Source organism: Anabrus simplex, chromosome 3, assembly GCF_040414725.1.
Source record: "Anabrus simplex isolate iqAnaSimp1 chromosome 3, ASM4041472v1, whole genome shotgun sequence".
NCBI lineage: Eukaryota > Metazoa > Arthropoda > Insecta > Orthoptera > Tettigoniidae > Anabrus > Anabrus simplex.
In genome coordinates this window covers 164,735,669-164,807,757 of record NC_090267.1, presented here as the reverse complement: position 1 = coordinate 164,807,757, position 72,089 = coordinate 164,735,669, and positions in this window count along the sequence as shown.

Below are 72,089 nucleotides of genomic sequence, written 5' to 3'. Positions count from 1 at the left end.
TATTATTATTATTATTATTGTCCACCTCTGTGGTGTAGTGGTTAGCGTGATTAGCTGCCACCTCCGGAGGTCCGGGTTCGATTCCCGGCCCTGAAACGAAATTTGAAAAGTGGTACGAGGGCTGGAACGGGGTCCACTCAGCCTCTGGAGGTCAACTGAGTAGAGGTGGGTTCGATTTCCACCTCAGCCATCCTGGAAGTGGTTTTCCGTGGTTTCCCACTTCCCCTCCAGGCAAATGCCGGGATGGTACCTCACTTAAGGCCACGGCCGCTTCCTTCCCTCTTCCTTGTCTATCCCTTCCAATCTTCCCATCCCTCCACAAGGCCCCTATTCAGCATAGCAGGTGAGGCCGCCTGGGCGAGGTACTGGTCATTCTCCCCAGTTGTATCCCCGACCCAAAGTCTGAAACTCCAGGACACTGCCCTTGAGGCGGTAGAGGTGGGATCCCTCGCCGAGTCCGAGGGAAAAGCCGACCCTGGAGGGTAAACAGATTAAGATAGAAGATTATTATTATTATTATTATTATTATTATTATTATTATTATTATTATTATTATTATTATTATTATTATTATTATTATTATTATTATTACATACAAAAAGACATATATATTCATTACAGACTCTTATGTCTTTCAGCATTCACTCTGGAAGCCTCTGTGAATTTAATAAACTATTCGTTTAGTTCCATATCTCTTATATTTAAATCATTATAAACTGAGTCTGTACATCGTAGTCTTAATCTCCTTCTACTCCTCCTCCTCTATGACCGAATACATTACTTCCTATATAACCTATCTTCCTCTATTCGCCTTACACACCACATCACCACCGAAGACATTTTAAAGCGTACAGCTTCATACATCTAGTTCAATCCTATCTTATCCGAGTACCTTCCTCCCATTGTTACGACCTATTTGTACAAGCGATCATTCTCGCTACTGTTATGTCCGCTACTTATAAATAAGATACTCTGAGTCCATCCATCTTTCACTCACGCAAAGCGAAATTGGTCAGAAGACAGACCGGTGTAAAGATAGTTTTGTCCGGGAGCTAACTTCCTTCTTACAGAATACCGTTGATCGCAACTGCGAGCTTACTGCGTTACTTTGCCGCACCTTGATTCAATCTCACTTAATACGAGTATACTACCATCCTGGATGAATACACATCCTAAATACTAGAAATGATCTACCTGTTTCAATTTTTTATTCCCAACCTGATATTCAATTCTGTTAGGTTTGTTCCCTACTGACATCACTTTAGTGAAGGTAGTGATAATTTTCACTGTTCCTATGTTCACGTTCCAAGATGTTTCATTACAGGCGTCTATTTGTTGCAGATGGTTTTTATATGTTATGTTATGCTCTCTTCTCGTAGTATAAAGCACTATCTCCTTCCTTCCTTTCCTTCTTTCTTTCTTTACCCTTAATTAGTCGCTCACGGAGATTTCCTCCCTATACCCTTCTCCTTGTTCATTTGGACTCCTCCTGTCAGCATTTCGGCGCGATCGTGCATCCTGTGTGCGAGTGTGGGATCATTGTTTAACGAGTGACATCGCCTGGACGTTTCCTTCGTGTGCGATTCAGTAAGTGCACATTTTTTATTTCGGAGGTCGATGACCTTATTGTTTTGTTCTTCTAAACTTATTTTGGAAAAATATTATTTCATATTTCATATTGTCCTAGGTAATGGCGAGTCTCACGAATTTAATATCATAAGATCATTCGACATAGTTAAGGTCTACAGTATTCTGCTTTTAGATCAAACTAACTGTGTAAAAATAACCTAGAAGTACTTAAAAGAGTTTCTTTTGGTTTTACCGGAGAGTACTGCAACAGAACATGCCAAAACAACATCAAAAGGACCAAAACGACACGCATTTTTAACCCCGAAGGTAACTTCCATGCGCGACTAGTAACGTAATAATTTTTGTGCGACTAGACAAGGGTTAACTCCAGGGTTAGTTTTTCGCTGGGATTCAACGAGGGATCACACTTTTACTGCCTCATGGGCGGTGTCCTAGAGCGTGAAACAATGGGTTAGGGATACGACTGGGAAAGATGAACAGTACCTCGCCCGCGTGCCTCACTTGCTATGATAAACAGGGGTCCTGCGGGTGGATGAAGAGATTGGAAGGGATAGACTGGAAAGACGGAAAGAATCGGCTTTGGCCTTAAGTACTACCATGCCGGCATTTGCCTCGACGAGAAGCGGGAAGCCGCCGTAAACTATTTCTAGGATGGCTGAGGTGGGAATCGAACCCTCCCCCCCCCCCCCCCCCCCGGCTATTCACTTGACCTCCCGAGACTGAGTGGACGCTGTTGTAGCCCTCGTACCGCTTTTCAAATTTCGTGATAGAGCCTGTAATCGAACCCTGGCCTCCGTTGGCAACTAATCACACTAACCACTACACTACAGAGGCGGGCAGCACTATCTCCTACGTGCAATATCAAGCGTGTTAGCCAGTTCGAGGTAAAAGGCACCATTTCCAATATACTGTACTTTCAAAACAAATGAAAAATGTAGTAAAAATAGGGGAATGTTTATTTATAAAAATGAAAAATATTTTTAGTATTATGTAAGAAAAGTTTTTGAAGGTTTTAATTAAAGAACGCGTAAGTGAAACAAACACAACATTGCTTTAGTTCTTTCGTAAAATTGCCTATTTGTTACATGGTACCCTGTACCCTCCGCAGCAGAGAGTTATTCTTAGGAGAAGGAATAAAATGTCGTTATTTTGTGATCAATAATGTTCCAGCATCTTTGCGAATTTGAAATCGAAAATCATGGAAAGTAATTCCACGGAGAGTCAGTTACAGAATTAACAGCCACGGCAAAGCAAACTTGTAGTTACACGTGACTTAAAATCATTACACGTGACTCAACGTCGTTAGTGTCTTAATTGGTGATACCTAGTGTTTATTGTGCAGTATGTCTTCCAGTATGAGGAAGAAAAAATGTATTACTCTCATGGATTTGTCTCAGTCTAATCCTTGGCTTTGACAACACGAACGTGACTAACGTAAGAACAATAAAACAATACTGTTCCTTGTGCAGTCAGTCCCTGAAATAAATAGTGCTAAAATGTCGCTCACAGGGTTGACTGGTGCATACATTTCAGTGGGATTATCAGACTGTTATTTAATACCAACTTCTGACTTTGCGAGGAAAGCAATGGGAGACTTCCATATTCCACACATACCTAGACATATCATCAGTGTCCCCTAGGTCGTCTGTAACACCTGATGACGGATCGCTGAAGGGTCTAACCTGCATTTAGGTTGAATACTCAACGTAACATCGTTATCATTGTATTACGACCTTCAGTTTTATGTCAATTACGACTTTTTGTTTTTGGAAATCCCGCATGAAATTGGTTGGAATTTGAAATGCGGTCACCTGTTTCGGTCTTTCCTTTGTCAGCTCACATGATGTAGAAAACAAACGGTTGCTAAGTCTAGTATTACTAAATGAATTTTAAACTCCTATGCGGAAATAAGATTGCCTTTTGAACGGCTGGGGGGCAGGGGGTAGTATTTAGCACTACAAATTACTTAAAATGATAGGCAATTGAATTTCTGGACTTTATGTTCGCTCCATTTAATTCTGCTGCTTTGAACGCTTGTATGCGTATGGTTAGTAATTATTACAGTGAGTTGCTTCAAGAAATAAGTGCTTTGCTCTCTCTGTGTGTTCACAAAGCGTACATACATGCAATACTGCATCCCTATTTCCATAACCTACAAACTAATCACCCTGACTCCATTTAGATCAAGCAATTAACTAACCCCATTATTATCCATGTCTGTCTTATTTTGTTATGGTCACTGCCTAACGAAGACTAATATGTAATTATTCATAGTGGTGGTGGTGTGGCCGTTCAGTACAGCTCACATCAAAACCTACTCTGTGCACTGATCCATGATATAGGATAGTTAGCAAAGTGGGTATTTCATCAGTGCTCTTCACTTATTTACCTCATTAAAAAACTATTCAGTAATGATATCACGAGTGCGTATCAAACGACGGTTGTGATGCAAGACACTAGTAGGCTGCTTCTTCGTAGTTTTTCACCAGAGGTTACCAACTGGCTCCTACAACTGCTGTTTATAATCCGAGTTATTCACTCTGGAACAGCCTGTCAGATAGTGATGCTCTGATCTCGGTAAATCAGCGAAGCTATATATATAGTTGGACCCATGAGAGTTGGAGTCTGACATTTGAGCGGTAAAATGAAATGGTGTATGGCTTTTAGTGCTGGGAGTGTCCGAGGACATGTTCGGCTCGCCAGGTGCAGGTCTTTCGACTTGACTCCCGTAGGCGACCTGCGCTTCGTGATGAGGATGAAGACGACACATACACCCAGCCCCCGTGCCAGAGAAATGAACCAATGATGGTTAAAATTTCCGACCCTGCCGCGAATCGAACCCAGGACTCCTATGGCCAAAGGCCAGCACGCTAACCATTTAGCCATGTAGCCGGACATTTGAGCGGTGAAAGCAGTAACTACGAAGTACGCTGCGTTGTCATAGTTACCTCCACCTGCGGCATACCACCATTTCATACAGGCTGAGTGTTTAATAAAAAATGTAGATCTAATGAAATTCAATAAACTTTGACCCGTTCCTAAGCTCGTGCTAATAATTCCAGCATTTAAGACAAAACACGTCAATGCCAATAAATATGAGTTTTCATAATCAATAAAATCATCAGTTTCTGACAATTACCTCAACAAATGCTCATGTTAAATACAGAATAGAACTGTTCATCAAGCCACTGATTAAACTTACAATACAAGGAAACTAAAAACGAAAAAAGTATTCAGAAAACTTAAACACATAAAACAGGAACAACTAACACAGTAGCATTCCGAATAATATCATAAAAGCGATTGAGAGCAAGCCAACCCGCGTGGCGATAGCTTCTTTAAATTTGGCATCGCTGTTATCGTTGCCATAGCAACAGACCATATTCGAGCGGCGTTAGTCATTTGTTTCTCGCCGGTGGCGCTGAACGTCAGACCCTAACTGTCGCGGGCCTTAGTGTAGTGATTCTCAGGTCTTTTTCAGAGCAGTTAGTGACAAATACAATACCAACCCAATGGCTGTAAACATCAGAAGGTTAGCCTTGAACAGCTCCTCACATGTATGTATCACTGGGATCCAAAGGTCATTCAGGGATAGATAGTATTGTTATAAATAAAACGGCGTTAGTTTTATTACTCTTATTTATTTCAGGATGACCCAATAAATGCACATACACACATGAACACACATACATTTTTATTAACCACAAATGGCCACACTTACTAATGCTGTTTATTTATAAGTCTCTCTTCATTATGGCACAGCAGGCGCTCCGGTCCGTTGCTATACCTGCGGATGGCTATAATCCTAACTTTCTCTTACCCAAGTCCAGTCACCTCGTACAGAAGCTCTGTGTAGACCGCTGGAGCAGATTTCTTATCCATATAAATAAAATCGTACCTCACAAAAGTAGAAGAACATCATAGTTTAGAAAAGACATTTCTAAATGGTGGTGAGGAACGAACAGTAGTTCCAGAGCTTCTAAGCTGCATCTCTTTCCTTCATGTAATGGACAGTGGAACAAAAGGACAGCAACTGTTTTGTAGATATTTCCGCATAGACTATCGGTATCATCAATTTCTGAAAATAACATTTGATCTTGCCATGTCAGCTGAACAGTTTCGATAGTACGTATTCTGCGTCAAAACTTGCAGCCCAGACCCTGTTTGTTTTACAAATTTTACTGTCATATAAACAGTTACAAATATATAAACTGTAAAAAACGTTTTCGTGTTATAAAATTAAAGTCCTCCTCTGCGAACCATGTGACCTTGCCGCGGTGGGGAGGCTTGCGTGTCCCAATGATGCAGATAGCCGAGACGCAGGTGCAACCATATCGGATGGGTATCTGTTGAGAGACCAGACTAACGAATGGTTCATCGAAAGGGGGGTAGCAGCCTTTCGGTAGTTGCAAGGGCGGCAGTCTAGATGATTGACTGATACGGCCTTGTAATAATATTCAACATGGCTTAACTGTGTTGATACTGCTACACGGCTGAAAGCAACGGGAAACTACAGCCGTAACTACCTCCCGAGGACATGCAGCTCTCTCTGTATGAATGATGTACTGATGATGGCTTCCTCCCGGGTAAAATATTCCGGAGGTAAACTAGTCCCCCATTCGGATCTCCCGGTGGGGACTTCACGAGAGGGGGCGATCATCAGGAAGATGAATACTGACATTCTGCGAGTCGGAGCGTGGAATGTTAGAAGTTTGAATCGTTGTGGTAGGTTAGAGAATCTGAAAAGGAAGATGGATAGGCTGAAGTTAGATGTAGTTGGTATAAGTGAAGTACGTTGGCAGGAAGAACAGGATTTCTGGTCAGGCGACTACCGAATTATCAACACGAAATCAAACAGGGGAAATGCAGGGGTTGGTTTAATAATGAATAAGAAAATAGGGCAGCGGGTAAGCTACTACGACCAGCATAGTGAAAGAATTATTGTCGTCAAGATAGACACCAAACCAATGCCCACCACAATAGTGCAGGTCTATATGCCTACTAATTCAGCGGATGATGAAGAAATTGAAAGAATATATGAGGAGATAGAAGATTTAATACAATATGTAAAAGGTGATGAGAATCTAATTGTGATGGGAGACTGGAATGCAGTGGTAGGCCAAGGAAGAGAAGGTAGTACACTAGGAGAATTTGGATTGGGACAAAGGAACGAAAGAGGAAGTCGGCTGGTTGAATTTTGCATTGATCATAATTTAGTCCTTGCCAATACTTGGTTCAAACACCACAAACGACGGCTGTATACGTGGACGAGACCTGGAGACACTGGAAGGTATCAAATAGACTTCATTATGATTAGGCAGAGATTCAGAAACCAGGTGTTGGATTGCAAAACTTTCCCAGGAGCAGACGTGGACTCTGACCACAACTTGTTGGTCATGAAATGCCATCTGAAGTTGAAGAAATTGAAGAAAGGAAAGAATGCAAAGAGATGGGATCTAGACAAGTTGAAATAAAAGAATGTGAGGGATTATTTCAAGGAACATGTTGCACAAGGACTAAATGAAAAGGCTGAAGGAAACACTATAGAGGAAGAGTGGAGAGTCATGAAAAATGAAGTCAGTAAGGCTGCTGAAGAAATGTTAGGAAGGAAGAAAAGATCAACTAAGAATCAGTGGATAACTCAGGAGATACTAGACCTGATTGATGAGCGACGAAAATACAAGAATGCTCGAAATGAAGAGGGCAGAAAGGAATACAGGCGATTAAAGAATGAAGTGGATAGAAAGTGCAAGGTAGCTAAGGAAGAATGGCTGAAGGAGAAGTGCAAGGATGTCGAAGGCTGTATGGTCCTGGGAAAGGTAGATGCTGCATACAGGAAAATCAAAGAAACCTTTGGAGAAAGGAAATCTAGGTGCATGAATATTAAGAGCTCAGATGGAAAGCAACTTCTAGGGAAAGAAGACAAAGCAGAAAGATGGCAGGAGCATATCCAACAGTTGTATCAAGGTAAAGGTGTAGAAAATTTGGTTCTGGAACATAAAGAGGCTGTTGATGCTGATGAAATGGGAGACCCAATTTTGAGGTCAGAGTTTGACAGAGCTGTGAGTGACCTAAATAGGAACAAGGCACCTGGAATTGATGATATTCCCTCTGAATTACTGACTGCCTTAGGAGAAACCAGCATGGCAAGGTTATTTCATTTAGTGTGCAAGATGTATGAGACAGGAGAAGTCCCATCCGATTTTCGGCAGAATGTTGTTATACCTATTCCCAAGAAAGCCGGTGCTGACAGGTGTGAAAACTACCGCACCATTAGTTTAGTATCTCATGCCTGCAAAATTTTAACACGTATTATTTACAGAAGAATGGAAAAACAAGTTGAAGCTGAGTTGGGAGAAGATCAATTTGGCTTCAGAAGAAATGTAGGAACACGTGAAGCAATCCTGACTTTACGTCTGATCTTAGAGGATCGAATCAAGAAGGACAAGCTCACGTACAGGGCATGCGTAAATCTAGAAAAGGCATTCGATAATGTTGATTGGACCAAGCTATTTGTGATTCTGAAGATGATAGGGATCAGATACCGAGAACGAAGAATTATCTACTATCTGTATAAAAAATCAGTCTGCAGTGATAAGAATCGAGGGCTTTGAAAAAGAAGCAGCAATCTAGAAAGGAGTGAGGCAAGGCTGCAGTTTGTCCCCTCTCCTTTTCAATGTTTACATAGAACAGGCAGTAAAGGAAATCAAAGAGAAATTTGGAAAGGGAATCACAGTCCAAGGAGAGGAAATCAAAACCTTGAGATTTGCCGATGATATTGTTATTTTATCTGAGACTGCAGAAGATCTCGAGAAGTTGCTGAATGGTATGGATGAAGTCTTGGGTAAGGAGTACAAGATGAAAATATATAAGTCCAAAACAAAAGTAATGGAGTGCAGTCGAACGAAGGCAGGTGATGTAGGAAATATTAGATTAGGAAATGAAGTCTTAAAGGAAGTAGATGAATATTGTTACTTGGGTAGTAAAATAACTAACGATGGCAGAAGTAAGGAGGACATAAAATGCAGACTAGCACAAGCAAGGAAGAGGTTTCTTAAGAAAAGAAATTTGCTCACTTCAAACATTGATATCGGAATTAGAAAGATATTTTTGAAGACTTTCGTGTGGAGCGTGGCATTGTATGGAAGTGAAACATGGACGATATCTAGCTCAGAAAGAAAGAGAATAGAAGCTTTTGAAATATGGTGTTACAGAAGAATGCTGAAGGTGAGATGGATAGATCGAATCACAAATGAAGAGATACTGAATCGAATTGGTGAGAGGAGATCGATTTTGCTAAATTTGACGAGAAGAAGAGATAGAATGATAGGACATATCTTAAGACACCCAGGACTTGTTCAGTTGGTTTTTGAAGGAAGTGTAGGGGGTAAGAACGGTAGGGGTAGACCAAGGTATGAATATGACAAGCAGATTAGAGCAGATGTAGGATGCAATAGTTACGTAGAAATGAAAAGGTTAGCACAGGATAGGATGGCATGGATAGCTGCATCAAACCAGTCTATGGACTGATGACTCAAATAACAACAAAATTAAAGTTAATATCTTTCTTTGAGGACTATTCAAATGTTTTTCCCAAATTTTATTTTAAATTTATATGAATTGCAATTTAGCTCCACTGCTCACATCCTGCTCTTTTCCCAGTTATCTTGGATAGGCACGACGTTCGGCCGGATTGACTTTGAGCCTTTTAAAACTCGACATCGTCCATTTTGGACGTTTTGTAATATCCAAAAGTAACTCTACCCATTCGAACGCATTTTCTATAATAATAATTTTAAAGTAATTTTTACTGTCCATAAGAAGCGACTTCTTGCAAAAGAAGGACTCCTTTCGAATTTCTTTAGACAACAGTTTTCCACAGTACCCTTGTACAACTCACGGAGGAAAATCAAACTATACACTCACAATGCGTGCTCTCATGCCGGATTTCGAGTTACATTAATTATTAGCAGCGTGACACGGCAAGTTTTGTACCTCAAAATTGCGACGCTATTACATCACCCGATGGCATCATACCTTGATCATACTCTTGTTATCAAGATAAGTGTCCTTCCTCTTCAAAAATAAATATTGTCGTCACAGGTGTTGGCTGTAAATGATTTCTATTTTGAAATCTTCATATTTTTGTAACACACACCGTCCCTAGTACGGTTCTGAAACCATAGGCGTATTCCAAGACAAAAGGAATACGTTTTGCATAATTATGTGGACACCTATATTTCGACTTGATAATAAACTTATCTCTTGTAGAGCAATACTTATTTCTGAGCGCAAGTTTGATAGGCATATATGATGTTCTTCAACAACAAAAATATAAATTCTTCGTTTGCTTTTAAATTTCGCCCGACACGAACATTTTTCTTCATACAAACAAGATGTGGAGAATGGGATTCAATATATTAAAATAAAATAGTATACTTCAACAGCTTTGTCAAATCCGTTCATCCGTCCGGTTTCCTTAGACCGGTTTCCTTAGACCGGTTTCCTTCATATTTTTAATCTCTCCGGAATTACCTGCTGTTCACCGAGCTCGATAGCTGCAGTGCGGCCAGTATCCAGTATTCGGGAGATAGTAGGTTCGAACCCCACTATCGGCAGCCCTGAAGATGGTTTTCCGTGGTTTCCCATTTTCACACCAGGCAAATGCTGGGGCTGTACCTTACTTAAGGCCAGGGCCGCTTCCTTCCCACTCCTAGCCCTTTCCTGTCCCATCGTCGCCATAAGACCTATCTGTGTCGGTGCTACGTAAAACAACTAGCAAAAAAAAATAATTTACCTGCCAGTGAATCATGAGACATTGATAGTTCAACAAACTTTGATTAATCTTAAAATCAAATCATTAAATGATCTCTCCAATCTTTGCAGTCGAAGGCTTACCATAACCCGCAATACATTCTGTACATAGCAGGTTGCAAAGCGACTAACACTCCCATTAATATTCAGATATCTGTGATTTTCATCTTTAGTAACGCCATTGCATGCAGCCATATTTGATTACTACCTGTCCTTCCTCTGATCGCGGAAGAATAAAATTCCCTCCTAGATACTCTTTGACTCTCTAAACTTTCCCAGTTTCCAAATTTATTCAGCAGGAGGCAGAGCGTTCTTCATAATGCTGCTAAGAGAAAAAAGTCTACGTACAAGCAGACCCCATCATGATATACGCCTTAGACATTATCTGGGAACACCTATTGAAGGATAACCTAGATACACTAAAAGAATGAAGGCTATGCATTTTTTTAAAGTTCTCTGCCTAGAAAAATACTCCCAAGACATTGGTTCTGTATATAATAACTGTGATTAAAAATGTCATTGCCTTCTACGACACAATACCAAGTATTTCATCAAGATTATTTTGCCAAACAGACATGATGAACGAATTCCAACTGTGAACTGCGGGATACCATAATTCGCTTCTTATTAAATGTTCATAAAACCATCGAAAAGGGCAGACAAAACAATACAACTGCAAAAGGCATATCAAGACGAGTTATCTCACCTATTTGTAACAAATGCTGCGGGTCTTCTAGTAACAAATTTAGGGCTTTCCGAGGGACTGAAAGTCTGCTCGTCAAATCATCACCAAAAGAATGCGTGCAGCAGCCACTTCAGTGAGACAGTTGTTGAGCTTTAAGATTGTTCTGAAAATATTTTATGGAATTTCACAGAATCCTTAACATGGCGTCACGGTACCCAGGAGCCCCGCGTAACTCCAGTTAGGAATCACCGGTTTAATCTGATGGAACTCACTGCCTTAAGTGTGAGAGTAGTTAATCGGGTTTTAATCAGTTCTTCAGCTGATTTCTCAATTGGTAGTGGTCATCGTTATTTTAAGGGGCAAAACAACTTGGTTATCAGCTCCCACATATAAATTAAAATAACAACGTACATTAAAATAAACATCAAATGTACAGGGTGATTCATCTAAGATGTTACACCTGGGCCGATGACCTAGATGTTAGGCCCTTTAAAGAACAATAACAATCATCATCCTCATTATCAACATCATCATCACCGTCATCAAGATGTTACACCAAAATAACTTCTAATCACTGCACTGTTTGGGTCACTTAGCTGTCAGCTTGCATTCGGGAGATAGTGAGTTTGAACCCGACTCTCGTTATCCCTGAAGATGGTTTTCCGTGGATTCCCAATTTAACACCCGGAAAATGCAGGGATTATACCTTAACTAAGGTCTCGAGTCACTTCCTCTCCACTTCTAGCCCTTTCCTATTTCATCGTCAACATAAGATGATATGTCGGTGTTACGTAAAGCAAATTTAAAATTTAAAAATACAAAAATTTTAATCCATTAATCGTCTCATTATTCTGTTTTCATATTGGTATCAAGGGGGTCGCGAAACGTTGCGCTACGTTTATTCTCGGGGGATTATTAAAGACTGAGATAGTGACATCAACATTTTTTCTAAATAACTCTATACTCATTTCTGACACTTTGAAATATAATCTGGACTCCATAGAGGTATTAGGATTGATGATAGGAGCAAGAGGCACCATTACTCACATATTTCACTACTTTTTTTAAGAAATTGAATTTGGATAACTAATTTATTAAGGACATTGTGTTAGCAGCCCTGAAAGGTCCGTAAGAAATAATTTATACTCTTTGTCCTATAAGGAGTTCCTCATGGGTTTCAAAATTATTGATTGGTAGGATTTTTATTAAGTAAGAGGTAGGCTATAGCCCGCCCCGTGGTGTAGGGGTAGCGTGCCTGCCTCTTGCCCGGAGGCCCCGGGTTCGATTCCCGGCCAGGTCAGGGATTTTTACCTGGACCTGAGAGCTGGTTCGATGTCCACTCATCCTACGTGATTAGAATTGAGAAGCTATCTGACGGTAAGATGGCAGCCCCGGTCTAGAAAGCCAGGAATAACGGCCGAGAGGATTCGTCGTGCTGACCACACGACACCTCGTAATCTGCAGGCCTTCGGGCTGAGCAGCAGTCGCTTGGTAGGCCTAGGCCTTTCAAGGCTGTAATGCCATGGGGTTTGGGTAATAGGTAGGCTATAATATGGTATACCAATCATTTCTAGACATTTTTACACGGCCCTTGTAGCTGTTAATAAACTTTTTATGCAAGCTTTGTCTTTTTGGCAGCCTCCAAATGCGGGGAGCAGAAATAAATGCATTTCTCTCTCTCTCTCTCTCTCTCTCTCTCTCTCTCTCTCTCTCTGGACTGTTTTACATTTACGGTTTGAAAAACTCTTTGACACATCAGTGTGTTTAAGCTTCTGATATTAGTGTCTGAGAACGGGTGCTGGTCTTGCCGTATCAGACCGCGTTCGTTGGCGCAAAGACGTTTTCACATGCAAACTGCTTCCTTGTTGTGATCCTAGCCACTGAACTGGCACTGTACAGTACGTGAAGGTACATTATGTATTTAAAATACTATGGCGTTGGTGGTATCATCGCATCTAAATATTTAGCATGCTGGTGTTTGATCCAATGGGGCACCGGCTTCGATTCATAGCAGCGTTGGGTATTTAAACCGGTTTATTCCGATTGATCAGGGGATGGATGTGAGTGTTGACTTGAACGATAGAAATCCTCACAGACGCGCAGGTCGCCTATAGACGTCAACTCGAAAGACCTGTACCAGGCTTCTCCAGAGGCCTTGCGACATTATTTATATCGCAGCATGTGCTGTAATATCGACTCTCCCGTCTGTGGTATCTTCGCTCAAGAAGACTGGAATTCTGCATTGCTGCCTATGGTCAACAATTGGAACACATAACAAAATAAAAGCAATAGCGTGAGAATCGCTAATTGAGAAGCTCCTTCTCAAACATCTCCTAAGCCGCCACCCGTAGGCCTAATAATTGCTTTTGTGATTATTCCACCAACAATCAACCAACGATTGGCCGCGAGCATAGAATCAGAGTAGTAGCTTTGTCGCATAAAGAAAAGCTCTCTATAAATGTTAAACTTTTATTAGTTTCATACTCATTACCATTAAATATACGGTACTGTACAATATTCTCTCGCCCAGTTCACTTCGTCGATTACCATTGAAGTCTAACTTGGACGTTATTCATTCGCTTTTGTAAAAGTAGCTGTTCAATTTTGCTGTGTCATTTTTACATTCACGTGTGCCGTATTCTTAAAACAGAGACTATAGAACGTTAGTTATGTTCCTTTGTAACCAACACTATCATTTTATTTCTTTTAAGAACATAAACTTCCTTTCCCGTCTTTAGTTCACCTGTCATAAAAGCGATCCAAACCCAAGGGATACATCACGTTGAATTTACGAGACATTCTTGTACGTACTGTACAGTACAAGTTATGTTGCTTGGATCACATTAACGAAACAGACTGCGTGTGAACACTTCCTTTAGCCAGCGAATGCTGTTTGATATGGCAAGACCAACGCCCGGCCTCAGCAACTAGAATTTAAGTTATATTATCACCGACATTTGAAAAATTGTAACCTCCAATGGTATTCCGCCAATATCCCGCAGAATGGTCGCATAACGTCTCTCTCGCTTCCTACCCAAAGAACAACCACGAGTTTCCAGGAATTATGACTAAAATGCCATACGTTACTTCCCTGCTGGCAAGAAACCAGAGACGTTGCCGTGGTAACCGGTAAGTAGGTTTACAGGTCTGTCGGTCAATCAATGAAAGCTAGAAACCCGCAGTAAATAGTAATTTTTTCCGTCATTTGAAGAGTAAGCGAAATTATGTATATAACACAAGTTGTTTATAATGAAGGGAAGTTTTACATATAGTCCAGAGATTTTACAGAAAATCAACAGTGCAAGAGAAAATGGAAGAAAACTGTTCTGGTTTTCGTATAAACGCCCAGTCTATTCAGTGAATCTTGAATCATTTGCATATCAAAACCTTCCCCTGGGTGAGTATATTCTAAATATGAAGCTTGGTATAGATCTATCCAGCCGTTTCGCCGTGATGGAACAAACAGACAAACAGACACGAAAGCAAAAAACCATTGATACGGTCTAGAGTTGACCTAAAACGGAAAAATATCTTTAAACAATGTGGCAATCGGAACAAAATTACAGAGAGCGGATCCCTTACAACTTTATTTATATAGATTACTCAGGTTATCAATAACGAGAACACTATGACAGAAAAATATGTACGCTGATACACGACCTCTTCTATCCTGCAAATGATTATAATTAAACATTCTTAATAAGAATGTACTTTGTCCACCTGTACAATAAAATGTTTCGACCTGTGTTAAGGTCATCTTCAGGTAAAACATGTCTTTATATAATGTGTAGACAGGCCATTTAATTTAAGTAATTACATTTTATTGTATCGTACAGGTGGACAATATATATGTAAATTCTTAATAATAACGTTTAAATATATTCAAGTCAATACGGAACCGAAGATGAAATATATCAATTGCAATTTATATTAAGTTCATGTGAAGCTGTGCTACGTGGTTAGTAAACAAAAGAATTGGATTACATGTTTGTACTGGTTTTCTCACAGTATCCACATCCTCATTGTTTGCCCAGTGGCACAATGATGCGGTGCACTATGTTATATTCCATAATCAAGAACCCCTTTGTTCACCGCTTAAGGTTTTTCAGCGGACGTCGAAGTTGCTGTCGATTAAAATGCTTTTGAATATGATTTGTTATATAATGACTGAAACAATGAGGATTTAGCGGTTTCTCCTTACTGCATGTCATTTGCATGTATAGAAGCCAAGTATTGTTTACCGAGGTATTGATAAGGAAAGCACGATCAACCACTATCTTTACTAAAGGTTATTCTGTGCAAGACTCCTCTAGTGTAACTAATATGTAATCTGCAGTCAGTCTGTATACAATGATTCCACAAAACAAACTTCCCTCCCTTCGGATAACACAGTTTTATTTGAAGAAATATCGCCAAAACATAATAGGCCCTACAACTATACTTTCTTTACAAAAAAATAAACTTCGAAAGATTTTTGCAATAATCTATCCGTTGCATATTATAGTATATTATTATTTTACAGTACCAAATTAGAAATGCCATTATTAATTACAGAAAAAACTTACCTTTCGAAGGTGACATGTTAAAAGAAGAACGCCAGCTTAGCAGCAACCTTCCAACTCTGTCCACACTGATTGTTCGATAAAGCCCGTATTAACATAAAAAATGGAGTATGTAAAATTTCAAGTTAATTTTTGAGCAACAATAAGAAATGCAGAGCGGTAGATAATCTGCTCTCCTGATCCATTGATGGATCTGTGGGGTGAAATGTGTTAATACCACTTAAGAACAAGTAAGCAGAGTATCCTGTTTAAATATTTCATCTTCTGTTAAGCGTTCAGCAATTGAAAAGACCTTAAGCAAAAAATCCGGACACGAACGCCGAGTAATACAACCGAGGAAGTCGTCACTGTGACTACGGGTATTCCAATATTTGAGGGTCATCAGGCTGGGCATAATATTATTATTATTATTATTATTATTATTATTATTATTATTATTATTATTATTATTATTATTATTATTATTGTTGTTGTTGTTGTTATTACTACTAGCAAATGTACCCGTGCTCGCTACGGTATTCTACATTGTATTCGAATATCGAAGTAAATACTGTACATACAGTAAATAAGATTGTTTTAAAATTGCATGTCTCTTAGCGTTATACGAGAAACAGCATGGGCAGGTCCCCATACGTTGTTTCCAATGTAAAGTGCTTGTTACGGATTTATGATGACAACGGCAGGCTCAGTTGCCTACTGCCATTCACAGTCGAGTTGGGAAGTTTACATTATAATTGTAGGCCCCATTGCCTACTGCGTGGTCACAATCGATTTGGGGAGTTTTCTTTACAATGGCAGGCCCCTATACTACTTCCAGAGAGATTGCTGTTCAGGAGTTTTTTATTACACAGGCCGGCAACTTCCCTACTACCAGTCGAAATTGAGTTGTGCGGTTATCATTATAATGACTGGCCCTTTTTCCTACTACCAGCCAGCTTACTGCCAGTCACACCAATTTGGTGAGTTTCCATTAACATAGCAGGCCACCATGCTTAATGCCAGTCACATTCTAGATAGGTACATTTGTTTATAATGGCGGGCACCCTTGCCTACAGCCAAACACAATCGGGTAGCGGAGTTTCAAACAAAACTGCATGCTCCCTTGCCTTCTGCAAGTCAAATCGGGAAGTGAATAATTCATTACAATGGTAGGCCTTCCTTACTAATGCCAGTTACACAGGAGTTGGTGAAGGACACCATTCTTACAGCCAGTCAAAGTCGGTGTGGGGAGTACTAATTACAATAGCAAAACACACCCTTTCTCGATCGCTACAAATCGATATGTGAATATATATAGGTCGACATACGAAAGTACATGCTTGTTTACAATATAGCAGACCTTCATTTACAGATTAAATGCTGCTAAACTGTACGTCATATCGACAAAGGATTGTACCATAAGACGCCGGATTTAGCGGCCTAAATGGCTGGTCCTATGGCATCTCTTCTATTCATGGGTTAGATTGAGTTAGAAATGTTGAATAGGGTGAAATGTGTGTAAGATTATCTCACATTGCATTACGTTTGGGATAATTATGTGACAGCTACATACATAGCATTTGGCTGACATATGGTTATTGGGTGGGCCAATTTTCGTGTAGAGTGTCTTTCCTATAGGTGATTGTAAGTATGAATTATCCATGTGAAAAGCCCAAATTTACTTAACATCGAGAAATAGAGACAAATCAAACGTAAAAGTGATACAGGTACGACAAAAAGTCATAATACCACTCCAAATTGAACGGAGATTGTGTCATTCGTTATGTGATAAGACATCCAGAAGATCTGCACCATCATTAAAATTTCCTCCATATTTTGATATTCTTCGGGGATAAAAAGTGAAAAATTTAAAGATGTTTTCGTCCGTTACAGGCTAAAACGTATAATTTTGCCAAATTTCAATTTTCTTGTTCGTCTGGCAGATTATGCCGCAATCTGGATTTTGGGCGAGGCTGGTAAAAAATTAGGACTTTCAGGAAACTAAAAAATATATATATGCAGATGGCCATTATTATCCCTTCCACGGGTAGCTGTACGAAAATTTCGCCAAAATAGTCAACGTACAGGCACACAGTCGTTACGATTTTATTTACATAGGTAGATAAGGAATCTGCTCCCGGTAAAACACTTTTGGGCTATGTCCGCTGGACTTACCCTGCCAAACCGACCGTTCATGATATCTCCCATATTAATCATCTTGTCGAAAAATGCACATGAAAAAAAAGTTTTAGAAATGGATTACCATTAAGTAGTCAGGTTGGTCTTGTACTGTATATATTGTGGAAGAGTAAAAACACCATTTCGGTTCCCTATAAACCGCCAGTCCATTCATGGAACATGAAATCTTATTGACCTTTAAATCCTACATTTGGGCAGGTGGATGCTAAATATAAAGTTTGGTTCAAATATCTTCAGTAGTTTTCAAGTTGTAAGGAATAAGCTTTACACGCACCCGCTCTTGAGTTAAGTCCGGTGGGACTTGTACCGGAAAACGGTCCGTTGATGACATATACCTTATTACTCGTATCGAAATGATGCACATGAGAAAAAAGGCTTAGAAATTAATTTCCATTAGGCAGGTAGATTTCCATTAGGTTTGGTTGTGTATAATTTGTGGGAGTGCAAATTCACGGTTTCGGTTTCGTATAAACACTCAGTCAGTTCAGGGATTTAGAAACAATACATCCCTTAAAACTACGCAAGGATAGGTGGATCCTACATATCAAGTTTAGTGAAAATATATCCAGTAGTTTCCAAGTCATAGACAAACAGACAAACAAACAGACAGACGAATATGCACCAAAGCTAAAAATATGCAGATGGTCATTATTACACCTGAAACAGATAACTGTACGGAAATTTCGCCAAAACAGTCAATGTGTAGACACACTTTAGAAGTGCAGACCTTTTTTCGAGAGTTACTGCTTTGAAACTGTACGACATATCTACAAACGGACTTCACCATTAAACGCCACTTTCAGTGTTCAGCATGGTTAGATTTATGTCATCTTCTCGTATATTCTATATTTATGGGTTAGATTGAGTTAGAATCATTGAATGGGGTGAAATTTTGTAAAATTTTCACATACGACCTTTTATTTTTGATACTCATGTGACAGCTAGAATCATACAATTCGGCTATCACATGGCCACTGGCCATATCAATGTGCGTGCCGAATGTCATGATTCTATCTTTCCTATAAGTATGCCAAATGATAACATGTACGTGTAGGAGTACAAAATTAACTTGAAATCGAGAAATACAGCTCTATTTAACGTATATGGGATAGAAATACGATAAAACGTTATAGGACCAAAGTTGTAGATCCCTCCAAAGTGGAACGCGATTGTGCTTTCTGAGTTGTAATACGACTTACCGATAGCCACCAATTATCCCGAAACGAAGTTCTGTACCGTCGTTAAAATTGCATCCATATTTCGATATATTTCGGGGCCAAAACTTATACATTTGCATAGCTCAGAATGATTCCTCAAAGAAAAGCTGTCTAGCTTTCGGGATTAGCACTCGCATACATACGGAGTAATTTACGAAGAAAATAATACTGTTAACAAAGTTTAAATTAATGGAAAATGGATTATAACTGAGGACAGCCGGATGACGACAAATATGTAAATACCAAGTGAATGTATTGGAAAATCAAATGCCCCTCAATAAATTATGCTAGTGTGAGTTATGGATATAAGAAAGTGGTAACAGAGGAGAAATTTAGGCGCAGTGATTCTTAGGTAAATAGATAAAAAATGACTAATGGTGTTTTTACTTGACCTATTCGAGGATGGTTATAACCTCCAACGATATTCCGCCAATATCCCGCAGAATGGTCGATTGACGCCTCTCCTGCTTTCTACGCAAGGAACAACCACGAATTTAAAGGAATGGTGAGGAAAATAGCAAAACGTTACTTCCCTGCTGGCAAGCAGAGACGTTGCCATGGTAACCTGTAGGTTCGTTGTTTGTCTGTCGTCACTCAATGCAGAGATGATATCCACAGAAAATAGTACATTTCTCCGTCATTTGAGTAGTAAGGTAAATTATGAACATAACAAAAGTTGTTTATAATGAAGAGACGTTTCACATACGGTCCACTGAGTTTACAGAAAATCAATAGTATAAGAGAAAATGGAGGAAAACCGTTCAACCTCGCCCCGCCATCTATTCATAGATTTTAAAATGATATGCATATCGAAACCTTCCTCGGTATGAGTATACTCTAAATATGAAGTTTGTTTGAGATCTATCCAGCCATTTCACCGTGATGGTGGAAGAAACGGACAAACAGACAAACAGACGAACAGACAAACAGACACGAAAAATAAAAACCACCGATTTGGTCTTGAATTGACCTAAAACGGATAAATATCTCAAAAAATGGCAAAACAAACGGAATTACATTCATCGGAGCCCATACAACTTTATATAGATTATTATTATTATTATTTTATTATTATTATCTGCATGTCTGTTACTTTTGTCATACACATTCCAGGATTAAATTAAGAAACCGTTATGGCACAGGTGTTGTAGTTTGCATTAAAACGCACACAATGTGTTCTAAGGGTAGAAGGTTCACCGAGCGAGGTGGCCGTGCTGTTAGGTGCGCTCAGCTGTTAGCTTGCATTCGGAAGATCGTGAGTTCTAACCCCACTCTCGGCAGGTGTGAAGATAGTTTTCTGTGATTTCCCATTTTCCCCTAAGCAAATGTTGGGGCTGTACCATAATTATGGCCACGAACGTTTCCTTCCGCACTCTTAGCCCTTTCCTATCCCATCGTCGCCGTAAGATCTACCTGTGTCGGTGCGACGAAATGCTAGTTAAAAAATAGTACAAGTTTCCAGATACAACATATACGTGGCCTATAGGCGCGCAGGCAATACTTTTATAGCATGATGTTACACTTTCTGACGGTTGTGATATAGTCTTAATAAAAATCTTCGTTTACATTAAACACATAACACTATCAGTCATCACAGACACACAAAACAGTGAATATATCCTTCTACACAACGTTAGCGTAGATCCGTCTGGACGTAAACTAGGCTTAGTCTGCTTAAGTTCTGATCCCAGATGACTAGGAAAAAAGGCCAGGAAATTTTTTTTCAGTGCCTGTTGTGCAGCGTAGGTGGCAAAATATGTCTGCAATTGAACTGTTGCTGTGCGTAGGTGCGCTTCATATTGAATCCCAGAGATAACGTATCCCGCTATGTAAATGCTTTTGAATTACAAGAAGTCTATTAATATTTTGAAAACTGAGTCATTCATTATGACGTTATGGCATTAACATCCATCCACTTTTATGAGCCTAATCTCCAATAAGTTAACACAACTGCCTTAAAATCTCACGTGAACAATCGGTAAATATAAATTTGACAGTTTAACTTTCCAAAGCTCCTGTCTAGCTTACCTCCATGGACTCAATTTTATGAACAAAATTGATTAGCTTTTGCCCATTGCTGTACACTAATGATGCCTTGTTCGCTTATTGATGAAAATCTATTTTTTGTCAGAGCTCGCGTAATTATATATGTTTGTACTAGTCCGGTTATAACAGTTTGTTAATTATCAGTAATTTGTAAAACACTTTGTGATGTAGCACTGCGTCACAATAGCGTACAGTGTCCGGATGTGCTCACAGGAAGTAGCATATTATTGGGTAATGAGAGGCAAGGGGGTTGGAAGTCAAATAATACCTTACTCCAAAGCTATTAGTCTCTGTTTGAAACGCCGCCGTCAGCGGTTCACTTGTGTTGTGTTATTGGAACACAGTGAGTGATGACAGGGCTCCGTCCACTGCTAACACTACGCTGGTTGCCTTATTATCGGAAGCTGGACAGCCGGTACTGAAACAGATGTGACAAGGATTTTAATGCCTACTTCATGATTTTGTTTTCCAATGAAGAGTCAAATACTGATGAAATACACAGGGAAAGTTTTAAATGGATGACTTACATGATCACTTTAGAACGCACACTGAAGAAGGACTGGGAGAAGAAATGTTGACTTGAACCTCAATGACACGTAGAAGTCCCACTAACAAGGAAACTATTAAGGTTATATTTCAGCTAAACTTAGATGAATGATCAATTACCATATCGTACATTTTTCTTTCTCCCTTAATCCTTTTACCCTCCAGGGTTGGTTTTCCCTAGGACTCAGCCAGGGATCCCACCTCTATTGTCTCAAGGGCAGTGTACTGGAGAGTGAGACTTAGGGTTGGGATTAATACAACTGGGAAGGAGGACCACTACCTCGCCCTGGTGGCCTCACCTGCTATGCTGAATAGAACCCTTGTGTGTGTGGGGGGGGGGAGGGTGAAATCGGAAGGGATAGGCAAGGAAAATGAAGGAAGTGGTCGTGGCCTTAAGTTAGGTACCATCCCGGCATTTGCCTGAAGGAGAAGTGGGGAGGCACGGAAATCCATTTCGAGGATGGCTGAGGTGGGATTCGAATCGAAACCCCCCTATATTCAATTGACCTCCCGAGGCTGAGTGGACGTCGTTCCAGCCCTTGTACCACTCTCCAAATTTTATGGCAGAGCCGGAAATCCGGCGGTGGCAGCTAATCACACCAATCACTACACCACGGAGGCGGCATATCGTAAATGTAATAGTAATAATTATTTTGCTATAACGTGCGGTTTTTTGGGGAAATGGTCATGTAGTGGCTACTGGTTCAGAAAGCCCCAAGTTTGATTCCTGGTCGGGCCGGATATCTTAGTCGCGTCTGATTAATTCCTCTAGCTCATGTGTTGTGCACTTGTGTTCATCTTTATTCACATCTTCACTTAATAATCACACTACACTCAACTAGAGAAAAACATCATAGCGAATATATCCCTCCACATTAGTTTGGAATGAGGAAAGTCATCCGGACATAAAGCTGGTCTTAATCCACAAAAATATCTCACCGGAATTGGCTGGGGAAAGGGTAGATAAAAGAATAAGGAACATTTTGGCTTAAAACTAACAGTAGTGTTACAATTAGTTGCTGAAAAATAGCACTGTGGCTTGGAGAGTTAGCTGATGATGACATGCATGCACTGGGTATGCACTGTAGAAATGTACAGTCGGTTCTATTTTAAGTTACATAGATCACTTGATATCGAAAATGGGATTTTGAAAACACGAATACTATTTCACACTCTAAGACCCCATTTTACTAACGCCGTACGGTATATGATTATACCAAAATATTGGGGTTTTAATGCTTATCTGTCATATAAAATGCAAGAATTGGACCTTGGTCATTTTTTAATTTTTTGTGCAATTTGCTTTACGTCGTTCAGACACAAATAAGTCTTATGGCGATGATGGAATATTGAAAGTTTGAAGAAAGCGACCGCGACCTTAACTAACGTACAGCCCCAGCAATTGTGTGGTGTAAAATGAGAAACCAAGGAAAACCATTTTCAGGGTTGCCGACAATGGGGATCGAGCCCACAATCTCGCAAATTCAAACTCACAGTTGCGCGACCCTAATTTATTTTACTAATTTTTCAGATACCTACCAGTTCTAGGTCAACTCAAGACCGTATCAGTGGTTTTTTATCTTTCGTCTGTCTGTCTGTCTGCCTGTCTGTTCCACCATCACGGAGAAATTGCTGAATAGATCTCTACTAAACTTCATATTTATCCAGGAACAAGTTTAGAAACGCATGCGATTAAAATATCACTGAGCAGACTGGGGGTTTATAGGAAAACCAGAACAATTCTTTTCGATTTTCTCTCATACTATAAAATTTATGTAAAATCCGTAGACTATAATCATGTGAAACATCCCTTCATTCTAAACAACTTTTGTTATGTAGATTAATTCGCTTACTCTTCAAATGACGGAGAAAATATTTTCTGCGGGTTTCGTGCACTGCGTTGCATGATGTACACCCTCGCAGACCGATAGTTGACCTACCGGTCACCGTGTCAACGTCCGTGGTTACTTGCTAGCATGGAAAAGGTAATGCCATTTTCGTCATCATTCCTGTAAACTTCGTATCATCACAATTTAGTGAGGGAATTTAAATGTCGATTTTCGTAACTGTATTATTTTCTTGCTAACATTCTCCATATATATGCGAGTGGTAATCTCGAAACCTGAACACTCTTTCCTTTGAGGAAAAATTCCAAGCTGCTCAAATGTGTAACATTTTGGCCCAGAAAAATATCGAAATATTTAGGCACTTTCAATGGCGGTGCAGATCTTCGTTTCGGGGAATTGGTGGCTATACGGTAAGTCGCATCATAAAACAGATAGCACAATCGTTGCTGAATTTGTAGAGATCTACAAGTTTGGTCCTATGCTTTGTGCTGTATCTCGATCACATACACCTTAGATAGAGCTGCAATTATCGATTGTAATCAAATCTCCCCAACTCGGTTGTGACTGTCGTTAGGGAAAGGGCCTGTCTTTATAATGAAAACACCCAATCTCCAATGTGAGTGACAGTTGACAAGTGAGGCTGCCGTTATAGTAGAAACTCCTGAACACGATTGTGAATGACAGTAGAAAACGTGGCCTGCCCTTATCATCAGATCTCCCCAACTCGTACCTTACAATGGAAGCAACATATGGGGACCTCCTTGAGGTGTTTTTCAGATAACGCTAAGAGACATGCAGTTTAATATACTATTATTCACTGCGCGTACAGTAACTTACTTAGAAATTCGTATACAATTCAGAATTCTGTAGCGAAGCACGGGTACACTTCTACTAACATAATTGTGCATGGCTGTTAATATAATAATTTTGTGAGATGGACATCAAACAATGGTATGAATGTAAATGAGATGAAAAGTCAAATTGTAAGTTTTACCAAAAAGAAAATTCCTCTCAGTTTTAATTAATGCTTTGATAGGGTGATAGTACCTTATAGCGAACACTGTAAGTACCTAGGTGTTAATATAAGGAATTATCTTCATAGGGATAATCATATTAACGTGGTTCTTAAGAAAGTTTACAGATCTCGTCGCATAATCATGAAAGTATTTGGGGGTTGTAGTAAGGATGTGCCGGCCCCGCGGTGTAGGGGAAGCGTGCCTGCATCTTACCCGGAGACCCCGGCTTCGATTCCAGGCCAGATCAGCGACTTTTACCTGCATCTGAGGGCTGGCTCGAAGTCCGAAGTCCACTCCGCCTACGTGATTACAATTGAAGAGCTATCTGACGATGAGATAGCTGCCCCGATGTAGAAAGCCGAGAATAACGGCCGAGAGGATCCGTCGTGGTGACCACACGACACCTCGTAATCTGCAGGCCTTCGGGCTGAACAGCGGTCGCTTGATAAGCCATAGCCCTTCGGGGCTATTGCACCATGGGGTTTGTTTTTTGTTTAGTAAGGATGTAAAGGAGAGGGCGTATAATTCTCTGGTGAAATCGCAGTTAGTGTATGGTGCCAGTGTATGGGACCCTCACCGGGACTACTTGATACAAGAATTGGAAACAATTCAAAGGAAAGTAGCTTGATTTGTTCTGGGTAATTTCCGACAAAGAAGTAGTGTTACGAATGCGTTGCAAACTTCCGGTTGGGAAGACATGGGAGGAAGAAGACGAGATGCTCGACTATGGGGTGTGTTTCGAACTGTCAGTCGAGAGTTGACATGGAATGACAAACGTAGACGAATAAGTTTAAGTCGAGCTTTTAAAAGTAGGAAGGAACATAAAATGAAGTTAAAGTTTTAATTAAAGAGGACAAACTGGGGCAAATATTCATTTATAGTATAATAAAGGAGGGATTAAAAAATTATCGAAGGGAATGTTCGATACATTTTTAAGTTCTAGGGATACAACTGATGGGGAATCTGCCACCTGGAGAGAGCCCTCAATGCAGATCATTGACGTTTGATTGATCAATAGATTTATTTATTTATTTATTTATTTATTTATTTATTTATTTATTTATTTATTTATTTATTTATTTATTTATTCATTCATTCATTCGATGATAACATTTTATTAGTACAAATGAGGAAATTGCCCAATTCCTATTAACAACCGTTCATTCTGTCATATTGTGGACAGCCTGTGTACCGCTACTGCAACAAGCGTGCAGCGGTGTTGTGATGTCTTATATTGAAGACCCTACCAAGATGCTTTGGAAATCTATGCCTTCAATACACCACATTCCGTTAAAGGCTGCTGGCCACAAATATTATTTTCCGTCAGAATGACTATTATCATTATGCTGATTTCGTATAGGTCATCCCAGTAAGTTTCATAGCGGTCGGTCTGGTTCAACGCAAAATTGTTTCCTTCTGAGTATGAATTCGCGAGAAATTTTACTTCTCTCATTTCGGATAAAGTTTGAGATAGAGAAATAAAATATATAAAAATAACCGAAGTGCATTGTTTTCGGGGTCGCTGAGATGAACTGTATCACTCTGGATGCCGTTTAAGTCGATGTTCAGACCCCAGTGGCATGGGGGTTCAAAAGGAGCGAGAAAGTAATGATCGACATTATGGCTGCATGTTTATATGTTCAAGCATACGTAGTACTAATATGATTTACCATCTGAAAAAAATACTGTGGGTTGAGACACCGCTAGCACTCCTGGGGGAGGGTGTACTTTGTAAAGATAATTGAAAACGATCGATATTAGTGTTGAATCCATACTGTTCGACTCGCTGAGATGAATAGTGAATCTCTGGATGCCTTTTAAGGCCAAGTTCAGTCTCTATCGGCACAGGGGTTAAGAAGGGGCGAAAAAATATCTAAAATTACCGAGAAAATTGTTGAACCCACAGTTCTCGGGGTTTCGAGTCTGATTGGTGACAGGCCCAGTGGCAGTTGAAATTGCGAACATCATATCCATGGCGCGATAAGTAAATGTACATTATTTGTTGATTTATTTGAAAGGACCAACGACTTCCCAGACAATCTGGATCGCCACATGGGCAAACTTTAAAATGAATAATCTAACACTGAAACTTAAAATTAAACACGTGACAATAACTGTAATACGACGAAATAGTTCGCAAAGTATCAAACAACGTCACAAAGAGATCTACAAAATTTCTAATCCAAAAAGTCGACATTAAGAAAAAATATATATATATATTAATAGTCATTTTACTTTCGTGTGGCAGACTCTTCAACGAGGTTGGGCAGCAGCTGCATTGTACGGGAAATCACGTGTTCATCTTGGAGAGGATGTGAATAACTCATTTAAGATTTAATTCCCCGACCTGGCGGGGAATCGAACATGGGGCCATCTAGACCATTCAGTCAAGGACAGTTGTTCGTGTAAGCAATAGATGACTTCGGTGCCAATATGGTTGTGCTACTCTCTAGTGTCGGAGATAACATGCGATGTTAGTGGATATCTGAAGACATCAAAACAAGTGGTGTATGCTTGCTCGTTCTCTCGACCTCACTCCACTTGACTTTGTATATGGGGGCCCTGCAACAGCCTGGTGTATGAGACTGTAATGGAAGAGTTAGTCACTCTGAAGCTTGCAGCTATTTACGCTCTAAAACACATGCCTGGCATTTTCAAAGTGTTCAACAAGCAACGACATTTCGTTTTAGAGATTGTAATGCAGCAAGAAGACACTTTTTTTAAACAGGCCATGCACAGTTTTTCGAATAAATGGTAATATAATGGTTTAGTTCGGTATCATGTCAAAATGTACAATACCAGAATTATCGATTTCAGATCTGTGGTTTTATAACAAAAGGGGCTTGTTGTGACATTTTCTAGCATCCCTAAAAGTATGAATATTAGATTTTGTTTTACACCTGGATGTGTGTTAGAGCCCAAGAATTCGTATAAATGTTGTAATAAAGGATATTTTTGAATCCGGTAATACCTATCCTAATCTTATAATTATGGTTACATATAGAACCAAAGACGCCGAAGTAACACAGGTTAATTAACATTATCATACAGAGTGAATCACCTAAAACTTTCAAAATAGACCGGATTGACGAATGCCGAAAATAAAAGAATGCAAAAAATGAGGAAGGCAGAAAAGAATGCACGCCATTAAGAATGAAACAGAAAGTGTATGTCAGCTAAGGAAGAACTGATGAAAGAGAAGTGCAAGTATGTTTAAGGTTTTAGGAAAGGTATATGCCGCACATAAGAAAATGAAGGAAACCTTTGGAGAAAGAAAAACTGGTGTGCGAATATTAAGAGCTCAGATGGAAGACCCCTTCTAGAAAAAGAAGAAAAGGCAGGAGGATGGCAGGGACATAATAAACAATAATAACAATAATTTCGTGTGGCTATTTCTAGCCGAGTGCAGCCCTTGTAAGGCAGACCCTCCTATGAGGGTGGGCGGCATCTGCCATGTGTAGGTAACTGCGTGTTATTATGGTGGAGGACAGTGTTATGTGTGGTGTGTGAGTTGCAGGGATGTTGGGGACAGCACAAACACCCAGCCCCCGGGCCATTGGAATTAACCAATTAAGGTTAAAATCCTCGACCAGGCCGGGAATCGAACCCGGGACCCTCTGAACCGAATACCAGTACGCTGACCATTTCGCCAATGAGTCGGACAAAATAAACAATTGTATCCGGAGAAGGAAGATTTTTTTTTAATTTGCTTTTACGTCGCAATGACACAAATGGGTTTTATGGAGACGATGAAATAAGAAATGCCTAGGAGTGGGAAGGAAGCGGACGTGGCCTTATTTAAGGTACAGCCTCAGCTTTTGCCTGGTGTGAAAATGGGAAACCACGGAAAACCATCTTAAGGGCTGCCGAAACTGATAGCTGCGAGACCCGAACCGCGCGGTGAAAGAAGAAGATGACATGGTCCTGGAACAAGAAGAGGCTGTTGATGCTGATGAAATGGGAGACCCAATTGCGAAGTCTGGAATTCATTATATATCTTCAGAATTACTGACTGCCTTAGGAGGAACCACCAGTACGAGAATATTCCTTTTAATGTGTAAGATGAATGATAGCAGAATGTTCTTGTACCTATTCCCAAAAAAGCAGGTGCTAATATATGTGAAAATTACCTCCCCATTAATTTGGTATCTCACAATTTCTAGGTGTTAACAAGTATTGTTTACAGAAGAGTGGAAAGTCAAGTTGAAGCTGAGTTGGGGAAGATTTTTGTCTTCAGAAGAAATGCAGGAATACGTGAAACAATCCTGACTTTACGTCTCATCTTAGAGGATCGAATTGAGAAAGGCAAGCCTATGTACACGGCATTTGTAGATCTAGAAAAGGCATTCTATAATGTTGATTGGACCAAGCTATTTGAGATACTGAAGGTGATCTGGATCTGATACCGAGAAAGAAGAAATATCTACAATCTGTACAAAAGTCAGTCAGAAGTAATAAGAATCGGGGCTATGAAAAAAAAGCAGCAATCCAGAAAGAAGTAATGCAAGCCTGCAGTTTATCGTCTCTCCTTTTCAGTATATAAAAGGAAAGGGTGATGGACATAAAACTGAAAATTACAGTCCAGTCAGTTTGACATGCATTGCATGTAAGCTTTGGGAAAGCTTTCTTTCTGATTATATAAGACAGGTTGGCGAAATTAATAACTGGTTTGATAGAAGGCAGTTTGGGTTTAGGAAAGGTTATTCCACCGAAGCAAAACTTGTAGGATTCCAGCAAGATATAGCAGATATCCTGGATTCAGGAGGTCAATTGGACTGTATCGCGATTGACCTGTCTAAGGCATTTGATAGGGTAGATCATGGGAGACTACTGGCAAAATTGAGTGCAATTGGACTTGAAAAAAGAGTGACGGAATGGGTGGCTCTGTTTCTAGAAAATAGAACTCAGAGAATTAGAGTTTCCTTATATATATCAACGATATGTGTAAAGAAGTGGGATCAAAAATAAGGCTTTTTGCAGATGATGTTTTCTGTACAGAGTAATAAATAAGCTACAAGATTGTGAGCAACTGCAAAATGACCTCGATAATGATGTGAGATGGACAGTAGGCAATGGTATGATGATAAACGGGGATAAAAGTCAGGTTGTGAGTTTCACAAATAGGAAAAGTCCTCTCAGTTTTAATTACTACGTTGATGCGGTGAAAGTTCCCTTTGGGGATCATTGTAAATACCTAGGTATTCTCATAAGGAAAGATCTTCATTGGGGTAATTACATAAATATCGTCGCTCGACCGGTAAAAGTTTGTATTCCACAAAGCTCTTCCTATCAATTATTCTCCTTAAGACTGGTCACGCCTCCCAGCCACGTATGGATATGCAGTCCATCAGAACAAATTTTCTTGTGTCCATTTTCCTATGCCCATGTGTAAAGGAAAATGAACCTTACAGTACCGTACTGTAGGAATGTACGTTTGCATTACGTATTTACGCACTCCTAGCGTACAATGCATGTAAGGTTCATTTTCGTTTAATCGTCGACATAGGAAAACAAACACAACGGACATTGTTCTGATGGACTGCGTATCCATATGTGGCTGGGAGGCGTGACCAGTCTTAAGGAGAATAATGAATAGGAAGAGTATTGTGGGATACAACGTTTTACCGGTGAAGCGACGTTATGATTTTAAATAAAGAGTACAGATCTCTGCACATGGTTATGAGGGTATTTAGGAGTTGTAGTAAGGATGTAAAGGAGAGAGCATATTTGTCTCTGGTGAGAACCCGACTAGAGTATGGTTCCAGTGTATGGTACCCTCACCAGGATTACTTGATTCAGGAACAAAACCAAAAAAATAGCAGCTCAATTTGTTCTGGGCGATTTCCGACAAAAGAATAGCGTTACAAAAATGTTGCAAAGTTTGGGCTGGGAAGACTTGGGAGAAAGGAGACGAGCTGCTCGACTAAGTGGTATGTTCCGAGCTGTTAGAGGAGAGATGGCATGGGAGGACATCAGTAGATGAATAAGTTTGAGTGGTGTCTTTAAAAGTAGGAAGGAATTCAAGAGGACAAACTGGGGCAAGTATTCGTCTATAGGAAGGGGAGTTAGGGATTGGAATAACTTACCAAGGAAGATATTCAATAAATTTCCAATTTCCAATTTCCAATTTGAAATCATTTAAGAAAAGTTCAGGAAAACAAGAGATAGAGAATCTGCCACCTGGGCGACTGCCCTAAATGCAGATCATTAGTGATTGATTGATTGATTGATTGATTGATTGATTGATTGATTGATTGATTGATTGATTGATTGATTGATTGATTGATTGATTGATTGATTGATTGAATGAATATTTTACAGAAATTGTGGTTAATGAAATCAAAGAGTAATCTAGAACAGGAATCACAATACAAGGAAAAGAAATGAAAACTCTGCGTTTTACCGAAGATATTATTTTATCTGAGTTTACCTTATCTAGAAAAATTACTGAATGGTATAGGCAGAGTCTTGAAAATAAAAAAACCAAAACACAAATATAATGGAATGCAGTCGAACGAAGTCAGGTGAAGCAGGGAAGATTAGGAAATTAAATCTTACAGGAAGTAGATAAATATTGCTACTTGGCAAATGTAAGGAGGAATCAAATGCAGACTAACACAAACTAGGAAGGCTTTCAGTTAAGAAAAGAAATTTGCTCACTTAGAACACATATAGGAATTAGAAAGATGTTTTTGAAGACTTTCGTCTTGAGTGTGGTATTCTATAGAATTTAAGCATGGACGATAACCAGCTCAGAAAGAACGATAATAGAAGCTTTTGAAGTGTGGTGTTGCAGAAGAATGCTGAAGGTGAAATGGGTTGATTGAATTACGAATGAAATGATACTGATTCGCACTGGTGAGGGGAGAACCATTATGCGATTAGTTACGTAGAAATGAAGAGGTTAGCGCAGTATAGGGTGTCACTGACAGCTGCATCAAACTAATCCATGGACTTATGTCCCAAACAACAACAATGCTAATACGTCCGGTTAACAAGAATATAACTTCGGAAATTATTATTATTATTATTATTATTATTATTATTATTATTATTATTATTGTCCGACTCGTTGGCTGAATGGTCAGCGTACTGGCCTTCGGTTCAGAGGGTCCCGGGTTCGATTCCCGGCCGGGTCGGGGATTTTAATCGCTTCTGATTAATTCTTCTGGCTCGAGGACTGGGTGTATATGTCCGTCCCAACACTCTCCTCATCATATTCATCATCATATTCAGACAACACACTACACTACCAACCACCACAGAAACCCGCAATAGTGCTTACATCCCTCCATATAGGGTTGGCGTCAGGAAGGGCATCCGGCCGTAAAACAGGGCCAAATCCACATGTGCGACGCAGTTCGCACCCGCGACCCCACAGGTGTGGGAAAAAGCGGCAGGAAAAGAAGATTATTATTATTATTATTATTATTATTATTATTATTATTATTATTATTATTATTATTATTATATGCGCATTGTGATGTACAGTACATACAGCATACAATCGTTCGTCTCTGCCACTTAATTTACTTTGCGTCCTTCGTTCTTATCCCCTATTTGTAAAGATTTTCGTGACCTGTCTTACACCTACTTTTATAAGGGATCCAATCTACTAACTTCTTAGGCCTTCTGTTCTTTTCCGTTCGGCAAAAGTGTCTATATCTCCTTAGACTCTCCGCGTTGGTAGTATCAGTGATAATGGACCCTACGTGTCAGTGTTACCCTTATGTTCTGATTTAAAACCCTATCCTGTAACATAAGCCTACCGCATCTTCCCCAATATCCAATTTCCCTTGGACATCTGTTTGGTGGTTTCCTACACTTCAGCGACGTATGTTACAATGCTTTCTTCAAACGTTTTATATATTCTCGCTTTAGTTTCAATAGTACGTCACTTCCTAATCTTGCCGTATCAGATGTCTTATCTCTGTCTAATTCGCATCTTATTTTGATAATAGAATTACTAAGATATACAACGTGTGTCTCTCATGTATGAAAAAAAGCAAAGAGGTGATTCAGGTAAGGTAGATACCAAACCCAAGGTGTACGGTCCAATTCACTGCCGTTTATGTACAACAGATACTGCTAAGATAGCAATAGCGCATCGAGCTCTGAATCAGCTGACGCTAGAAGAAATGTCGATCTTTAGAAACATTCATAACGTACGCAATGGTCACAAAATAATGGATTAGATATCAACACAAACAAAAGAAGATTATGAAATTCAGACGTGAGGGTACATGTCAAAAACAGATATCTTCATTGCGGCAATTATCACCTGGAAGTGGTAAACTCCTATAAGTACATTGGACTAACCATACAAGTTAAAGGGAAAGCCTTCAGCGAGCATATACACTGACTTGGCAAATGTCATGGGATAGTCACCTAATAGCGTGTGGGGCCTCCTCTGGCCCTGAGTCCCTGGTAGTCCTCTGGACGCAGCTGACACCAAATCATTAGCAGAGCGGTCGCCAATGCTGGTCTGTTCGTGGGTGGAGGATCCATGGCACGGAGCCTGCGTTCCAGGACATTCCAGATATGCTCGATAGGGTTCATATCGGGGCTCCTGGGTAGCCATGGCAGTCGTTCGACCTCAGCTGCATGTTACTGGAACCATTCCCGGGTGACGTGGGAGCGATGTGACGGCGCGTTATCATCTTGAAACACCGCAGAACCGTCTGCGCGCTGGAAGGCCAAAATAGGGTGGAGATGGTCTCCGAGCAGCTCAACATACCGCGTACCATTCAGAGTCTCTTCCAGAACACCTACGGGGCCCATTCCATACCAGGAAAATGTACCCCAGACTATAACAGAGACACCAGCGCCCTGGACCACACCTTCGAGGGAGGCGGGATCCATCGCTTCATGTGGTCTGCGCCATACACGAAGCCTCCCATCGGCTTGGTGCAGTTGAAATCGTGATTCGTCCGACCATATCACGTCACGCCATTGTTCCAGTGTCCATCCCTGGTGACTGGCGACAAATGCGCGTCGTTATGCCCCATGACGTTGGGTTAACAGTGGCACCCGTGTGCGGCGCCGGCTCCCATACCGCATAGAACCCTTGTTCCTACGGATTGTCCACTGGGAGACGTGTCTAGCACGGCCTGTGTTGAACTGAGCCGTGATTTGTTGCACGGTTGCCTGTCTGTTACTATTGACAATCCATCTCAGATGTCGCCAGTCACGGTCATCGAAGGTGGCTGGACGGCCGGTCGTTCGTCTGTTGTGGACGGTGACACCCGAATTCAACCATTCACGATACATCCTGGACACGGTTGATCGCGTGAAGCCGAATTCCCGCACCACTTCCGAAATCGCACTTCCCATCCGTCGTGCACCGACCACCATACCCCGTTCGAACGGTGTCAGCTCACGACGACGTTACATGTTACACCTGTCACATACACAGCCACTGCTCACATCGTCTCCTATACAACTGTCGCTGGCACAGGGGGCGTGTGGTGTGCAGACAACACACCTGCTCATCAGTGCTCCGCTATCCCATGACATTTGCTCAGTCAGTGTATAAGAAAGATGCACAGCTGTGGTTAAAGCAATCTTCGATATAAAGAAAAGTGAAAAACTTTCGTTAGGAACAGCTTTGCGCCTCTTTTATATTAAGATAGCACCAAACGTCTGCTATGCGATCAGTAAGAATGGCTCTCTATCTTACGCCTGCAAACTTGAAGAGAATGGAGGCAATTAAAGCAACATTTTTATAACGTGCCCTTGGTCTCTCCAGAACAACGTTGACACGACTAGTTTGTCGAACGGCAGGCACCGACTTCTTTATCAGGGAGCTAGTACAGATCAACGGCCTAGAAAATACAGCCGCATATGAATGTCACATCAGGGACAGGGACAGCAAAGCTGCGAACATTGATCTTCTACTTATGCCACCCCCCCCCCCCTTTTTAAGGCTATTTGTTCGGGGCGACGACCTAGAAAGACCTTTTGCCCCTACTTGCACCATATGTGAGGAACCTGGGTGTATTTTGTAAATGGCGGAAGTGTAAAGTGTTGAATGGGAGGAAAGGACCGTTAAGGACGACACGAATACCCAGTCCTCCTAGCAGGGATATTAATCATTTACAATTAAAACCCCTGATCTGGCCGGGAATCGAACCCGAGGCCGCCGGGTAACAGGCGGACGCGTTGCCCCCTACACCGTGGGGTCGGACTACTTCTGCCCTTAATTCAAGCAAATGAGGTGGAGGGATGTGACTCAGCACAGGTAACCAGTGACATAGAGTTGATTTGAAGGTACCAGAAATGCAACGCATTGTATCATTCAATTTTGTGTCGACCTTCTTTACATGTAAACTTTCCAACCAGACAGGAGCACAGTACTCAGCATCCGAGTAGACAAGGCTAATACCAGTTAAACGTAGACAATCAGCAGAGGCTCCCCAGGAGGTACCACAGAGCTTATGCAGTATGTTGTTTCTTGCGGCGACTTTATGAGAAAGCTTAGTGATGTACTCTTTGTACAGTAGCTCGGGGTTCTATCTAAAGTGACTTCAAGATATTTTGGGAAAGGGTTGTACCTCAGTTTTCGTCCGTTGAGCAGAACTCTTGGTTTGTAGTTTGCAGCACGATTCGCTAGATGGAAACAATAGACTTCAGTTGTTGTTGTCCTGGGGATCAATCTCCAAGTCTTAGAAAAGGATTATTGACCAGGACTAACTCATGGTGACAAGAAGAGCCTCTGGATTTAAAATCCCGTTCACAATCTAAATTGAGCCTGGATACTCCACTGAACCCATGCTTTGGAGTAAATAGAAGTGCTCTAAAGGACAGTGCCTGCGTAGCAATATGAGAGTGGTGTCAGAATTTTTATATACATTTATGTTTTTTCACGAACAATGAAATGATTGATCCTATACGCAGTAAAGCTGAGCACGCATGTTATACGGAAGTCAACGTGGTAGGTATAGCCTATATAAGCTGCACCTCCTAGGGATATATGCCTGACGTTAATTCAGCCGAGACTAAATTGTCCAAGGAATAATTCGTATCCCTAACTGCCACATCGCACGTGTTACTGACGCAAAAGTAATTGGAGGTTTGTGAATATAGATGGTAGGATGGCGATTATCACACAAGTTGACGCATTTATTTTAGAAGTCGCTGCTGTGGAACCCCTCCAGCTATGAGTCGCACCCTCTATGTCCCTCTTTTACCCCCAAATAGCAACTCATTACTGTTGTATGGCAAACCAAAGGCAGGAACTAATAAAGCTTGGCCGTTGTAGACTTGTACCACAAGAACTAATCACAATGGGCAGACGTTCTGTGACAGAACATTGTCTCTCACCTCAGCACCCCTAGTCACTGAAATCAAACAGCTCTCGAGCACTTGACTGTTACGACCAGTCTCACAGTACATATAATTCCTAACTCTTGCCATTGGTTTTTCAAAACAATGTTTAATATCCACTTCATTAGCAAGAGTTCTTATGTTTAACATGTGATCATTCGTGCTGTGGGATCTAATCTAATCATTTTTATATACCGAGCTCGATAGCTGCAGTCACTTAAGTGCGGCCAGTATCCAGTAATCGGGAGATAGTGGGTTCGAGCCCCACTGTCGGCAGCCCTGAAGATGGTTTTCCGTGGTTTCCCATTTTCACACCACGCAAATGCCGGGGCTGTACCTTAATTAAAGCCACGGCCGCTTCCTTCCACTTCCTAGGCCTTTCCTATCCCATCGTCGCCATAAGACCTATCTGTGTCGGTGCGACGTAAAGCAAATAACAAAAAAAATCATTTATAAACTTTGGCTACAAATCCTTTTTCTCCATTTCAAATTGCTTTCCTTTAAAAAATGACTCATTCTATTTTTTGAGTGCCCATTCATATAATTTGGAGTACCCGTGATACTTAGGAGTGGGTAAAGGTACGGGGAGTGTTAGTGGAGTGTTAGTTGCTACTCCAAGAAACACATTGAAAGCGCAAGAAATTCAAATTCACCGTTGTAAGATTACATGCAGCAATGAAAGGGCACCAAAACTTACCAATGTAATTTTCTTGTGCAGCTCTTTTCAGGCACAACTAAAACAGAGCTGAATGCATGCACCATTTTACTCACATAGCAGCCCTGCTTCCAATCTCAAATTCCTGGCAGTACCGGAAATCGATCCGGGGTCTCTGATGACGGAAAACAATGATAATAAATGTTACAGTACGGAAGTGAACACATTCTCTTCCTCATCCCAAGGTGGTGTACCTTTTTGTCAAGCACAGCCTGAATGGAGATCTGCTTGTACACATACTTATCCTCCTGCCTATTCTTAATTTCTGGTACTACCGAGATGAAACTCGGGCCTCCAAGGATGGTAGCTAATAGCAGTAGCCGTTACGCTATGGAGGTGGATGACTTACCTCCCAATTACAAGCCCACGTAACCTCAAGTAATCCGTCTTTTTGAGACCTCCATCACAAACATTTCAGATCTTCCTATACGAAGTTGTCACTTGGTCAGAAATAACTTCGTTAGTAAGAATGGTAACTAATAAGGCAGCGGGTACATCGCATATTCCAATTTAGAATTACAGAAATTTCAAGATGCCCAAAGAAGGCAGGATCTGAAATGCTTAAATATTGCTACATGCCGAGGGGAGTACGACAGCCGATTAGACTTTTTTTTAATCAGGCGAATAAACTTACCCGCAAACTGAAACAACAGTAGACAGATGAATATACAACGCACACAAATTTTAATCACACCTACTTGTAATGCTAATTCTGTTTAAAAATCTTACGTACAGAATTGGAACAACAATTTTTCATTCGTTAACCTGTGGTTTTCAGTAGACAACCCTCTTTAAAAGAGGGAAGACATTTTCTTGTGCTTTTGATTCTTCCCACTATGCCTTTACAATATATGTTTATTGTTATTTTAATTGGATTTTGATTGAGGAGAAACCGATGTGCCCGTATTCAACATCAGAGTTATCCCATGTCATGACGGTCCGATTAGTGAGCTGTAGTAGGGAGGGGGGAGTTTTTATTATTATTATTATTATTATTATTATTATTATTATTAATATATCGGATTTCCATCTCAGCAACTACTATCACGGGTTTTGAAGACGCCGAAGTGCCGTTAATTTCCTCCCGCAGAGTTCATTCTGCGCACAAATAAACATACGGGTATAATAATTTCGTGTGGCTATTACTAGCCGATTGCAGCCCTTGTAAGGCAGACTCTCCGATGAGGGTGGGCGGCATCTGCCATGTGTAGGTAACTGCGAGTTATTGTGGTGGAGGATAGTGTTATGTGTGGTGTGTGAGTTGCAGGGATGTTGGGGACAGCACAAACACCCAGTCCCCGGGCCATTGGAATTAACCAATGAAGGTTAAAATCCCCGACCCGGCCGGGAATCGAACCCGGGACCCTCTGAACCTAAGGCCAGGACGCTGACCATTCAGCCAACGAGTCGGAGAACATACGGGTTATTCATAAGGATGTTTACACCTTCAAATATTCAGCATGTATTCATGTTTCAAGATAAAGCAATACCACAAACGGAAATTAATAGGGAACTCTCAAAGATTTTGTCCTTGTGGTATCCCTAAAATTTCTCTATGTGGCCACCGTCTGTTATGTGGTACTCACGCGATATTCTAATTCCTGCCGCACGAGTTAGTGTGACCAATACAGCGTTTTTGGGGTAGCGCATTCAGGTACTCTCGCACGTGGTCATTGAACTGTGGTGGGGCTCCATCTTGCTAAGAAATGAAGAACTCGTGGTCTTTCTGAATTTGAGCCACTGAGCCTCGAAGAACGGCAGCCGTAGAAATTTTTGAGATTCCCGACCGATTGGGTCCTTAAACTAAATTTGTCGTGTGGCTATTAAGAGCGTTGACTGGTGGGTTTGTTTGGTAGTTTTTTTTTAGTATTTCAGGGAAATAGAGATATGAACCATTGTTACAGCTTATCGAGATAAGTGGAGCCTGTGACTGTTTTCTCGGCGAAAGATAATGGGCCGTAATCTTTGTGTTAAGACACTGCACAAAAAACGTTTACTTTTGGCGAGTCACAAATGTATTCAACAATGGCATGCGGTGGCTCAGTACGACATATGCGGACATAATGCCTATTTGTCAGGTCTCAGAGATGGAAAGTTGCCTCTTCACTAAAAATGAGGGCGCAGTTTACCTGTTCTCATTTCTCATACATGAGCTCTTGGAAAGCTAAACAACATTCTTTATACGGTGCACACAGTCGTTCAACGTGAGGGCTTGCTGCGATTGACATTTGTTCTGTTTTGCTCGCAGACGATTTCATAGAATCCTTCACAAGGTCGGCTGAGACATGCGTAGCTCCATGCTGCCCCGAGTGGTTGCCTTCGAGGGAAGCCGATAGTGTACGGTACATCATCCACTCGCTCCACCGCCTCCGCCGATCGTCCGGGCCACCCACTTCAAAAAACAAGACGCACTGAGCACTATGTAGCCATCCCACGTACACACTTATCGTCACGAACTCGCGATCGGCTAGAGTTCATGACGATACCAGGGTATCTGTTAACGTGGTTACCCCAAGTGAAAATACTTGGGTAACCTCTATTTTGGGTACGGATGACAGAAAATCCGCCAATCTATTACACATGGTATCAGTTGTACGCGATAATAAGTTACTTGAATGAATATGAGAGTTAGATAACCCCCTCCGCCTCCCATCTTGTGAGATCACTTCACTGTTCCACCTCCTTCGTCTCGCTGAACGTAACTGCCTGTGCTCAGAGAATGTTAAATTATCGTTAGCTCTTCTAAAAGCCTAAAATGTTCATCACACTTTTCCTTTGCATTTATGGAATATAGGTATATTGCTCGTAAATATATATATTGCAATATGCTTACAAATAGCAATTTCATCTATTTAACAGATTTGTCCACAGATTGGAATATTTAAGTTTAGGTCCGTTATGTTTCTGTTAGTAAGCAGATGTAATGTGTGACAGTTGGGTTTGAATTTTGGCCAAAACAACAGTTTTGAAGGAAAGAACTTACCCCGAAGTGTTAAAAAATACTCTTCGACTAAGGTACAATTATTTCAACTCATTTATGGTAGATGGGGGCCACACAAACCTATTTCCCATAAAGAATCATCTCTCCAAGTTCGGGTTAATGCTATATCGACATTTACGCGTCATTCATATGCAACAGTCTATACATAGAATGTGATTTATTTTATTTTCAGTTAGTATGAACACTTCGAAATAAATTGCCGTTAACCATCCTGCTCATTATCATAAGCTTATAAACTGCCAAATTGTAATGAACCAATACCTGGAAAATAAAAATCAGCCTTTTCGGATGCTAATTTGCCTGCACAAATCCGCTTGTATTCAGTTACCACTGGCTAAAACAAGACTGATTACGGTAGCTCGTTACAAACTCACTCGATTCTAACTCTAGCTGGGTTCACTCTTTATGTAGGCCAGTGTGAGATTCTAGTAGTTTCCACTTCCAGACCATTCTGCGCCTCTGCGCCAATGTTAATCGGCATCCAGATTCTTCTAGGAGATTAATTATCTTGAGCGATAAAATTCTCTGGCAATATTGTCTTGTTCCCAGTTGGTCTCGTTCACATTGTCCCAATTGCATCAGTATTAAAACATTCCACCGAATGCCCCGCACTCGGCCTTCATTTTCTCAATGCTCCCTTCCTAAAAGCTGCTCATCCCGAGTAGCTCCACGATAAGACACCAGCCAGTCTAGCTCGACGGCCTTCAGCTTCCATCGGGAAGGTCACCGGATGCTGTTGACTACATCTTTAATCCTCTGGATAATGGTGTACGTACATTCCCGCAGCGACTAGAGATTCGATGATTTCTCTTTCGTCCTATAGGTCGGTTTAGCCACACTACGTCACTTCCTGAAATCCAGCCGAGTTTGCCATCAGGTCGTAATGGATCTTCCTGCGGTCGCTAGCTACCTTCATGTGCCGTCGGGAATATTCTTAGATATCTTTTAGCCTGCCCATTAGCTCCTATTCGTAGCCTGCCGATATTAAGGCACATAGCAGCCGAAGATCTCGTACGAAGACAATGTTGACGGGTGTACAGCCCGTAGACTCGTGAATGGATGCGCAGTAGGCCAACAGTTAAAAGGCATTCTATATTCCAAGTTTCTCTAGTATTGCGAAACCATTCCTCAGATGCCCGTCGAAGGTCTTTATGAATCGCTATACCATGTCGCCCGATCCCGGATGTTGTTCTTATCTTGTGTACATCGAGATGCTCCAGAATATCCTTCATCAGTATTGATTTGAAGCTCTTGCCCTGGTCCACAGCTAGAAGCAGGGCACGATTTCCAGTCTCCGATTCGGCATAAGTCCTGCGATGTTGATGGCTGTCCTTTCGAAGGCCACTCCGGCGTTTTACTGCTTCATCTGACTCTCACTCAGAGTATGAAAGCGTCGGTTTGCTGCTCAGTTGTCACGCATTAGACACAATCTATCGACGTCCGTCGTCAGGTACACCCAGTAGTAGTGTTGGCGGAAACGTTTCAAGGTTTTATTGACATCAAGATGGCCTATCGTGTTACCTTCGTATGGATCAGCTATCTCTTCCCTTTTTCTGTCTATTTGTGTGTCAACAGACCACCGTTGATCTCTAGGGAATTCCACTGAGTCCAGCATGCCTACACCGTTGGGCTACGCTCGGCAATTTCCTTCCAAGCGGGTCGCTGTACTTCCAGCACGATCTATCCAACGTCGTCGTCTACAAGCTGCTCCCTTCTCAGGGCAGTACATTCTCAGCCTTCGACAGCCAAAGTTCTCACGGCTCGGATGTCATCTGTACTTACCTGCCTTTCAACATTCTGTCAGTGCAGTTCCGAGAGAACGGTCTCCTGGACAACCCAGTAGTATTTCCGTAGGTCCTGTTACGTCGCATTGAGAGTTAGTACTGGCACGCAGCTTTGTACTGGCATAAGCATCGTGAAGAGCTAAGCCTATAGCTACTAGTGTCGTGCATTGTTCGAACTTGAGACGGGTAACCAAGACAGAACATCGTGTGCCTTACTGCATATGCAACCAATATCACGCATGAGTGGAGCGTGTAAGCTAAAATGCCCGAGTCTGCACCAATTCGTTCGACAGGGCATGTTCGAAGCGAAGCTTGCTGACTAGGAAGGATGGCCTTGCTTGCTTTACTGACGTTGCAAGCAATGTGGTATTTTCAGATATAGGGAATCCCTTGTTTCCATAGAGCAAAGCCCGGGAATTCGGAGCTATAAAAGGGCGAAGGAATGGTTGAGTTACCCGTTAGTTTTGAGCTGAAGTTCACCATGCCACGTGAATCGACGGACAGCGTAATGGCTAAAATTCAAAGCAGTGAATATAAACTAATCAAGGGAGATGGGCTCAGTTCTGATGTTTGGAAGAAGTTCCTGCTTGTGGTCACTGCAAATAGTCAGCAGGCAGGGTATGTTTCCTGTGAAATGTGCAATGCACTGTTAACATATAAATCTGGTACAACTCATTAAAAAAAAACACGTTTGCAAATTTAATGCTGGCTTTTCTCTCCAAGTATTGCCCGGCACTACAAAGCAAACAATAACTAGCGCGTGTGTTTTCATGTGTGCCAAAGATTTACGACCGTTTAACACTGCTGCCGGAGAAGGTATTAAAGAATTAGGGCAAGAACTGTTTAATATCGGTGCTAATTTTGGTAAAGTAGATATTGTTGATGTGTTACCGCATCCTTCCACCATCAGTAGAAACGTCCAAGCAAAGGCAGATGAAATACGAAGCGAAATAATGCCGCTGATTATTTCTGCTATGCACGACAAATGTTGCTCGGCTACTGTTGATATGTGGACTGACCAATACAACTAAACCCATTACCTGACGCTAACTACGCAGCATATAGACTGAGAGTGGAATCTGATCAGTAATGTGCTTTTTACTACAAAATTTCCAAATACAAAGAAAACAAGTGCAAGTATAATTGAGGAAGTTCATGCAAGAATGTCCGAGTTAAACATTCTTCAGTGTGATTATGAAGACATGTTTTTTGTAACAGATAAGGGTTCAAATACAAAGAAAGTTTTCGAAGAACATAGACGTCTGCCTTGTGCTGCTCACTGCATAAATACAGCACTTGCGCACGTATTCGATGACACGAGATTTCTTGTGGAAGATGCCCAAGTATGTGCAAACACAATAAACGCTGCAAAGGCAGTAGTGAGGTATCTGAAAAAAAAAGCGCTCATGCTGCCCAGCTTCAAACGACGGTTCAGCAAGAAGTAATGACGAGGTGGAATAGTCTCTACACAATGTTGCAGTCAGTTTTTAAACAGTATGATCAAATTGTTGCGCTGTTGCGAAATCATAATGCCTTCCAAAAGTTAGATGGCTTCAGTTATGAGGTTGCAGAAGAGATGGTAGCTTTCCTTAAACCATTCAAAGAAGCAACCGCTGATCTGGAACATGACACAAAACCAACAATTCACTTAGTACTCTTGTGGTTCCATAAACTGCGGCAGCACTGCTCAGTCAGTGAATCAGACAGTGAGGTATTTGTTAATGATTTACTTCTTCATTTTCTGTCACTTAAGTAATTTACACATAGCCATTACATTAATATTATGTTGAACCTTGATTTTGCTTTCAGGAAATCCGTAAAATAAAAATCAGAGCTCACAAGCTATTAAGTGATAAGGTACAGGTCTCAACTGTACACAAAATAGCCACATTTCTATGGCCTGCGTTTCGCCACCTGAAAATTTTAGAAGAAGATGAAAGGAAGGACGTAATGGACGAAGTAAGGCGTATCTGTATAACATCTGCTATATCAGGTTCGTAATATAATTTGCTGTGTTTAATTACTTAAGTGATTGTATTATAACGTCCATCAAACATCTCGTTAAGTTTCGTTATTTCTAATTTTATATTTCTCTCTATAGATCCTTCACCTCGCACTGTGCGTGCATCGACCAACCTACAAGAGCCTCCGAAGAAATAGAACAAATTCAGTGAATGGATAAGCGACAGCTCAGCTGCTGGCGACGAAGTAGGGTTGTACTGCAATATGAATGCTGGTGAAGATGATGACGACCTACTGCGATGGTGGAAGGAACACGAAACCAGTCTGCCTACTCTGTTAATAATTGCCAGACGTACGTTGTGCATACCAGCAACCAGTGCAAGTAGCGAAAGAAACTTTAGTAAAGCTGGAATGCTTATAACGAGTCGTAGGAGTCAACAAGACCCAGACCAAGTCAATGACTTGTTATTAATTCATAACAATCAGAAGAATAAGTAATCAGTTTGCAATTAATTCCCAGTTAGGAGCTAGAGTTTGTGCACTAGCCATAGGAAACCTTGAACAAAGAGGACTTTTTAAATTACTTTTGAAGTTTATATTTAACTTAATGTGTTAACGTGAACAGTTGATATAAAATGTCTTTGGTATGATTAGTAGTGAAATATATACCTTATGCATTAATAATTTGTATTTATTTTTCGTATAAAAGCAGGAAAGTATGCTAGCAGAAGGAATACACGTGGCAGCACGTGAAATTCATTAACCATTTCTCCGACAAGAGCGATATTTAATACAATATCTTCCAGTATTGCTTACCTATATATACGAAGCCGTCCGAGTTCAGTATAATTATAGTATCACAGTCTAAAAATACGAGTTTAACTATTGACAGTTCACCATTGAGGGAAAAGCGAATGTTTCGATAGATAAAGGTGCGCGAGACAAACAGCAGAGTACGGCTAAACAAGAACGAGGGGGAGCGAGCACTTCTACCTGTGCCTGAGACAGCGCGTGAAGGAGCGAGTATGAAGGGGCAAGTTCGAACGAACATAGTTCGCCTCGCCTGTGAGAAGCGAGGCTCGGTCATAGCCATACTCGCCAAATATGAACCGAGCACAGAGCGTGTTTTGCACGACACTAATAGCTATCAATCCTCGTTCCCTTACTCGTTTCCCTGCGGGGAGGGCTGACCCATGCCGCGGCGTCCCGGTGGCGACCGTCACTCTGGTGGTAACGAGTGGGTATCCAGGTTCTCTTCGCTCCTGGTGGATCGTACTCCCCCCAGTGATGTCCTGGTAGCTGTCGTCTTGGCCAACTCAATCCAGATGAAGAAAAGGACGCAAAGCGCGGCTGAATCACTACATCAATTTGTCATGGAGGTAGAACAGCTGGCCCATAAAGGGTTAGGTGGCTTGCCACCAGAACATATATATCGAAAGTTGACACTAAGCGAATTAAGAAATCCTCACATATTAAACACGGGATAATTTTATCCCTGTGATCGTAGAGTAACCAATATAATCCATTATGTTGGGTTTAGAGGGAGCTTACTATGTACCCCACACATGGTCAAATCATCGACTTTTGCAAAGCATTACAAATATTCAATGTTCATAGTCACTTACAATATCGCTTATATTTTCTGACCTGCTTATTTGCGAATAAATCGCGATCAGAATCTATTAAGATTATTTCCTGTAGGCAAAGTCAGCCTTGCGCACAGTCAAAGTATTCGGAACAATATTCTAAACATTTTTAGATTGCTTCTTTGTTGTACTCTTGGTGAATGGATAATGCATAATTAAGATAGAAGGAAAATTCAGTTTTTATTACTAACCTTACAAGTATTTTCAGAGTGTATACGACATTTCTGCGGTGGTTTCACTGTTGAACTCCTGCCGTATGGATGAAGATACTTTAACTTTTAATTATCAACCACACAAGTGTTTCAAAACAGTTCTCTACAAAATACCTAACCGTACTCTAGAAATGTTGAGGTTGTTTCATGGTTGCATTATTACAACGTGGGTAAAGTCAGGAGATCTACCTATTATCACCCGCACTACTCTTTTTGAACAATGTTTGATAAAGCACCTTACGTAACTTACAAATGTTGAGGTATTTCACAGTAGTACAAGGGCTGCCTAGCCAATGCGGCAAATACAGTATGCGGGTTCGATTCATCTTCAGGAAGTCCAAAAAATAGAAACCGATATTTTCTATTCGGGAGAGGCCCAAGGGCCTGAGAGTCTCTCAATTTGCTTCAAAATGCGTACGGGGTTAATTTCTGGAGACAAAAGTCGGCCAGACATATGACTGACCATTCTATCTCACTTTGCGTCGAGGTTGTGGATAGTGGAGGCCTTTGTCTTGTACTCTTCCAAGGGTTTCCTTCGCTTTGACTTGGTTGTTGTATTCTTGCCGGACAGGAAAACAAGTTAACCTTTTTTTATCAATCACTGAAACATTTTTAATAGTACTTTACAAAATTTTGAGGTGGTTCCATTGTTTTATTTTTGATGTTTGAGTAATGTCAGAAGGACGAGTTAAATTTTGAGGATCCAAACAGCCTCCGGGCTAAGGACTTAAGAAACAATACCAAAAGTAACAATCATAGAAGTGTTCTTCTAGATGATGTCTCATTGTATCGGCATAGATGACGTTAGGGAGACAAGTTTACTTCTTATTTTCAACTCGGAAGAGTGTTTTGTAGAGAACTTGAAAATTTTGAGGTTGTTCCATTGTTGTATTGTTCTTCTGTGGAAAAAATCTGAAGGACTAGTGAACTTGATATTACCATAAACAGAAGTACTTTTGAACAGTACATTACACATTCTTGAGGATGCTTCATTGTTGTATTCCTACTGTGTGGATAAAGTCAGGAGGCCAAGTTAACTTCTTATTACCAACCATAGAAGTGTTGCAGTCCGAACAATGAAAGTTGAACTGTCACGTCACGTCACGTGAGACAGACGTCCGGAACACGCGCCTTTGTCGGCAGGGGGCCACACTCGTTACGTTCACACAATAGCCACCCTCCAGACTTTGGGCCCAATTAATGGCGGTCAGTCTGAAGACGCCTTTGACAGCGCTTTCCTCTCTCCTCTCCCCGGGAGTAGCAAGGGGAGAAGACCACAGAAAGATCTTGTCGAAGTTTCCCCTCTTCTGTACCTTACACACTGATTAGTCACGTACTATGTTGTGCCCCATCCATACCCGGACTGTTCGAAATAAAAGTGGCAGCATGTTCTATGTGTGTGTAAATAATTAGCAAAAATGGCACTAAATAACAAGTTGCACACAGGACCAAAAGCACAAGTGACTTACGTGGAACTGGAATACACATGAACTCAAATAAAGACTTGAAACTGTTCTAAAACTATTAACCCCGATATAAATGACATAGCATCATAGGAAGAGCCATGAAATTGTACATTTAAATAAGATATACCGTATGAGCATGATTTTTAGTGCGTGCGGCGTCCGGGGAGGCCTGGTGCAGGTCTTTTGATATGACCCCCGTAGGTAACATGCGCGTCGTGATGAGGCTGAAACGATGATGAAGACGGAACATACACCCTGTCCCCGTGCCAGGGAAATAACCAATTATGGTAAAAAATAAACCATGCCGGGAATCGAACCAGGGACCCCTATGACCAAATGCCATCACGCTAACCACTTACCACGGAGCCGGACATGTGCATTATAACAAAGTGCTTTTGTTACTGGATTCTCGCCAATGCGACCGCCTGTGGGTGGAAGTGGTAGAGTACATCCACGTTATCCCCTCCCTGCGTAATACGTGACCAAAATTGGGGCAGGGTTTCTCAACTTGGAGTGGAGTTTGGCGACGACGGCTCCCATATGTGAGACTTGTACGGGTTCCACATTCAGGTGTCAGTTTCATCTTTCCTGTCTAACCTCCCTTGGCCAACTCTGGTTCTTTTCCAACCCCAACGATTTTTGGTTTGCGAGACCTAATAATTCTTTCACCTTCACGCTCATGGCAGCCATTCGTTTCCTTATGCCGATATCAATTTTCAATGTATCCGACCTCCTCTTTTCTTCTTCTAATTGGTATTAAGAAAAGATGGTTGCTGAATTGTACTTCCTCCTAAAACAATAACAACAACCCCCACTACCACCACTACCAACTACAACAACAACAACAACAACAACAACAACAACGTTAAACAGTGCGGTTCGAATCCTGTTCAATGTATGTAGGAGTTCTGAAATGAAAAACGTCACGTCCCCGTGATTCGGATTCCACGTACCGTAAAACTGAAGGTCCTGTGACTAAGACAACAATATCAACAGCCACATAAAGCTAAAAGCTTGCTTGATTCTGAATGTTGATCAGGCAATTCCAAAATTACTTCTCGAGATTTTTTCAGACCTAGAATAAATGCCAACATCCTTTTTTCTAAAAAAGGAATAAAATTTTTCCTGGTTTCGTGATGTGTTTTCATGTCCCTCCTCCTATGCGGGTAATTGCAGGCTTCAGACACAAGCTGTACAAAAATGCCGTCAAATAATCACATAAAGTAATAAATCGGATCAGGTAAGTTAGTTAAAAACCCTCTCATTTAAAATTGGAGAATTCATATACGATTCTTTATGAAGAACGTATTTCGGAATCTACTAGATGTTACAGTAGGAACTTAAATTAAAGTTTTTCCCTAATTTTAGAATTGTCAGGTTTATTCTTTGTTGTTTTACGAAGAAAGGTCACAACAGTAACTTATATGCATCATTTTCTTGCCATTTACTGTTTTAGTAGCCTATTACGGTGCACAATTCGTAGTAGGGATAATAATCAAACGTTCTATAATAAACATTTTATGAAATTTTCAATTAGATCAACATACAGAACTTCACATTTTCCACATAATGGAGGAACATTCTAGTCTTTACCTGACGAAAGCATTATACAATATTACAAGTTCCAAAAGGAAAAATTTCTGATTAGTGATTACATACACCATACATTTGTGAAGTTTACCCACAATATCTTCTACATGAGTTTCAAAATTTAGATAGGAGTTAAATATAACGCCTAGACCCGTCATAAGCTTCGTGTACTTGTTTTCAAAGCTGTATTTAATACTAGTTTGTCATCAAGTGGGGCTAATCAGAAGAAGAAGAAAGGCGCATTAAACGAGATTTCGTTATGAACGGTATATTAACGCCTGTCAAAGAGGTTATTGAGACCACGTTTCATAGGCACTGCGAATATAGAACTGAAACGTGTAACGAACAAGATTTCATTACAAACGGGTCATAAGAACCTATCAGAGAGGTTACTGAAAGCGACATTAAACAAGTATCAAAGTTATTGAAAATATGCTTGGAGAGAAACAGAACAAAAATTGCATGGTACACGATATTTCGTTACGAACAAGATATAAACTATCCGAGCTCGATAGCTGCAGTCGCATAAGTGCGGCCTGTATCCAGTATTCGGAAGATAGTAGGTTCGAACCCCACTGTCGGCAGCCCTGAAAATGGTTTTCCGTGGTTTCCCATTTTCACACCAGGCAAATGCTGGGGCTGTACCTTAATTAATAATTCATTAATATTATTTGCTTTACGTCCCACTAACTACTTTTTAAGGTCTACTATACGCCGAGGTGCCGGAATTTAGTCCCGCAGGAGTTCTTTTACGTGCCAGTAAATCTACGGACACGGGGCTGTCGTATTTGAGCACCTTCAAATACCACCGGACTGAGCCAGGATCGAACCTGCCAAGTTGGGGTTAGAAGGCCAGTGCCTTAACCGTCTGAGCCACTCAGCCCGGCGTACCTTAATTAAGGTCACGGCCGCTTCCTTCCCACTCCTAGCCCTTCCCTGTCCTATCGTCGCTATAAGACCTATCTGTGTCGGTGCGACGTAAATCAAGTAGCAAGATATAAACTCTTAGCAAAGATGTTGACAATGAGCTTGCATAGCAATTATCAAGGAGGTACGAACTACGCACACTGCATGACATAGTAGAATAATGATACGTACATTTTCTGATATTTACTGTAGTTCCCACCCAGATGTATTACTCTGGGAGATCTGTTTGGAAGCTGCAGCTTCAATATATTGCATTAGACACCCTACGCACATTATTTTCTCCCTTTTCTGCCCTCCCTACGCCAACTCTCCTTCCTCGAAATATTGAGGCGAGTATACATAGATTCTTTCCTCATAAAGCCCTTGTCAATCTTCGACGCATTGTGGTATGCGGTAGACCATTATCATGCAATCACACTTTGGTTTCAGTCCTCGTGTTGTCGTCTTTGTTGGGAAGCGCCGCTCCGCACGTTGATGGCAGAGGATAATGGTGAAGCTGCCATAATAATGATGTTACCATGGATAGCTTGATGATGATATATGCTCCGTGTGGCATGCACGAGGATTCGAACCCCCGCTCTCAAAACAGAATAAATCACTATAGTAGCCCATCTCCCTCCCCGATCAAGTCAAAGCAAGAGTGACAGGCATAGTAGAATTTAGACGCTGTTATTTGTAGACGTGTCAGACACATAGCAATATTGCCTTACAACATCAGGCTTCAACATGAAGTTATTTCCATATATTAACACATTTAAAATTATTAACATTAATATAGTTAATCTTAGCGACATGACTTATGGTTAAGTATAACGGGATTAAAATCGCGTTTATCAGTCCAATTAGTAACGTTAGGATATGACCATTTGCAGTGCATTTACTGACCTCAAGTTTGCGAAATCGAACTCGATAAAGTCAGTAATCAAAGTGCGTTTAAATATTAATAAATCCTATTGTAGATTTACCGCACATCAGGGGAGATTCCAAAATTATAGTGTCTCTATGAACAGCTGCCTAACAAAATTCCCTGCACCTCAATGTCTTCAAATACCAATTAATTTTTGCTATAGGTTTTAAGTTGCACCAACGACGTTTATTGCGGGGTTATGTAAGTTGCGCACTGTGGTTCTCAACAATTAAGGAGTGTTCATGCGCATTAGTAAATTTTATTTAATACTAGCAAGGTATCCATGCTTCGCTACGGTATTATACTGAAATTCATAGTTGAATGCTTAACGTTTTATATATAATCCACCGAAATTCGCTATCTGACTCGTTTTCTGAGAGATTACGGCAAAGTTCCTCCCATTTTTCAATCTTTCTTTCCAGCAATCGATTTCGTACCTCCCGGGCTAGGTCCAGGTATTCCGCCCAGTCACCATCTTTTCCTATAAGCATTTTTAATATGGATCAAATCCTTGAGGAGATCCAATATGGATAAAAACCTTGAGGAGATCCGGCGTGGTGTCATCTTGGGTGCCTTGGTGGAACTGAACCCGCGGCCGGACTGCATTCGTAGTCATTACCCGGCCAGGACCCGTTTCCAGCGTGGTCCGCACATTTGGACGACGATCCAGAACATTATTATTATTATTATTATTATTATTATTATTATGGACCCCGCAGCAAGATGCAAGACCGCAACTTAGCGGTAAATTACATCTACTGCCATTGTCATTGATGAAAGTGTGATCAGCACCATTGTCGCGCGTAGGCAAGGGCGCGGGATTTCTGGCGATACGAATAATATACTTCCGTGCAATATTCACCTTATTATAGTGGTTAACAATTGTACGGTCAATATCATTCCTATCAAATGTGTTTAATTTTTTATTTATATGCCAGGAGAATATACTGTACTCTAATTTCTCCTTAGGAAAAGATGGCTCTTGAAAACGAACCCAGGAAAGATAAAAAATGATCTGATTATTATCAGAATCAAGTACATTATGAGCCGTAAAATCAATTGGTCTCAACTCCTTTTACACCCAATCGCCGTTGATTTACCCCCCTCCTCCCCCCCCCATAAAAGAAGGCGTGTTCCTTTATGTTTAAAGGAGATTCCAAATACCAATGTTCACGTCTGTTACATTCAGTTTTGAGATATAAGTATCCCCATAAAAAGAATTCACTTTCTTTTCACTCCCTTTCACACTCCCCCCCCCCCGTTAAGTGAATTATCCGGAAAAAATACGTGTTTCTTTATTAGTAAAGGATCTTCTCAATACCAAGTATCAGGACTGTAACATTTTCAGTTTTTGAGATATGTGTCATAAAAGGAATTCAGCTCCTTTTTACTCCCGCCCCCAAGGTGATTTTCCCCCCAAAATGCGTTTTTCTTTGTTTTTACAGGAGATTCAAATACCAATTTTCACGTCTGTAACAACTTTAGTTTTTATTAGATGCCGTTTGCTAAGGTGTACATAACATTTTTTCATTATTTACATGGTTCTAATTAAACCTCCCCATTCCCTATACCAACCAAAACAGAAGAATTTGATTTTCACTCATTTGTAAAGGAAGTTGCATTCCTTATCTCAATAGTATTTGCATAACAAGCATGACTTCATAGAGTTCAGTACTTGGTAAGCAGTAAAGTGATTCATTTTATGGGTATTCATATTTAATTACTCTTATCACAGCTTATACTATTTCAAGGTTTCAATATAATATATCGTCGTTGCCCGGACAAAACCTCCCATGAGATAATATTTTTGGAGATATACTGACCCGCAGCACATACATTATGAAGAGCGAGAATGCCTTGACAATATTCACACAATATTGCACCTTAGATGACAGAACCATACCGAACAAAGTTCTAAGCTAAAATATTTCACATAGGAGGTTTTGTCCCCGCAGCGACGATATGCCTCTATCTGTCAAATTATTGAAAGAATGGTATTCCAATTTTTGTCATTTTCTTAAAATGATTACAAAAACTACTTGCCCAAATGTTTAGTAGTCTTTTTCATTGTCTGAATGAGAGATATTTTATATTTGTTCACTTTAGGAATGTCTTGCAGTAAAAGTAAATAATAAACCTCATTCTAACCATAACAATCAATTCTGATAAAGTAAACTAACATGAGATGTGAAGAAAAGATTGGTCAAATACACATTGGAGGGTCAAATGAACCTGTAAGAATCAATTACTTTACGTTCACCGATTGCTTCTAAATATATCTGTACGGGGCGAGTTAGCCGTGCGCGTAGAGGCGTGCGGCTGTGAGCTTGCATCCGGGAGATAGTAGGTTCGAATCCCACTATCGGCAGCCCTGAAAATGGTTTTCCGTGGTTTCCCATTTTCAAACCAGGCAAATGCTGGGGCTGTACCTTAATTGAGGCCACGGCCGCTTCCTTCCAACTCCTAGGCCTTTCCTATTCCATCGTCGCCATAAGACCTATCTGTGACGGTGCGACGTAAAGCCCATAGCAGAGAGAAATATATCTGTCTAGAAAATTTGAAACGGCTGTGGAACATATAAATCCACCAAAAAAGCCCCCTCATCACCTAAAGATAGTTTATGGTAGGATTAAGAGAGGCGACAACTTCAGACACCTCGGTGAGATTGTTTGGTGAAAAGTAGTAAAACATAAGACAGTAGCAGCAGGCGAGAAAATAAAGACACAAGTTTCCGTAGAGCACAACATATATAAGAAAAATATGACCTCAAGATAGGCTAAACTAAGACTCAAAAATCGAGGTGATTGAAATGAGCACCGGTGTACATATAAAAGTTCAAGGTAACTATTATGCGGGTGACTTCGTGCTGGGCGGTAAATCGCGAGAAGAAATAACAAGCAAGTTAGAAAAGTAAGTTAAAGTCTTAAAGGAAAGAGGATTGAAGATGAGCCGAATCAAGGCCGAATACCTGAGCTACGCTGTAGAGGTGGATGACAAAAGGGACCTGAAACTAATCGGAGATAGATTCCGTCACATATACTGTATTTTAAATAACTACAGTATATTCAATGATGGAATAAGGTAGTGACAGGGACAGAAAATTGCTGACGGACAGTGTAGGTTACAATGAAGAGAAGAGTTTTGCCAGAAAAACAAATGATTCATGGAGTCAAGAAGGAAACTTGGGATACATCCTGGGTAAATTGGTTCAGAATGGGTGGAATACAAAAAATATTTAAATAGGCATATGATTAAAATAACTGGCCCATTAAGGTAAACAGGTGAGTATTCGTCTAACTTTGGAGGACATTCCAGAACAAACTAGTGAGGATTAGAGATTAATAAGTTCATCAACTTCAAAGGCTTACACAATGAGCAAAAACAAAACAGCGGATGGAAGGAAGGAAGTTACCATAGAAATAACGCAGGGTTTTGGGCTGAAAAAAATCGTAAAAAATACGCAATACCTACTTAATGTGGTCTATAAACCATCTAAATTCTTAAAAAATTTCGGAATAGCTCAAAATATATGTCGACAGATGAGATTAAAACCTCGTTTTCAGCACTTTATCTAAAAAAATCGACCCGTTAAAAATGATGACTCGAGAGAATCAGGGAGATTTACACCTTGTGATCATTGACTTCTAGAAAGCCTGCGACGGAGTGGCCAGACAAGAACACCACGGGTGCCTCAGTAAAAAGCCGGGGCCTGAGAATTATCAGACTAATCCATGAACTGAATATGAAAGTCAAGAACAGGTTAGGAGAGTCCGAAAATTTTATGGCAAAGTTAGGACAACACTAAGGATCGGCGATTATATCTCTTGTTTAATGTGACCATGGATATATTTACGGAAGAACTAAGAGAATATGCACCATGGGCAATAATTATATAATTACGTAGGTGGCATCATGCTGGGCGGTAAATCGCGAGAAGAAATGACAAGCAAGTTAGAAAAGAAAGTTAAAGTCTTAAAGGAAAGAAGAATGAAGATGAGCCGAATCAAGGCCGAATACCTGAGCTACGCTGTAGAGGTAGATGACGAAAGGGACCTGAAACTAATCGTAGATAGATTCCATCACATATACTGTATTTTAAATAACTATATTCAATGATGGAATAAGGAAGTGACGTAGAGGAGGAGGTGAGGTGCAGAATACAAGCCAGATGGAAGAGATAGGGAGATATGGTTAGAGTCCTATGTGATGGGAGAGAACCGCTTGAATTTAAGAGCAAAGTTTACAGAAGAGTAGTGAGATAAGCAGTGGTACTGTACCCCAGAGGAAAACGCGCATAAAATCGAATAGAGGTACCAGAAATGAGAACTGTCCGGTGGATGTGCGGAGTGACGAGAAAGTACAGGTTGAGGAATGACTATCTGTGGGGGGCATTGAAGGTTACCATTATCGGAGCGGAGATACAGTAGGCGAGGGATGAAAAATGTGGGAAGGAAGCTCATACAGATTGATGTTATGGGCAAGAGGAAGTGAAGACAAGCAATGAAGATGTGGAGGAAGACCTAAGGAGAAGAAACTGGAGGCTGAAGATACCCTGAATAGATAACTGTGGAGAAGACTCATTAGGAACTGTGACCCTATGCAGAGTAGAAAAAGATTCAAAAGTAGAAGAATAATAAGAAAATTTTATAGTGGAATTCCTTGCAGGAGCAATACCTGTGAAGAACAATTAGATAAAACGGAAATTCTAGAAGAGCAACGTAGAATACAGACTATTTAGAAAGGAGCAAACACTATTCAACAAATAATATGCCGATGCGAGACTCTAGGTGGCAAAAGTTACAACATATTTGGTAACATAGTCATCGACCAAAGAAATTTAACGCAATTTATACTCCAGTTAAGAACACAGGAAAAATGGACTTCAGTTAATTCAAAATAGGGTATTGCAATAAGCCGACAAACTGCAGTGCATCTGAAATAATGCTGACGGGCCTTCATTGCACCTAAAATTATCTAAATTTGCGAAAATTGTACATAGATATTCAATTTGATTTGTGGATCAGTGATTTGTAACTTTTAAGTTTAGTGTATTCTTGATCTTATCTTACACAAACTCTCAAGAGTATTGAAAGTCAAATCATATTCTGAGTACTTGTTAATACGTGCATTTCATGTCGTAGTCTGTCTGTTCCAAGAACATTTTATCATGTCTGTCCTCCCAGTGTTGTAAGTGAGCGTCATACTGATGAGTATGGCGGGCGCCCTTTTGAAGCCTCCAGAGCGTGATCTGAAGTCTAGATGGATCAGTCTAGTTGTCATATAAACGATAATGTCTACATGGATATTAACTTGAAGTATTACTGAATGCATTGCCATTCAACAAAGAGGCGAAGTACTTTGTTTCCACATTTCCTTAAGGGGCCCACAATATATTATGGAATGTAGGTATGCAACTTAGGCTCCCAGGCTGCCACTTGCTTTATTTTTAACACACTTATGGCCATATTATTCGCTTTACTGTGCGGCCAACTATGGAAACATCTTATGTGTTCCCGTTCTTCTTCTTCTACTCCTCCTCCTCCTCCTCCTCCTCCTCCTCCTAGCTCTCTTCCTACACCCTGATGGGGTCACTGTACTGACGTGAACTGTGTCGTACATGTACAATTGCTTCTACTTTACGGCCAAATGCCTTTCCAGACGCCAACCGTATGTGTAAAACTGTATTCACAATTGTGGATTTCTGTTGTAAGGGATAGTGGCAGCCCTGAAGATGGTTTTCCGTGTTTTCTCCTTTTCACACCAGGCAAATGCTGGGGCTGTACCTTAATTAAGGCCATAGCCGCTTCCTTCCCACTCCTAGGCATTTCTAATCCCATCGTCGCCAAAAGACCTATCTGTGTCGGTGCGACGTAAATCCACTAGCAATATATATATATTTTATTTTATCAAATACTTCCTGTCATGCAGAGGCTGTCTTGCGACAAAGATGGGTAAAAGTCCTTTCCTTGTCGAGTGTCCGAAGACGAGGCCTAACATAATATTTGTTCATTCTGGGTCATTCTAGACCAGAAAATGGTGTGTTCTTTGGTTCATTTATGCCTTTTTCGGCTGTTTTGGGTTATAGGTCCTTTTTTAAAAAAATGTTTAGGCGTTAACGGCATTCTTTGCAACTATTTCTTCTTTCGACTACACTTGTACTCCTCTGGGGCAATGATTAATGACTGACAGATGAAATTAAATGGTAGTGGAGAGTGTTGCTGGAATGAATGATGTCAGGGAAAACCGGAGTACCCGGAGAAAAACCTGTCCCGCCTCCGCTTCGTCCAGCACAAATCTCACATGGAGTGATCTGGATTTGAACCACGGTATCCAGTCAGCCTAAAGTCAGTTCGAATCATCATTGGTTCATCCTCTGCCTTTTAATATTTTCTGTTGTAAGAGAGAAATTAAATGAAATGAAATTAAACGAAATGAAAAAAATGAAACTAATGCTCAAAAACCAGGGGAATCAAATTATGTGCAAGTTAAATGAAATATTGAAAGGAGAAAATTTTGATTCGAGTGTATTTGTAGTGGAAAGTCTCGCTTCAAGTATGAATCCTTACGATCCGTTGACGTGGAGAGAAATTACTTGATGTTTTCCAACGTGTTGTCTGAAAACCGACAATCTTTTACACCTTAGAACCTGGAGAATCTGGTATACTGCAAAGCCAACTGAGGTAAGGTTTCCAAATTCCAATTTCTGTAACCCTAGTGTAGTTAAGCCAAATATGATTGCAGTTATACTAATTTTATTTTTTTTTTCTCCAGGATGGCCATTGAGATGTTCGCTGAATTCATTCTAAATTCTGCAAGAACTTTCTTTTAACAAACACGGAATTTTTAAAAATTGTTAATCTAAAAATATATAATGACTGAAAGAGGAAGTGTTCCATACCACCAGAATTTTCCATTCTAAAACATCACATTCCTTCATTAAATATGTAATTAAAACGTAAATTATGAATGAATTTGTATCCCATTTTTAGTCCTTTTTGTCCGTTTTATGTCTTTTTTAGACAATGTACAGATCTTCGACTTCCGAACCCTAGTGTGTGTATACGTAGAGGTGTGTGTTACGCCCATTCCTCGTAACCCCTGTGGGCGGGGGCGGTAGAACACAACAACTGTATCCCTGCTTGTCTTGTCTTAAGAGGCGACTGAAATGGGAACTCTCAGGGGCCATCAGCTTGGTAGCGTGAGTTGGCGACCACGGGTCCCGTAGTTGAGAGTTACTTGTGCCAGCCTCTTCAATTTCATCTTTCCTATCCGATCTTGGAGCTAAGATAGACAACCACTTCAAGGGGATGAAGTAGATCATAAGCTTCTGGAAGAAGAATTTGTTGATGCGGAAGAAATGGGAGACCCAATTTTGCTGTAAGAATTCGGCAGAGCATCGGGAGACCTAAATGGGAAGAATTCACTCGACGTCTGCCATACGAGAAATGCACAACACTAAAAAGAAAGTATAGAGGTTACACCATTACAATACACTATTATTAAGTTGTAGCAATATTAAGTTACATCATGTTAACGTTGGGACCGGTTTCGACGCATTTAAAGTATCATCATCAGCCGATAAAGAGAGCATGGCAAAATGATTAAATTATAATTAATTATAATCAAACTTGAGACGTTTTTCGCAGTCAAAAGGTTGTACATATAAATATCAACACTTTTTATGAATAATTAAATTCAGTTGAGGTTAATTTGTAACGTGACAATCTTGTATATTCCTGCTGTGCTGTAATCACGTAAAAAGATGTTGAATTGATGGTAAATGACGAGTTAAAAAGCTTGATCCAACATAAAATCGTGCGGAATGACTCGTTAAAAGACTGATATTGTGAGATGCAGCTTGAATACAATTGTTGCTAAGCAAGGTCTTATAGGCATTTGTTTTATCGGCACGTTGAAGAGTGGAAAGCGACATACATGAAGTTTTAGGATACAGTGTAGGACTTAAGTTCCTCAGTTCGAAGGGGATATATGGAGCCTAAAAGAAGGTAAGGTAAGGGTTATTCTGCCCGAAGGCAGGTCCGAACCTCCCCAGAGGTGTTCCTGAGCCGGAGTTTACGTGCGGTAGGGTGGCCAGTTCCTTTCCGCTCCTCTATTCCCTTACCCCCACCAACAGCGCGTGGCAACCCATCCAACTCCTGACCACGCCCAATGTTGCTTAACGTCGGAGATCTCACGGGATCCGGTGTTTCAACACGGCTACGGCCGTTGGCTAAATGAAGGAGTCTTTCTATTTAATATTGTGATTCTCAGTTCAATACGGAAAAATTACGAATTTTTTAACTTTAAATACATTACGAGAAATTGGCAATACGAGGTTATTCCATTAGTGTGTAAAATGTATGCCAAGGAGATGTGCAGTCCGATTAAAAAAATAATGTTGTTCAAAGAGGTTTTGTACTCAGAATTATTCGTGCGTACCGTACAATATCCACGGAAGCAGTCCTTGTTGTGGCGGGAATCCCACCTCTGTATTTAACAGCCATTGCCAAAGCTGAGCTCACATTAACAAAAAAAAGGTGTTTTGTATCCTGATAGGATATTAACGGTCACTCCTGAACAGCAGGTCACCCAAGTCAGTTTGCCAATATTCTTTTGCAAGAAGTGTGCAATACACAACATCATTACAATATTTATACGGATGGATCCCGGATTAGCAAAGAAAAAGATGGCTGGCTTGTAGGATGTGCTTTTGTAGTACTACAGAATAACAGTGAGGTGCATGCTGAAAAATTTAGGCTATCTCCCTCATGTTCAGTCTTTCAAGCCGAATTGTGCGCTATACAACAGGCAGTTATGTGGATTAAAAAGCACAACTGTGTTGCACAAATATTGAGTGACTCTCAGGCAGCTTTGAGAGCAATCCAAGAAAAATATAACTTTCATCCGGTAGCTGTTAATATAAGATCACACATATTAGAATACAGTAACCATATCTGCATGAAATGGGTCCGAGGTCATGACGGGGTAGAAGGAAATGAGAGAGGTGATGAACTTGCCAATGCAGCTACTACTTCTTCTGACGCCTTGTTGATATATGAAAAGTCTCCTTTGTCTCATGTAAAAAAGGAACTGAGGGAGTATACACAAGATATGTGGAACAACCAATGGATCACCAGCAATAATGGCCGGCTAACAAGAGAGTCGTTCTTTCCAAATATCCAAGACAGATTACAAAGTAGGTTTTTGCAACATGAACATATTACAACTCAGTTTTTGACAGGACATGGAAAGTTTGGATCATACTTCGAGAGGTTTGGAATCAGTGTTCAGAAGCCCTACACTTGTACCTGTGAAATGCAACAAACTGTTCCTCATCTCTTATTTGAGTGTCCGATTTTTAACAGGAGTAGATATGAATTATTAATGCATTTAAACACGTGTAATATAGAATACCAAGCACCTCTCACTATGGTATTTCAGAGAAGATGTTATAAAGTGTTTGTTAAATTTCTCCATCTAATTTATAAGTCATCTCTATTTTAATTGAATTGTCATGTATTAACTTAGTCTCACTATCTATAACCCTAATATACTACTTGTAAAATAGGGTTTGTAATGGGAAATTCAATAATAATGATAATAATAACTATTTCCAATAAATCAGGTTCTGACAAGTTTGAAAGATACCACACCATTAAGTTGATACCTTAAGCCTAAAAAATAATAATACGTATTATATGGAGAAGAATAGAGGAAGCGTCCGTGGCTCAGGCGACAGCGCGCCCGCCTCTTACCGCTGGGTTCCGTGGTTCAAATCCCGGACACCCCATGTGAGATTTTCATTCCAGTAACACTTTCCAATAGCATTTCATTTCATTAATCATTCATTAGTCATTGCCCCAGAGGAGTGCGACAGGCCTCGGGAGCCGGCTCAATCCCCATCCTCGCCGCTACAAAGGGGCGACGTTCATTCCATTCCTGACCCGGTCAAATGACTGGAAACAGGCTATGGATTTTCATAGAGAGGAATGGAGGGACGATGGAGGGAGAAATACAGGAACACGCGAAGCAATTTGACTTTATCTTAGAGTATCAAATCAAGGACAAGTTCACGTACGTGGGACTCACAGATCTACAAATATATATATATATATATTTGCTAGGGGCTTTACGTCGCACCGACACAGATAGGTCTTATGGCGACGATGGGATAGGAAAGGCCTAGCAGTTGGAAGGAAGCGGCCGTGGCCTTAATTGAGGTACAGCCCCAGCATTTGCCTGGTGTGAAAATGGGAAACCACGGAAAACCATCTTCAGGGCTGCCGATAGTGGGAGCGGTAAGCCGGAAGGGAGTGAGACAGGTCTTCAGTTGTATCTTCTTCTTTTCCGTATTTATGTTAAACATGCCGTAAAAGAAATCAAAGAGGAATTTGAACAAGGAATCGTAGTCCAAGGAAATGAAATCAAAATTCTGAGATCTCTTGATGATATATTGATATATTATCTGAGTCTACATAAGATCTGGATAATAGGTATGCTATGGATGCTATGGGCACGATCTGGGGGAAGGTGTACGTACCACATGAAAATAAGTAAATTCAAAACAAAAGTAATTGAATGCAGTCGAACAAAATCATATGATACAGGAAACGAAGTCTTGAAGAGAGAAGAGGAATGCTGTATTATTACTTGGATAGTAAAATAACTAAGGATGACAGAATTAAGGAAGACATTAAATGCAGACTAGCACAATCAGGAAATGCCGTTTTTAAGAAAATAAATTTGCTCACTTCAGATATTGATATACAATCTAGAAATACGTTTTTAAAAATTTAACCTGCAGCGTAGGCATTAACTAGATCAAAAATAAAGTCGAGAAAAAGCTTTGGAAAGGTGCTATTATAGAATAATGCGGAAGCTGAGATGGGTGAATAGAATCACGAATTAAATGTTACTGAATGGAGTTGGTGAAAGGAGAATGATTTGGTACAATTTGTCAAGAATAAGAGAGAATGATAAGGCACATCTTGAGACACACAGGACTTGTTCAGCTAGTTTGTGAGTGAAGTGTAGGTGGTAAGAACACCAAGGGTAGAATATGGAAAACAGATTCGAATAGACAAAGAATGTAGTAGTTACGTAGAAATCAAATGTCAGAACAGAATAAGTTGACATGAAGAGCTGCATCACACTAGTCTAATGGCTGTTAATCCCAACAATAACTCATTAACATTACTAGTTTTTACTTCCCACCAACTTCCTTTTTTGATTCTCGGAGACGCGGATGTGCCAGAATTTTGTCCCATAGGATTTTTCTAACGACCCCGAGGTCTGAAGGTAGCAAGCCTGCCTCTCACTCGGAGGCCGCGAGTTAGATTCCAGGCCAGGTTAGTTACTCTTACTTAGATCTGAGGACTGGTTTGAGGTCCACTCAGCCTACGTGATTACAATTGAGGAGCTATCTGACGGTGAGACAACGGCCTTGGTCTAGATATCTGAGAATAACGGCCGAAAAGATTGGTCGTACTGACCACGCATCACCTTGTAGTATGTAGACCTGAGTAGCGGTCGCTTACCGCGTGTCGGCCTATTAGCTCAACAGGGTTGGCGTATTGAGCACCTTCTAATACCAGCGGACAGAACGGAAATCTAAGCTGCCAACTTAAGCTCAGAAATCCACCACTCTTCCGTGTGAACCTATCGATCTGGCACAATATTATAAGCCAAATCGTCAGTAAATAATCATAGCCTACATCAATGAATTCCGTAAGAGAATAGAGGGTAGAACGTTTAGGAAAGTTGAAATTTAACACATTTACACAAAGCCCGTCCTACCCCTACAATTCAGTATTTTCGGAACGTGACGCGATGCTTTCTGCTGGTACTGTATCATGGCGCGCTTAACCTCTCAGGTCCACAGACGAATAAAGTCGGTACACATTTCAAATTTGACCTTCTTTGAAGAGTATTTTTATTTTCTGGTTTCGTTCTTAATAGTGTTTCTAAGACCAGGATGAGATATTACTGACTACTGCTGATTCCTTCCGAATTCAAGCCTCAAAACTGCGCCTGTAAAAACAGCAAAGGCAGACTCGTTCGCAAACCAAACTTTACAGACACAAAGTACATGTACCTGACTATCAAAAATGTACAAGTAATTTACATTAAGGAACCACAATAGATAATACAATTCAATTGACACTGCACAGTCACAAAGATAGATAAGAATTATTTAGAGTGGTGAAACGCATTGGCCACATTCTACGCATACCAGAATACTGTTAACCGAATGTCCTCATACTCCATGTCGGTTGCATGGACAATATATTCATGTAAATCCACAAGTAATCTATAGGTGAGAGCCTTGTATCTTTACAAATTGCACCCAAAATTCCTAAGAAAGTATAGACAACTGGCAAATGTCGTGTGATTGTTATGTTTATATTCTGACACTTTCCATCGCAGATTTCATCATCTAATGTTCCAAACTTTCCACGTGTTTATCTTTTTTTTTTTCTTGTCTCTGCTGTAAGTGTAGCAAGCAAAGCAAAGTCACCTCCGTACCGGCCATGAAGGCTTCCACTCTGCGTAACCTCGGCACTTGATGCGGTAGAGTGGTTAGCTCTACGCCCGGCCGTCTTTGCCCCCAGGAATTAATCTGGTACTATTTTTTTGTGTAGGCTGAGTGAATATATGGGCCATGTACACCTCCGGAAGTGGAAATCTCGTTTCTTAAATTATCGACTTCCTGACGGGGAATGGAAATCACGTCCTTTCGGGTGAACCGAGCGTGCCTTTACCACCTCGCCCAGGCAGTCCCTGCCGTAAGTGTACCTAGCCCTAACTACTCCCGTCGGGGTCAACGGATAAGAAGGGAATACTCGTTTCTGTGATGTGCTACGTCCTGCTTCTTTACAGTCTTTCGCAAGAGACCAAGCGTGTGACTGCGTTGTTTGGGTCACGTAGCTGTTAGCTTGCATTCGGGAGATAGTGTGTTTGAACTCCATGTCGGCAGCCCTGAACACGGTTTTCCTTGGTTTCCGAACTTTCACGCCAGGGTGTACCTTAATTAAGGCCACAGTCACTTCCTCCCCACTTTTAGCCCTTTCCTATCCTATCGTCGCCATTGACCTATCTGTGTCGGAGCGACGTAAAGCTAATTGTAATATAGCAGGCCTATATATTTCGCTCTTCACCTCTACGCTGGACGTGTCCAAACTATTTCCACTTTCTATCTTGTGTAATTGATTATATTTTTACCGACAAATGTGGGGTTATATCGATGTAGAACCCTTTCTTTCTTTCTTTCTTTCTTTCTTTCTTTCTTTCTTTCTTAATCCGTTAGTTTTTTCCTCGGATTCAGCGAGGGATCCCACCTCTACCTCCCCAAGGGCAGTGTTCTGAAGTGTGAGACATTGCGTCGGGGAATACAACTGGGGAGAGTGACCAGTACATCGCCCAGGCGGCCTCACCTGCTATGCTGAACAGGAGCCTAGTGGCAGGAATGGGAACATTGGAAGGGATAAACAAGGAAGAAGGAAGGAAGGAAGGAAGGAAGGAAGGAAGGAAGGAAGGAAGGAAGGAAGCGACCGTAGCTTTAAGTCAGGTACCATCCCTGCATTTACCTGAAGGAGAAGTGGGAAACCACGGAAAAATACTTCGATAATGACCAAGGTGGGAATCGAACCCTCTCTACTCAGTCGACCTCTCAGCCCTCGTACCACTTTTCAAACTTTGCGGCAGAGCCGGGAATCGAATCCAGGCCTCCGGGGCGGGCAGCTAATCACATTAACGCTACACCAAAGAGGCGGAAGATGTAATATTCAATAAGGAATATGTCGCTGAAATGACCACCCGAAGTAATAACGTAATTTAAATTGAATATTGCTTGTCTGGCTCTTTTTGAAGTGGTTAACGACGTGACGGTCCTATTTTCGATTCCTGGTTGCGTCGGTGTTTTACCCACGTCTGTTTATTTCCTCTTGCTAGGGGCACACATCGCTTCATATACACACATTACACTACCGACCACCAAGGAAACATGCAATAGTGAATGCATTTCTCCTCAAATGATTGCCTTTATAAAGAGCATTCGGCCGAAAACGAGAGTCAATCCACACAATGTACATAGGATTGTTAATCAACATATCCCAGTGTTATAAAACGTAATACCAATAATAACAACACTCAGGAATTAAGGAAATGCTAGCCGGGAGGATTTTCACTGGCTTTCTCATCAATGCCGGTGTTGTTCGAATCCTGTCCAATGCAATTGGTTTTTTGAAACGATAAGTGATTCAGATTCTACACAAACTAGATATCTCGCTGTAATGATCACTATATTAACAGCCGTGTAACACTAACACAGTAACTAGATTTTGTAAAAATAACGAGAACAATAGCCACAACAATATGGAAAACAAATTTCCGTACAGGCTATAAAGGCCCTTGGAGGAGTGGAAGTTAAAAGTTTTCGTAACCTCGTCATTAACCTTTAGTGGGATATAGTGGTTAGCTCTGTGCCTCACCGCCTTTTTCCCCAGGAATTAACCTGTTACTTTTTTGGTGTTAGTTGAGTGCCATATCCCTAAAAGTACAAAGAATGAGTCCGTAGTAGACCTATTTTAAACCTTCAACGCAAGTAAACTTCTCTCAGAAATAATTGAATGTATGGATATGTTGTTTGCTGTGTGTATCCACATCCACAGGATTTGTATCTTCATGGGAGGTGAATTATATTTTTAAAACAATTAAAATCTGATAATGTATTACATGTGAGGAATTTACTACACCATGAGCTAATTCCTTTTGAGCGTTCTACCTCTCCAGAAGTTAATTTTTGCAACAGTTTTCCAGTTCCTGTTGCGAAAGTAAACACTTGTCCTTTCGTGTGAACCAAGCATGCCTGTACTGCCTCGGTTAAGCAGCCCCTCGACAACACATACAAATATTTGAAATAAATTTTATCACATAAGGCATTGTTCATCAAACTCCAATGTTAACATGATCAGCCGTAACCTTCTCTTTCCTTTTTCGGCACTGGTCATCTAAATACCACGTTAAGCTAAGTTAGTATTCTTCTTCCTCCACCACTCCGTAATCCTTTCACTTGTTAGTCATTTATTCTCCTCCTTCCAGATGTTATTTCTATCCGTAGGTTCCTGGAAACTGTTCCACATTTTAGAGTTGTCTGAATCTTAGTCTGACCTATATGTTTGTGTCTTGAATGTTAGCTTCTTTCATATTTTTACGTATCTCTAGTATAAATGTGCATTTTGTCTTTGGGTTGTTGTTAAAGTGGTTGATTATTCTCTTGGTTTGCGCATATTCTTAATAATAGTCCGAAAAACATCAGTCTCTTTTTCATTGTATCAGTTTTTCTCTCAGTTGTTCTACTGTATAAAGTTCTGCATAACTTTTCTTAATGTACGCACCATCTTTCTTACGTGCACTGAATATCTTTCTCAATATTGTTCTTTCTTTCGTTCTTTCTTTCTGACAGCTCCAAGTTCGTTTTTCCCGTTCATCGTCAAGCATTATGCTGTGTACACGAACTCTGGTTTGACCACCGTGTTGCAGAATCTGTTTTTTGCATTGGTGGATAGAGACTTCTTGTTGTAAACCTTTGGATAATTGATATGTCAACTCCGTGTGGTTAGGAGCGCGCAAGTGTGAGCTCGCATCTGGGAGATAGTGGGTTCGAACCCCAGAGTCGGCAGCCCTGAAGATGGTTTTCCGTGGTTTCCCAATTTCACACCAGGCAAATGCTGGGGCTGTACCTTAATTAAGGCCACTGCCGCTTCCTTCCCATTCCTAGTCCTTTCCTATCAAATCGTCGCCATAAGACCTATCTGTGTCGGCGCGACGTAAAGCAACTAGCAAAGCAAAAAGATAGGTGAACTCCATTCTTTTTTCCACTAATTTTCTGTTGTTGTTTTTTTTTTTTGCTAGTTGCTTTACGTCGCACCGACACAGATAGGTCTTATGGCGACGATGGGACAGGGAAGGGCTAGGAGTTGGAAGGAAACGGCCGTGGCCTTAAGTAAGGTACAGTCCCAGCATTTGCCTGGTGTGAAAATGGGGAAACCACGGAAAACTATTTTCAGGGCTGCCGACAGTGGGGTTCGAACCTACTATCTCCCGAATACTGGATACTGACCGCACTTGAGCGACTGCAGCTATCGAGCTCGGTACTAATTTTCTTTGCTTATTTGTCGAGTCCATTTGGCTATATGATCTCCCTCAGATACTTATATTTATCCACACTTCCTATTTTCACATAAAATCATAAAAGTAGTCATTGGGAAGTAAAACCAATTATATAACTAGATTTCTTTTTGTAATGCTGTTGAAAACCATTACTGTTAAAAGATACTTTAGATTCTTTTTGAACATTATCACCCTGTATGAGATTCGTTTCCTGTTTAAGCTCTGTTTGTCATTTCTTTCCCTCTCTGGGATTTAAGATTCAATTGTAGATACGGAGTCTCAAGAGTAGGTATCTAGAAGACGCTTGTATGTAAACTTCGGAGACTTCTTACAGTACTCCAAGATTTAGTTAAGCCGTAGAGTCCTTCTGAAATCGCAAGAGTTCTAGACTTCTTGAAATGGATGAAAGAAACTAATAAATTACCAGAAAGATGCATGTGTACTCCTGCAACTACACAGAGGACACTGTACCGAGAGGAGAACTTTATCTGCTACACGTAGGCAATAAGTAATGCTTTTTCATTGAGATATGTGCTGTGCAATTTGTAAACTATAATGAACAAAGGCTAAATCAGTGAAGGTGTAGAGATTTACTTTACAAGTGAAACTACGCTTGTACTGCGGGATAAAATTTTACTGCCCCCGACAAATATTTCCTCATATTGTCAGTTGGTAGCTTATCCAGGTAGCTGGAGTGCCTTTCATGAACCAACAGGTGAAACACTGCTGTAGTTCGAAAAACTCGTTATTCATCTGTAATAATAATAATAATAATAATAATAATAATAATAATAATAATAATAATAATAATAATAATAATAATAATAACAATAATAATAATAATAATAATAATAATAATAATAATTTGAATAAAGTATGGCCTTAGCTACCGGGTGCAGACATTTTAATTTGACGCCTTTTGGTTGTCTGCTCGTCAGTTTCAACGTTCCATTTTATTCCAAGCATACTAGGTGGCAGAGAAAACAAAACCTCTCTTGATCGTCTACGGCTGATTTTTAATCAATTTTGTTGCGTAAAAACCAAATGTCACACCAGATATCGTTTACATGCTGACATCGTACGGCATGGAGTGTAGAATGGACATCTTTCCGTCCTTCAAAAATCCGACTACATCTGCCGGATCCTGAGGCCGACACTCTACCACTAATCCAGAGAGGCAAAACTAATAATATTTGTCTTACATACTAACAAATCTTTTTACAATTTTCGGAGACGCCGAACTGCCGTAATTTTGTTATGGAGGCTGGTGTCTTTGGGCACATTCGAATACCACTGATCTGAGCCGATATCCAATCCACCAACATGGACTCTGAAGGCCAGCACTTCTGTCATCCGAGCCTCTTAGCCTGGTGGAACAGAGTTAATCCTCACTCACAGAGAACATTGAAGACTGGTTATTGTTTGATTATTGTTCTGTTCAACTAGAAAAATGTTTCATCTTGATGCAAATAATTTGCATATTAATTTGTATCCGCACGGTAAGTAAATGAATAAATAAATACATACATAAATCTAAATAAACAAAATCGTAACGACCGTGTGTCTGTACATTGACTATTTTAGCGAAATTTCCCTATAGTTATCCGTTTGAGGTGTAATAATGACCATCTGCTTATCTTTAACTTGGTGTTTGTTTGTTTGTTTGTTTGTTTGTTTGTTTGTTTGTTTGTTTGTTTGTCCGAGTTCTTATAACTTGAAAACTGCTGGATATATTTCTACGAACCTTGATATTTAGAATCCATATGTCTTTGGGTAGGTTTAAGGGTCAATATTATTTCTGAATACCTGAATTTACCGGGGGTTCATTCGAAACCGAGACCATGATTTTGCACTCCCGCAAAATATGCACATCCATAATTAATGAAATCTACCACCCTTAATGGAATTCAATTTCTAAAACATTTTCCCCAGTGCATCATTTCGATAGGAGGATTAATAAGGGATATATCATGAACGACCAGTTTTTCAGACTAAGTCCAGCGGACATAGCCCAAATGTATTATACATGGAGCAGATTTCTTATCTATGTACATAAATTAAATCGTAACGACCGTGTGCCTGTACTTTGAATATTTGGGTGAAAGTTTCGTACAGATATCCGTTTGAAGGGTAAAAATGACCATCTGCATAATATTTGGCTTTAGTTTCCTGAATGTCCTAATTTTTACCGCCCTCTCCCAAAAACAAGAATGTGGCACAATCTGCCGGACGTGCTGGAAAATTGAAATTTGACAAAATTATACGTTTTATCCAGCAACCGACGGAAAATTCTAATGACGGTGCAGACCTTCGTTTCGAGGTAATTCGTGGCTAAACATTAAGTCGTATCACAAAACCGATGACACAACCTCTGTTAAAATTGAAGTGATCTACAACTTTGGTCCTATGACTTTTTTAATTATCTCTCTCCCTTATACGTTTGATTTGGCTGTATTTCTCGATTGTACGTACATTTTGTAATTTTACACGTATATTTCATTGTTTGACACATTTATAAGAATGATATAGTCATCAAATTTTGAACGCACATTGATACGACTAATAAATATACTAGAACCAAATTTCATGATTCTAGCTTATACGTAAGTATGTAAGAATAATGTAAAAAGTGTTAAAAATGTATCCAAATTTCACACTATTCAAATTTTCGAACTCAATCTAACCTACAAATATTAGAGATACGAGAAAAAGGTTAAACAGCGTGCATACAGAACGATAAATCAGGCGTCTGATGGCGCAAACCGTTTGTTGATGTGATGTACCGTTTAGGAGCAGTTAACCTCGAAATGAAGGTCTGTACTTTTAAACGTCCCCATGCTTATGTGTCATCCATATAAATAAAATCGTAACGACCGTGTGTCTGTACATTGACTATTTTGGCGAAATTTTCCTACAATTATCAGTTTCAGGTGTAATAATGACCATCTGCATATTTTAGCATTGATGTTTGTTTGTTTGTTTGTTTGTTTGTTTGTTTGTTTGTTTGTTTGTTTGTTTGTTTGTTTGTTTGTTTGTGTGAGTTCATATAACTTGAAAACTACTGAATATACTTATACCGAACTTGATATTTATAATCCACCTGTCCTTGGGTAGATTTTAGGGCCAATATTATTTCTCAATACATAAATTTACTGGGGGTTATTGAAAACCGAAACTATAATTTTTCACTCCCGGAAAATATGCACATCCAAGATTAATGGAAATCTACCATCATTGATGGAAATCAATTTCTAGAAATGTTTTCTCATGTGTATCATTTCGATAGGAGGATTAAAAAGGGAGATATCATGAACGATCGGTTTATCAGGCTAAGTCAAGGGGACATAGCCCCAATGTGTTGTACGTGGAGCAGATTCCTTATCTATCTTCTATATAAATAGAATCGTAACGGCCGTGTGTCTGTACATTGACTATTTTGGCGAAATTTTCGTACAGCTATCCGCTAAAGGGTAATAAAGATCATCTGCATATGATTCCTGAAAGTCCTCATTTTTACTCCCCACCCCTAAAAATCAAGATTGGGGCACAATCTGCCAGACAAGCTAGAAAATTGATATATCGATATATCGAGACAATTCTAATGACGGTGCAGACCATCGTTTTAAGATACTTCGTGTCTAAACGATAAGCAAATCACAAAAAGGATGGCAGAATCTCGTTCAAATTGGAGTGATCTACAACTTTGGTCCTATGACGCTTTGTCGTATCTCTATCGCTTATATGTTAGATTTGTCTCTATTTCTCAACTGCAAGTAAATTGCGCACTTTTTTCACGCATAATTCATACTTTGAATCACTTATAGGAAAGATAGAATCATCAAATTCTACACGATCATTGGTCCACACAGTAGCCATATGTGAGCCAAATGCTCTGTTTGTAGCTGTCACGTAATTATCCGGAAAGTAATGCACTGTGAGACAGTCGTATCCAAGTTTCACCCTATTTACAGCTTCACCGTTTCTAACTCAATCTGACCCATGAATAGATGAAATATGATAAAATATCACAGGAACAGCCAGTTAGACCGCTAAATGCGGCGTCTTATTCTACAATCTTTACCTTGATACAACTGTTGGATACGTTCCTGCATCTTAATGCTTTGTCTTCTTTCCCTATAAGTCGTTTTCCGTCTGAGTTCTTAGTACTCATTCACCTAGTTTTCATTTCTCCAAAGGTTTCCTTGATTATCATGTATGCAACATCTACCTTTCCTAGGACCATACAACCTTTACATTCTTACGTTTCTCCTTCACCCATTCTTCCTTAGCTGCCCTGCACTTTCTATCCACTGCATTCTATAATGGTCAGTATTCTTTTCCACCATGAGCCATCAGTGAATGCTTCCATTTTCTCCGGTCTGTACCAAAATGCAGATACAAAACTAATCTATCCATCAAGAAATAAAAACTTTTTTTGCTAGTTGTTTTACGTCTCACCGACACAGATAGGTCTTACGGCGACGATGGGACAGGAAAGGGCTAGGAGTGGAAAGGAAGCGGTCGTGGCCTTAATTAAGGTACAGCCCCAGCATTTGGCTGGTGTGAAAATGGGAAACTACGGAAAACTATTTTCAGGGCTGCCGACAGTGGGATTCGAACCTACTATCTCCCGAATACTGGATACTGGCCGCACTTAAGCGACTGCAACTATCGAGCTCGGTGAAATAAAAACTGACTAAATTATATCTTTGGTTTTCAATTTATGATCCTGTGACAATGAAGGTGAGAGAGGGACAGCCGGCAGTGAGAGATAATAATTGCGGCGCAGTGGCAGACATTGTGAACAAATATAACGGTAGTGCCGTCGAATTGTTGTAGGTCACAAGAACGCTCTTAGAGGAAGCTGGAAGCTGTTTAACAAAGGACTAGGCGCTTGGAATGATCTGGAATTTCAACTACTAATATCTTCTGCGCGCCTAAATATAAAGCTCAACTGGTGAACACCAATCACTTTGTAGTCAATCTCGAGTGAATCAGTCTTGAGTGCGTCAATCGCGCGCAAGTACGAAGTGCGTGACTAGTCATTTATCGGGAGCGAGACTGTCAGACGGATAGTCCGAGTTTAAGAAGGCTTGCTGTTTTGAAGTGTTCTGGAAGGACACAGCGCTCTGAGAAGCCGTGTGGAAAAAAAACATACAATTTTTAAGAATATGACCAGTCCGCTGGTGAATACAAATTTGTATATTTGTAAATTTTGTAAAAATAGATCTGATTTCATGAAGTAGAAAAATTGTAATAAGCATATAGAAACTCAAGTTACAATATCTGTATAATGACAGTAACACGGAATTTAATGCATAGCGAGCATAAAGGGGCTAGTACAATAATGAAAGGAATGCAAAATGACAATGTATTTGCAAAAAAGTACAAACCTACACACAGCTTTAGCCATTCAAAATCATCGTAGTAGAATTTTTTCTCATAAAAATAATATAAAATAATTATCATCGACATTACTTAATTCATCCGTGAAATTCGTTGACGAAACTAATTGAGCATTCAAAAAATCTGTCATACGCACAGTGCGGGATATATTGCGGTAAATATGCAGAAGTATTGCTGATGCATGCATAATTAGTTGCTTCATGGCGTCATATAACGTCCCTGTCCATCACTGTCTAACAAAAAAGAAGAGCGTTCGAAATTTACATATTAAATATCAGAACTTCGATGTTATGTTACTAGTACTACTATTTAATAATAATAATAATAATAATAATAATAATAATAATAATAATAATAATAATAATAATAATAATAATAATAATACGGAAACCTTTAGGAAGTGGTCGAGAAAGAAAAAAAAAACGTGAGTTCAAATTTCACAAAACGTGTTAAAGTTCAGAAGCATCACACCTTATT